General features: G+C 40.5%; 2 protein-coding genes and 1 non-coding gene across 4 annotated transcripts; 1 reads left to right on the top strand and 2 right to left on the bottom strand.

Annotated features, from left to right (window-relative positions):
- Window positions 1–4,570: 4,570 nt before the first annotated feature.
- Window positions 4,571–21,324, bottom strand: LOC145389451 (uncharacterized). 2 transcript variants are annotated; one of them, XM_080264750.1, is made up of 6 exons: window positions 21,192–21,324; window positions 8,738–8,836; window positions 7,992–8,104; window positions 6,686–6,804; window positions 6,393–6,482; window positions 4,571–5,933 (listed from the first exon to the last, which is right to left on the bottom strand). In XM_080264750.1, exons 1-5 carry the CDS (start codon window positions 21,195–21,197, stop codon window positions 6,436–6,438), a joined length of 384 nt encoding a protein of 127 aa, XP_080120876.1. In that variant the 5' UTR covers window positions 21,198–21,324; the 3' UTR covers window positions 4,571–5,933; window positions 6,393–6,435. The 2 variants fall into 2 exon arrangements, with proteins under 2 accessions (XP_080120876.1, XP_080120880.1); XM_080264754.1 differs by lacking the exon at window positions 6,393–6,482.
- Window positions 14,844–14,962, top strand: LOC145390545 (5S ribosomal RNA). The gene has a single exon (XR_013895690.1). It is a non-coding gene; the product is annotated as a 5S ribosomal RNA (ribosomal RNA).
- A 28,584-nt stretch (window positions 21,325–49,908) lies between the features above and the next one.
- On the bottom strand, window positions 49,909–68,143 carry LOC145389462 (uncharacterized). The gene is made up of 6 exons (XM_080264760.1): window positions 68,036–68,143; window positions 54,078–54,176; window positions 53,283–53,395; window positions 51,970–52,088; window positions 51,694–51,773; window positions 49,909–51,228 (listed from the first exon to the last, which is right to left on the bottom strand). The coding sequence occupies exons 1-5, from the start codon at window positions 68,039–68,041 to the stop codon at window positions 51,730–51,732; spliced, it is 381 nt and encodes a 126-aa protein (XP_080120886.1). The 5' UTR covers window positions 68,042–68,143; the 3' UTR covers window positions 49,909–51,228; window positions 51,694–51,729.
- Between the last annotated feature and the right edge of the window lie 3,946 nt (window positions 68,144–72,089).

The following is a 72,089-nucleotide window of genomic DNA, read 5'->3' as shown; positions in this document are numbered from 1 at the left end:
ACAGTATTCAGTTGTTGCAGGTTTTTGCAATTTTTTTTTTTTCTGTAAGATCACTGGTGTCCAAAGCCAACATTGGAATGTTGGGACAGGCTGTAAAGCCATTGAATTAGGGAACACACTTTTCCAAAGTAATCCTATACCTGTCCAAAATCACCCCATGCCACGCCTGTCTCAAGTCATCCCATACCTGTCTGATGTCACCTTTCTTGACTCACCCCATATCTGCCCAGAGTCACCCAGTATCTGTCCAGTCACCTCATACCTATCCAATCACTCCACTCTACACCTGTCCAATGCCAACCATTACCTGTCAAGTCATCTCATCCTTGTCTGATGTCACCCCATACTGGTGCTGTACCTATCTGAAGTAGTCCTGTAGCAGCCTGCAGTCACCCCAGCATCATCATCTAATTATCTGTTCATGAATCTGATACAAATGCTGGATCATACAAAACCTGTTGGACTATTAATAAACAGACCATTCATTTGATAGGCTTTTCATTGTGCTGGACAAGAACAAATTTTATATTCCTTGAGGCTATACTGTAACTGTCTGTCTTCTTACATGGAAGTACAGTAATTGTGGAGCCCATAGACAGTAACAAAATGATGCTATGGTAATACTGTATGATATATGGTGTGAAGATTGGAGGAAATGACAGACTTTGTTTCAGGTGCAGACCATAAGCTGCACTCCAAGAGGAAAGGAGCAGATGCAGAAGGCAAAAAAAAGTCATTCTGTTTACCTATATAACTTTATCATGAGAAGAAAGGCTCCTCTTCACTTCTTCGTCTCATGCTTCAATCACTGTGACTGTGTAGTGCCCCTGACTGTAAAATCTGTATACCTGTAACATCCACATTTCTACAGCAAATATTTACACTTCTACATCTACGTTATAATTCCATATGAGGATTTGTATTATTATTCTTATGGTTCTGGTGTCATGTGTCTATACCATGTATTTGTGATATTGGATTACCTTGACATGAGACAAATAAATTCATAATATTGCCCTCCTCTGTCAAGATTATTTTTTATTCAGGGATGAAATTATGAGTCAGTAAGGTAAAGTATTGTGATGGCTCGAGCTGAAGAAACTCAGTGTGTGAAATTTAAATGTGATCATTGTGAAAAACAGTTCATCAGTAAAAAGACTCTTTGCAGGCATGCACTTCTTCACACAGAAGGCAAGAACTTTGACTGTGATCAGTGGGGGAGACGGTTTGGTTGCAAGAGCAATCTCGTTTAGGACCTTCAGATTCATGTCATGAGTGTGGAAAACTTTTCACCAAAAAGAGCAGCCTTAGCAGACATTCATTCATTCACATTGGAGTGAAAAGTTTCCAGTGTTATAACTCTGGAAGATTGTCTCGCAGAAGCAACATCACTGACCATATGGTGACACACTCAGCAGTCAAAGATAATTTTTCTTATCATCATTGTGAGAAAAAAAATTCTCACAGAAGAGTAGCCTCTCTCGACACACTCTCTCACACAGGAAAGAAAAGCTTTGTATGTGAAGAATATGGTATGGAGTTATTATGTAAGAGGTACCTTCATGAGCACTTACTAATTCATCAGGGGGTCAAGAGATTCGAGTGTGATGACTGGGAAACTGTTTGCTAGGAAAAGAGACCAGTCCAAGCATACTGTAGTCACGCTCACACACAAGAGAAAAGCTTCCATTGCAATCAATGTGGTAAACTGTTTGCAAGAAAGTGTAACCTAGATGAGCACTTATTGACACACTCTGCCCTGAAGTATTTCTATGGATGTGAGGGATGTGAGAAAGTGTTTAAAAAGAAGTGTTGTCTCAATAGACACTTACTCACTCACTCAGGACAGAAAGGATTTAGGTGTAGTGAGTGTGGTGGGAAGCTTCTTCGAAAGAGTTACCTTGATGAGCACCAGTTGACCCATAGTAGATTTAGAAACTTCAAATATACTAAGTGTGGAAAACTATATGCTAGGAAACGAGACCTGAAGAAACACATGCTGACTCACCCTGGTAGGATGAACCTAGACTGTGGTCAGTGTGTAAATTATTTTTGTAGTAAAACCACACACCAAGAATATTCATGTGTCAGACGATGGTGATTTTTTTTTTTTTTTTTACGAAATCAAGAAGATAATGACAGCTGAGAGTAATGCTGGATGACAGGAGAAATGAAATTCAAACATTAATTACGGCTTATAAATGGAAATAATTTAACATCCCAACTTTACAGAGAAGTAAAGTTGGTATTCAGTAAAATAAAAGATTCCATTTTGTTCATCTGGTTGTATTCCTAAAGTTTTTCAGGGTGCGACTTGCGTTTTAAGAGTTATTTTCACCTGTGAATGAAAATTTAGGTTTGTTACAAAATTATCCTGATAATATGCCATTCCATTTACAATTACAGTTGATTGCTCTGTAATGAACCTTTTGGTTAATCAAATTTTTTATCACTTGGAAGTCAGTTTACTTGTGCATTACTGGATATGCCTGAGTCCACAGATATTCCCTTAATGCTACTAGACCATCCATCAATCCATCCATCATCTAATCCTGTGTTGCCCCATGATGAGCTTAGGAGTCCGGGGCTAGGCAAGTTGGTCCTGACATTTAAGATGAGAGTGACCTGACTCACTCATCCCTGAGTGGCATTACATGAGCAATAAACCCCAACCACTCCTTGGATATAAACCGGCACAGGCTCAATCAGTGGTTTTATAAATGATGTATGTCTAGTGAGAGAAGCTGTCCTGTCAGTGTTATCTGAGGTTTGTTTAATTATAATTATCTCATTCTTAAAAGTGGAAGCTCTCACATTCCAAGTCACTAGATGATAAGTAAACAGTATATGTGATATCTGCTTTAAACCAAATATAAAAAGATGTCAGTACTGTAGTGGGCAAACAGAGAGCATCTGGTACCTGGTCGTCATTTCATGTTGGTTATCATTTTATCATTGATGAGTGGCTGAGATCCAGTATAAAGAAAAATACCAGTATACGGGAAAGAAGGTATTACATACAGTACAGTGCTGAATGAAATGATACATACATTCTGACACATACTAGCCATGCCTTTCAATGCCCTAACTCTGTCATGTAAGCTTTGCTACCTACAGCCTGTTAAAGCTGTAGGGTAGAGTTGTTACGTCAGTTGGGTAAAAAAAAAAAAAAAAGAGAAACGGTTCACGTTATAATTCCCCTGAAACTGGATCCATTTATTCCAGTCTTTTACTCACGCCTCTTGCTTGCTCAACTTCCTCTCTCGCAAAAATTCACTTACCGAAGGCCATTATCTTAATGTCCCACCAGGTCTACTTCACTCACATATCTTTAGTCTTGCCTCTGTGGCTATACAATCTAAGAGTCTTTTTCTCTTTGATTAGTGGATGGCGTTGCTGTGCATCTCTCATCTGTAACACTTGCTTTTTCTCTCTCTTGTCTTTGAAGCCCAAATATATTTCCCTATTGTTCTTCCTCCGCTGCTCTCATTATCGCTCTTTCCTTCATCTATATATCATTGTTACAATAACTCCTGGCGGTAGGTAGTGCTGACCATCATCTTCTCACTTAATGTAGTGCTGCATACTTCTTTTTTCATCTTTATCATTCTTTTTCTGTGTCTGCCCCTATCCTTCCCATTTCTCCCATTCTTCTTGTTATTTTTTTTATACTCTTCTGTCTTCGTTTAAGTGGCGTTACAGTGTGTGACAAAGCTAATGGTTTCCTGTATCCCTGGAAGCCATTTACAACACTGGGATGGTAACCATATAACCAAATACAAAGGTGATTTGGAGACTACTATGGTGTCCCTGTTAACTGTGTTGGAACACAAATGTAGACGTCCATCTGGGAACCAAATCTCCAGACTACTCCCAGCACAAGGAAACATTGGTTCACTGCATGGACCAGCCCTTCATGGACGATTGCTTCTCTGTGGTTTATCCGTCTGGTCAACCAGACAGACTGAGGTTTGTTTAATACTCATCATCATCATCATCATCATCATCACCATCCAATCCATTGTTGCCCCATGAGAAGTGTAATATCCCCGGGCTGGGCAAGTTGGTCCTGACATTTAAGATGAGAGTGACCACTCCCACTCATCCATGAGTGGCATTATGAGGGCAATAAACCCCAACCATTCCTTGGTTATAAACCTGCACGGCTCAATCCGATTAGAGCGCCTTAATTGCCCACTAAACTACCAGGCGCCATGCTTTGGTTATATGTTTACCAAGTGTAGTAAATGGTTTCTTGGGATACAGGAAACCATTTGGCTTGTCACTCAGTGTAGAGTCACATGCAGACAGAAGGAAGAGGAAAGAATGAAGAAATGAAAGACAGAAGAGGAAGGATGGAAAGAAAGAAGTGGCCTTCCATGCCAAGTAAATCGCAATCCATTCCTTTCCCTCTGCCATATTTAACTTTGATCATTCATATAAATAACCACACATTACCACACACTTTGTGCTCCTATCGCTTTCTACAAGTACCCTGTGCTCTAAAAAGCAATCCATCAACAACAACAGCAGAGCAGTAAGATGGGCAGAAGCAAGATGCTTCAAGAAGTAGAATGTATTTGGTAATTTTTATTCCATATTAGCATTGCCAAGAAAAATAAAGAAATGATAATCTATTACTTTATATTTGAGAATGTCATTCCTTGAAAGCCATATCAACATATTTCAATTACCAGGATTTCTTGATAGTGATAATGTAAGCATGTGAGAATTGGGAGGAAACAAGTCAGTCACATGATGTAAGCCAAGTAACTGTGGAGTAAATTAACTTTTAAATGGCAAGGTGAGAGTGGATGTGGGTATATTTTTACCTTATTTACTTCACAAGTCGCTGCCAAGTTAAACAAGCATCCATTAGCTCATAAGCAGAGGGAAAATAAACGGAAGAGTACTATTGCTCTGCTATTTGGAAATCCTCAAAGTCAATACAATAATAAGCTGAGAGACACTTGTCCGCTTCTCTGCCCATAGATTTTCTCTTTTATTATGTGCTACGGAAGAAAATAATGGACATTCTGTAAGTGTGAAGTAGATGTTGTAGAAGAGCAGGCAAACTTTATCTTGTGATGGTGCAGCAAGGTCTGCGCTAAGCTGGTTCTACAGATAGTTTAAATGATTATGGCTTTACTTTCACATCATAGCAACTGAAGCTGTAGGACAAAAAAAAAAAAATGTATTTGTACAGGTAATGGAAAGAATTTTTACTACAAGTGTAAATTCTGACTATTGATTCATGTGCGCTTTTTGTCCTGTGCATCTCGCTAATTTCATCCACACAGGATTGTTATTAGCTCTTTTGTTCTCAACCAAGCCACTCTTTGTCACTCCCCTTAGTTTCTATACATGTACTTTTCTTTAAACATTAGAAATGGTTTGGAAAAATGACATACTATCAATGCTGAAAATTATAACTGGTGCTCTTGTTCTAAAACCTATTACACGGAAAATTAATTAGCCAATGTTCTGAATGGTTTTCATGATAGTATTAGATTAAAGCTTGTCATAATAATAAGAGAGACAGACTTGTAGTGAAGGTTTTTTTTAATGTTTGAATTTTTAAATATGTGATATATTGGCAGAGAATAATAGCTATGATAACAGTAAAGAAATTGCCAACAGAAACTTATAGGTACAGGGCTACCTGGATGTATACATGCAAGAACTACCTAATGAAAGCTAAACAGTGGTCCTATTAGATTTTTTTTTTTTTTTCAAATTATTAACATAAATTCCTGAAGTGCCAGTTATGCATTTGTGGAAGAGTAGTACATCTGTGAAGAGGTCAAAAGTCTGTATTTGAGTTCAGTGATTAGGTCCATATCCATCATCCATGTTCAGTGACTGGGTTCGTATTGATGTCCAGTGACGTGGTGTCCAAGCCTTCAGTGACAACAGCTCTCAGGACTACCATTCTGTAATCAGAAGCAGTCCAATGTAATACTAAAGATAATCAAGATTAAAATTTGATTTGCACTATAATAACTTATTCTATCCGAAGACCTTATTTTTTTTTTCCAGAACCTTACATTCAGCATAGAGCACCCTAGTAGTGAATGGGTGTTTGAAGACTGACACTAGTGGTTGTTAAATGTGGCAGATCCAGAATAACTATGTCGCTACACCGTTTGATTATGCAAACGTCCCTCAACTTCTTCCTTACCCCCTCAAAAGGAGGATGGTAGACTGAAGACGAGCAGTTTTAACCTACACTTCACTGAATTTACATTTACGATGTGCCATGGGACAAAATAACAACATTGTGCATAATTGAAAATAATGTAGTTCTCTACTGTAGTTATATTCACAGCCACATTGATGTAACAGGATTCTTTCTGTCAACGTAAAAAAGAAAAGATGACTACTGTGCTTACAAGTCATTGCCACCTTGAGATTAGGACTGGAGGGTCTTATTTCTTACTTCTCAGCAGTTATAAAAGGACACAGTTGATTTGGTGGAAAATCTGTAGGAAGAAAACGAAGGCTATTTTTTTTTTTTTTTTCTAACAAGGATGATACATTTTTTAGGCAGAGACAATTATACAAACACGTGAAGGTACACCTCTCGCAGAAAAAAAAAAAAAAAAAAAGACAGTACAGTGTGAGAGACAGACAGACAGACAGACAGACAGACAGAGACAGAGATACTAAGGTGTTAAGTGCTTACCAAGGCAGCAGACACAGTATTCATAATCACACAAGCCCTCCTGCAGATCCTTGCAGAACTCTTCCGCCTCTGGCGAACGAGAAAAGCACGTCCCTCCTCTCGAGGCACATTCTGTAAGCCTACAGAGTTGAGGTGAAGGTTGGATTACTTATGTGAATAGTTATGAGTTCTTTTATTCATCATAGTAAGGGCTTATCGAAGTGGTATGTTTGGGCATGAAGACAACATTGTCTGTTGGCTACAACATACTCTGATTTGCCAAGCTGACAGGAAGGTTGGGTTACTTATGTGAATAGTTAATGGGTTCTTTCAGTCAGCTTACTAGTGGCTTTTTGAACTGAGGGGGAGGAGGTCAGACACAAAGATAACACTGTCCAATGGCTCCAGCACAATCAAACCTTCAAAGCTGAGTTGAAAGATATACTGCGAACCCCCTCAACCTGGATGATGTGCTCTTCAGTTTAGTCTTGTTGCCAACTGAGGATTTTACTGAGCTTGGGAAAGGCGTCTCATACTGAAGAGATTTATTAATGCTGTATCTAAACTCCCATTTCAAAATGTCCATTATAAGCTGAAGGAAATCTTGAGATGACGAGAATGAAATGCAAAAAGATGCTCTACGGCTCAGAGGATTGCGTAATTACTGAGTCCTTGAGCCTGATGATTTAGTTTTTGATGTGGGAGTGTCTCCTGAAGCGCTACCCTCCCCGCCATGCCCTCTCCTCCTCTGCCCTCCCCTACCCTGTCCTTCTCTACACTTTCCTTCCTTACCCTGCCCTACCGTCCTTTACCCTCCCTATCTGCCCTTTCATTCCTTCCCCGTCAGCCAGTCCCACCCTAAGGATAATCACATGGAAGGTGCTAGTGAAGCTCTGTATGACGCTTATAGCTGCGTAAGAATTCATGCACAAGGGCTCATATTCTCGTCGGGTAAGGAAGCTCCCTAACAGTTTAACCAAGCGACTTACTTTTTTGTTTATTTCACCATACTGTCCTCTTGTGTGTTCCATAAATCCTTTCAGTATTGTCATATTCTGCATAAATAACGTACAAAAGGATATTAACTAACCATATCCAAAATTAAATCGCTACGGAAAAGCGTCCTTAACCGACGAGAATACGGGCCAGGGTGCTTCACTAGCGAAGTCTCATAAGATCTCACATTTGCTCCTTACGTACATGAATCCGAATATCACTCACCCTTTGCCATAGCATCCAAGACAGTCGGAAGATCAAATATGAAAAACAAATCGCTTACGATGTGCTACGTATCGTCCTATGCCATCAGGAGTTTAATGACACTTACTCTTTGTTGTAGCAAATCCGTGGTCGTATGGGGATCGCCCTCTCTTCAAGCCTCAACACTGTGTCGTCATCCACCTCGAATTCTGCTTCTCTTTCTTCCATCGCCATAAGATTCTTGGCCACAAAAGAAGGGGTTATTGAAGTAAATAAATAAATAGATATATATATATATATATATATATATATATATATATATATATATATATATATATATATATATATATATATATATATATATATATGAGTCACCCTGGAATGCAAATCTAAGATCAAAATAGCAGCATTAAATTTGTGTTCAATCTATTCATCATCCTACTCGTAACTAGACACAGTTTATCTCTGAACTAAACAAGGTAATAAATGAATAAAATAAATGAATATGAGTAACTCTAGAATCAGAATCTAAGGTCTGACTAGGGGAGTTAGTCTGAGTTCATTCTGTTCATCAACGTGCGTAATTAGATACAATTTATCTCTGAACTGAACAAGCCCCGCTAGTAATGACAAAAACATCACTATAACTTAATCAAATTGTAAATAAGAAGGTTCACTGCAGATCCTGATCATAGTCTTGGAGGGAGAGTGTTAGCCAGAATGGACCCTTCCTCAAGCTGACGAAGCACGAATGGCTTAAGAGGGGGAATGTTTGTAGCAACTGATGTTTGTGACAGCCCAAGCTATGTAATGGCTGTGTGTGTGTGTGTGTGTGTGTGTGTGTGTGTGTGTGTGTGTGTGTGTAAGACTCACCACAGCCTGAGATACTCCCAACAAGATGGTCAGGCAGAGAAGCACTTTCATCTTGGCGGTTTGGACTGCCTTGTTGCTGTTCTGACTGTTGACCAACTTCTGAAATGATTTAAGGGCGGTATAATAGGTGGTGAGGATGGAGACTCAGACAGGCTAGAGGAATATGTGCATGAGATGGACGGGGAGAGGAGGAGGGGGAGCCCAAGGGTGAGCAGGGACGGAAGCAGGGGTGTTGCCCTAGTTGCCCGGGCAACATCCTTCTTTCCTGATTAGTTGTCTTCACAGTGGGAGTGATTTTTCCATTCCAACTAAATTTTCTGTTTCACTCTCTAACGATGCTCAGGCATTATTCTTGTCTTCTAGTGTGAATGCTTGTCATGTGTGTGTGTGTGTGTGTGTGTGTGTGTGTGTGTGTGTGTGTGTGTGTTTCCAGGATATGTGGACCATAAATTAACCTTGGATAGTGTATTTTAATGCTGATGATGATGCTCTGTGTAAATACTGTTGTTTATTCGGGAAGGTTTCTGTGGGTGGAAAGTTTGTGACACAATACTGGAACATGTACCATAAGAGGAACAGTGACTTAAAGCACACAGTGGCCTCTTTTATCACATGGAAACCCAGCAGAGAGCTCAGGATTTCATCGCTGTGATGGAACAGCGGAAACCTGCCAGTAATGCACAGTTGAATTCTGCCACAGCAGTGAGAACTGCTACAAACAGGAAGTTGTTGGAGTCTATCAATGACACAATTATTCTCTGTGGGAAGCAGAATTTGGCACTTCGTGGACGTGTAGATTCAAAATAAAAATATCTTCAAAGAAGCAGCCCAATATCCTGGAAACTTCATCTCTTTCTTGAGACATCGAGCCTGAGACTGTGACGATCAACTCACCAATCATTTACGGAAATACAGCGGGAATGGCGCCTACACATCGAGAACAGTCCAAAATGAACTGATTTCTATCATTGGTCCGCAAGTACAGTATAGTTTTACCACTGACATCAAAAATACTTTTCTCTATTTGTGCAGATGAGGCAACAGATGTAACCAACCATAAACAGCTCAGCTTGGCTGTGAGGTATGTGGATTCCCTCAACAACATCCAAGAAATGTTCATGGAGTTTGTTGAGTGTGATACTGGGACAACCAGACGTGCCATTGTTGACAAACTAATGTACACTATAACTGACAAACAAGGACTCGATATGGCGAATCTCCGTGGGCAGTCTTATGATGGAGCAGGCAACATGGCAGCAAACTTATTTTTTTTTTTATGACAGGAAGAAGGAACCAAAGGATGAGCCCCCAAAACGTTCCTACCAAGAAGAAAAAACAAAAAAAAAAAAAAGCAATACGGAAGAGAGCAAAATTCAAGATCCATTCATTTCGAGATGCCTGGACACACTGCGTTTGAAAGACTGGAGATCCTAGGAATTAGGAAATACAGACAGTGGGAGACAGTTCCAGAGTTGACCTGGTACATAAATGAAGGACTGGAAGTAACGGTTAACTCTTGCATTAGAGAGCTGGACAGAAAAGGTATGAGAGTTTGTTGCTAGACGCATGTTATGCGCCAGTCGTCAAGGCGGAGGGATGTAAGCAGACAGTTCAGAGGAGCAGTGACCACTGACGTAGCAAGAGAAAAGAGATAAAGAGACAACAGTGCGGCAAAGAGACAGAGGTTGAAGGGAGCCAGTAAGAGGAGGGGAGTTGATGAGACAAGTAGCCTCTGACTCCACCCTATTGAGAAGAGCAGTATGTGGGGAGCCTCCCCACACATGAGAGTTGTAATCTAAACAGGGGTGAAAAAAGTCCATGTATAAAGTCAACAACAGTGCATGGGTAAAGAAGGCACGGAGTCGGCTTAGCACACCTAATCTCTTGGACGCAGATCTTACAAGAGATGCAATATAATCTTTCCAAGATAAGTCCCGTGTAAATGAAACCCCGAGCATGTTCAAGGATGATTCAGATTGAGCTGGATATTATTAAACATTAGTGGGTACTCCTGTGGAAAATTTTAACGGGTTGATAGGTGTAAAAACTGAGTCTTTGATGCATTAAAAACAACAAGATTATTTTTACCCTAATTAGAGATACGAGCCAAGTCAGACATTTGGTGTGCCATAGCCTCAACCCTTGTTTGTTGAAGTAACTGCTGAGCGTGACATTGTGGAAACCGAATGGAAAGGTGAAGGGTGGAATCATCAGCGTACGAGTGGATAGGATTAGATGTACAGCTTAGAAGATCATTGATGAATAAAAGAAATAGAGCTGGTGATAGGACAGAGCCCTGAGGAACACCACTGTTGATAGATCTAGGAGAAAATCGATGGCCGTCTACAGCAGCAGCTATAGAACGACCAGAAAGGAAGCTATAGATGAAGGCACAGAGAGAAGGACGGAATCCATAAGAGGGCAGTTTGGAAATTAAAGATTTATGCCAGACTCGATCAAAATTATTTGAAAATTCAAGTGCAATGGCGATGATTTTACCAAAGTCCCGAAAGGAGGATGACCACGAGTCTGAAAGGTAGGTCAAAAGATCGCCAGTGGAACGTCCCTGACGGAACCCATACTGATGATCAGAAAGAAGGTTGTGATAGGAAAGATGCTTCAAAATTTTTCTATTATGAGTAGACTCGAAAACTTTTGAGATACAGGATGTTATAGCAATGGGACGATAGAGGGTTGGGAATGGTCACCCTTCTTTGGGACTGGCTGAATGAGATCAAACTTCCAGCAAGAAGGAAAGGCACAAGTTGAAAGACAAAGGTAAAAGACTTTACCTAGGCAGAGTGTAAGCACAGAAGCACAGTTCTTGAGGACAACTGAAGGGACTCCATCAGGCCCATATGCCTTAGTATCGATGCCGGTGATGGCAAAAAATACATCGGCTGAAGACATTTTAATGTCAGCCATGAGGAAGTCAGAGGGGAGAAGTGATGGAGGAACAGCACTGGAATCGCAAAGATGGAATTGGATTAGAAAGTCTGAGCGAAGGGAACTGCTCTATCAGTAGAAGAAATAGCTACAGAGCCATCAGAGTAGAAAAGAGGAGGGAAAGATGATGAAGTATTGTTATTAGAAAGGTTTTTGGCAAGGTGCCAGAAGGAGCGGGAAGAATTCGAGTTGGAGAGTTGAGAGCATTTAATATGGACGAAATTATTTCTAGCAGAGCGAAGAACTGACCTAGCACAATTCCGGGTAGAAACATAAAAATGATGTGATTCAGGGGTGGTTTGACTCCAGTACCTTTTATAGTCCCTCTCCTTGTTGCAGACAGCATTAAAACAAGTGTGATTAAACCAAGGCTTTCTTACATTAGTCAAAGGATATGAGAAAGGAGTGTATGCTTCCATGCCCGAGAGAATAACCTCCGTAATACACAAGGCACACTCAGATGGCTCCCGGCCATGGAAACAATAATCATTCCAGGAAAAATAAAAGAATTACTGCCTGAGGGCCTCCCAATCTGCAGCTCCAAAGTGACACATATAACGTTTCTTTGGAGGGTCCTCAGGCCGTACCAGAGCGATAGGACAGGTTAAGGTAATAAGGTTATGATCGGAGGAGTCCAACGGAGAGAAAAGATTAACTGTGTAAGCAGAAGGATTAGTTGTGAGGAAGAGGTCAATTATGTTGGAGCTCACTCCAAGGCGGTCAGGGATATGGGTAGGGTGCTGTATAAGCTGCTCTAGGTCATTAAGGAGAGAAAAGATGTAGGTTTGTTTCATCAGGTGGATCAGTGAAAGGAGAGGAGAGCCAAAGTTGGTGGAGAACATTGAAATCTCCTAGAATGGAGATTTCAGAGAAAGGAGAAATGGATAGAATGTGTTCCATTTTAGAAGTAAGATAGTCGAATAATTTTTCATAGTAGGTAGAATTAGGGGATAAGTAAACAGTGCAGATATATTTAGTCAGAGATAGACAAGAAAGCCGAAGCCAGAGAGTAGAGAATTTAAAAGAATCAAGTTCAGGAACACGAGAGCAAGATAGGTAGTTGCATACATTTACACAACATCCACTTTTGGCTTTGAAATGAGTATTGAGAAAATAGGAGGATACAGAAAAGGGTTTGCTATCAGTTGCCTCAGACAGCTGAGTCTCGGTAAGAAAGAGAAGGTGAGGTGTAGAGGAGGAGAGGTGATGTTCGACAGAGACAAAGTTAGAGGAAAAGCCGTGAATGTTGCAGAAATGAAGAAGTGAGTCAGGCAGTGGATCCAGGCAGCTCAAAGATTCGTCACCGGGAGAGGGACCGATGGTGGGAGCATTTATGTTCTTCCCCCCCGGGGGCTCCGAGGCATGGTGTGGGTGCGCCATTTTCCTTTATATTTTAAATTTTGAAAAGGAACTGTAGCGTGTACTGTGCATGTAGATTGGTGTTGACAGATAGAGGAACTTGAATTGGAGAGCATGTTGGCCTACTCTTTGTGTTACTGAAACACTGATATAGTTCAGCAAATGGGGATGGTCAGAAATTAGTCCTGAGGGCTGATGAAATGAGAGCTCTAGCTCTCCCTGTCATCAGCGTTCTATCCACCTTGGGTGTACTGCCCTGCTCTACTAGTGCTACAGTCTATTCGAGTTCTCGAAGCAGAGCCAGAGGAGATTTATATTCTCTGCAACTCCCATTAGTTCTTCTCATGTAAATGAAGGCTTGCAAAGTCATACCAGAGTCCAGTATGATGATTGTCATCTGTGAAGCCAGCAGATTTGTTAATAACTCTCCAAAACGCCAGAATCATCTAGAGGGCTTCATAATGAGGCCTGATGACTGCCAAACCAACCGTACCAAACAACGCGATGTTTGCAGAACACTTTGGATCAAATGTTATGATGCTAGGGAAGTTTTCCTGGATCTACTACCTACAATCATCGCATGCTTGGAGGATATGATGACCTCACCCAATGAGTGGAATAGGGACTCTATCAGTGCCACTCGAAGCTTGTGCCTGTATATTACACAGTTTGAATTTGTGTTCTCACTGACTGTAACCAGTAAAATGTTGTTGGCTACGAAAGGACTGTGTAAGAAACTACAAGTTAGAGCCACTGACATCATCCGTGCTTATGAACATGTCGATGATTTCAAACACTTGGTTAGTTCAGTGACGGTAGATGTCAATTCTTTCCATGAAAGATGCTTTGAGCAACCGACAGACATTGCTGGAACATTCGAACTGGACGTCAAAGACCCCAGGAGGTGTGGTAGACAGACACTCCGAAACAATGCTCCTACTGAATCTGTAACAGACTACTACAAACTCAGTTTTACCATCACACTACTTGACCATTTAGACCAACAGTTGAATGAGAGGTTTTCTTCAGTCCAGAAGAATGCCATTCAGGGAATGCAGAATGTACCTGCAGTTCTCCTGAAATCTGATATTGGAATCAAGACGTTAACTCAGCAGCTGGCAACATCATACAACCATGACCTCCAAGAGAAGCGTCACTAGAAGTTGAGCTTAGGAATATGAATGAGGAAATGGAAAGCATGGGAGAAAGAGGTACCTAGCAATCCACGAGATGCTTTGCCACTTGCAGATGAGGATTTTTTCCCAACCATCAGGATCATCTTACGCCTTGTATGTACTATTCCCGTGACCAGCTGTGAGAATGAGTGAAGTTTTAGTGCCATGCGTCGGCTGAAGACCCGGCTCAGGAGCACGATGACAAATGAACGCCTAACCAGAATTACTATAATGAATATCCACTATGGTGTACCCATCGATATTCCAAAAGCCATTGGTGTGTTTGCAAGGAAACACAGCCGACCAATGCAATTTGTGGATCTTCTCTCCAACCATGCTAGTGAGTGAGCACAAAATAACTGAATGTGATTAAGAGTCGAATTGTATGTTATTTCGTTCAGCACGTAACTTGGAACTCGACAGTTTTTGATTATTGTAATTGGCTTATTAATCTATTTTGTTACAGCCTGTTGAGAATTATTGTATGTTTTTATCCCGATGATGCACAAATGTAAACATACATTTCTTGTTTTCTATGTAAAGTATGAAGAGTATTGCACTGAACAAACCGCAGGTGTGTGAATTTTCATTCGAGCTTTACTTAATCCAAGAGTAAGTAAATAAAATCAAATGGGCCATACCACGTTGAGTACACCGCTTCCCGTCCGATCAGCGAAGTTAAGCAACGTTGGGTCTGGTTAGTACTTGGATGGGTGACCGCTTGGGAACACCAGATGCTGTTGACATAACGTTCTCCCTACGTGTCAAGTGGGGTTGGTGGAGGATTAGTGCCCCTCCCTGTAAAACAATTAACTCTAAGCCCTTGACCACCCCGTTTGGGATACATGGCGTCTGGCAATGAATGAATGAATGAAGTGGCTCACTACATTATTCAGTAACATTGTGAAACAGCTTCGGAAAAACCAAGGGGGTCCACAAGTCCCCTAAATAATATTTTAGGCTATTGAGAATAAAGGAATCTTGAATAATGCCAACAAAAATTTGGGCAACACCAAAAAAAAAAAAAAAAAAAAAAAATCCTGTGTCAGTCCCTGGTGAGGGAGGGATGGAGTGGAGAGGTATATGGTGGAGAGGGAGAGGGTAGACAAATGGCAGAGGGCAGGGCGACAAGGAGACAATCTGTTTGTCGCCACTCTTTGCAGAATCAAGGCATTTGGCAAAAGGTAATCTCGTAAAGGGTGGCCACAGGCAAATTGCCTCCATGGCGCTTTCCATGTGGCTGTTCTTCCTCCAGATCAAACACTGAAGATACTACATCTAATTAAAAAAAAAAAAAAAAAAAAAAAAAAAAATCTTGACTCCCTTTTCAAGTCCTTGTGCTTACACTCCAGAGAAGATTGAAACCCACACAATTTACCTCTCTGAAATGCCCAACTTCGATCACAGAATAAACCGCAAAAATCTAAGACAACCCAGAGCAGCTAAAAAAAAAACTAGACTGGTTGGCCCTATTTCATCACGTGAAAACTGAACCTATAATGCAAGGATACATTCAACCCTCACCTGTGTGGATGAGCTTCGAGGATATCGTTCTGGCTGGCGATTGAGCTTCCATCCGCCTCAGACTTTCTTATATCAGACCCCCAAAACTCTGAATTATACAGTTTTTCATTTCAAACTCAGAGCTTTCATTTTCATATCAAACTCAAATCAGTATTAATAAATTTTGGTTGAATATTAATTTTTCAAGCACGTATAATCACTGCCAGCAATTACCTTATCCATAAATGCAGGTTCAAGGTTAATTTATCAAACATGTAGATTCACTGACAGCAATTAACTTATCGTGATGAGATACCACCCATCTTCAGCTCATTAGATTATGAAAAACAGTAATAAATCTGGTTGAACGTTAATCTTTCAAGCATCAAGACAGAAAGACAGCAATTAACTTATCGTGAGAAGAATTCCATACATATTTAGCTCTCATTAAAAAAAAAAAAAAGGTCACTATCGGCAACTAGCATCGCCGTACGATGCAAAAAGTGTAGCTAATTAGTGAAGAAAAACTACCCATATCTGGGTCTCATTAAAAAGACATAAATATTGGTTTCAACAACTAGCTCGCCCAGAAAATTCATTGGGTAAAGGCTCGTTAGCGTAGTGGATAATTTGTCTGTCGTTCGTGTTGCCGTGTACAGTAAGTAATTTGATGCCTCATTAGATACATCTCTTAATCGCCCCTGTCTAGTGTAATGAGCTGTTTTGGAAATAATTTTTGTATACCCACAGTTGAAGCAAGAACTTACCTTTGTGTGTGAGATGGCAAGACTGATGCCCTCTCTCATGTTCGTTTCTTCCATCCTTCTCTTCTCGTTTCTCCTTCTTTCTCCAATATATCTCTTCCTTCTTTCCTCCTTTTCTCTCCTTCCTGTTTCTATCCCCCACCCCCCGTTCCTCCCCGCACCCTCTCTCTCTGTCTGTCTGTCTGTCTGTCTCTCTCTCTCTCTCTCTCTCTCTCTCTCTCTCTCTCAATCATCTCTTCCCTGCTTCTACCTGGCCTTAACTCCCCAAAAGGTATTGCTCCAGGTGTGACTCAACTAATGTATGGAGAGCAACAGGTGTAATTAGCTGGTCTCGCCAGGTGCCACAACCGCTCCTTAAGTTAAATACCGCTCTTAATTTGATCAGGGGGCATTAACTAGCTCATTAGACTGATTACACTGCTTGACCTGAGTTACCGGGCTGAACACTTGACCTCTGTAAACACTTGGATTGGCATGAGCGGATGTATACATGTGTGGGAACTATTTTACACATACATACGTTCACATAGTAACCTCTCTGTCTACCTCTCTATCGGTGAATCTGTCTATCTATTTTCTTTCGTTGATGATGATGATTTGCAGATGGGTCCTTTAAGGTGACGAGGTGATAATGATGCCGTGACGGGTATCTGTGGGCGTGACGTTAGCATCCAGTGCGGTGGGCAGTGTGCAAGTGTTTCTTTCCAGTGACGTATATTCTCTTCCTTAACGTCCGCCTCACATTCGCTTTCTCCCCACCTACGATTATCCAGTTCCCTTCTTTCCTCTCTGTACCTCCTTTTTCTGATTACTGTCTTATCATTGAATGAATGAATGAATTAATTAATTAATTAATTGACTGCTATGTAATTTATGTAGCCCAACGCCTTTCTGTCTTCACCAAAATGATATATGTACATTTTCCCCGACGCATATACTATGTACATTTCGGTCTCTAAGTACATATCTACAATTTTTTTTTTTCTGAGGGTCGTAAACACAGTTGTCTGCTACACATATAATTTTTGAAGGCACAGTACCTGGAAAATTTTGTCACATTCTTTTATAACCCTGAATAAATATTTATTTTCTGCTAATTTGATAGAGATTTATAATCGTCCTCTCTCTCTCTCTCTCTCTCTCTCTCTCTCTCTCTCACACACACACACACACACACTAACACACTGCCGCACCACACAGCGCCACATCACAAACATCACACAACACTCTGTCACATCACACATTGCCACACCTCTCAGGGCAGCGTATCTCTCTGGCATAGGAAATTTCTTAACATCTCTAACCTAGTGATTTATTTTGCACATCACACCTTAACTTGTATTTTACTGATGGACACTATGTTAGTATAAAAACCATGTAAAGTAGTAAACGAGATAATGTGTAATATGCAAAATACATCGCTATGGAAAAGGAACTATGAAGCCTCCTATTCCACTTAAAGTACCGTCCTTAACATTGCCATGTAGGAGACTTCCTGGTAGTTTTTCTTCAGCGTCTTATATATATATATATATATATATATATATATATATATATATATATATATATATATATATATATACACACACACACACTGAATATATACATATCGCCTTAAAAGTTACCCTTATATGTGGTCTATATTAATATGTTTTTAGTGTCGAGAGTTTATGGATCAGTTATTATACATGAGGATGAAAAGATGTAATAGTCAGAACAAATCGCTGAGGAACAAGCGTTACCAGCTTACGAAATTTCCAGAGCCATCTAGAATACGACCACGTGATGTAAGAACTTCGTTGCTCTTCTTTAGCGATATATATTCGATTCTTCACCTTGACATTCCCTTGCACGCCATTTTTATTATTTCAGCATCCACACAGCACACATCTGTAATATTCGAGAGGACACTCACGTGCAAAGTGTGAAATAAATCGTTAAAGAAGAGGCGCTGAGAATGTCCAGTTCCATCCAGAATAACCACCCACACTTCCCATTGCCACATCTTCTCTTAACCAGTTCCCACGGGCTTTCTTAATACCTTATACCATTATCGTGAGTGTCGTGGCATCTGTCATGTCCTGAGCCTGATAGTACCAGCGTCACACTTTTTTTTTCTTATGATGTTGCGTTTCGTAATTCATTGGACAGCGTGATTCATTCCAAGAGACAGCCAGTGAATATTCGAATTAACAGGTTTCGTGAAGAACATGAGTCATTTCAAAAGACAGTCAGTGAATATTCGAATTAAAAAGTTTTGTAGACAACGTGAATCAAAAGATAGAGAATATTCGAATTAACAAGTTCCGTGGACCACATGAATCGTCCCAAAAGGCAGTGAATATTCCAATTAAAAAGTTTCCTGAACACCATGAATCATCCCAAGAGACAGCCAGTGAATAAGTTACCCATGGTAGTGTGCGAAAGGGTGGTATGGAGAGTGATGAGGCTAGGGTAATGACAGATTTGAGCTGGTAGGAAGCATTTCGTATGAAGTAGTGTATGACAAGGGTTTGGCGCATCTGTTATGTCCTGGTGAAGTGATAGTCGTCTGGATGACTCTAACCGATATGTGGTATGAAGTGCCCAAGTGTGGATGTGCAGGCCTGTGAGGTGGTCAGGAGTCCGTGGGCTTGAATGATGAGTAAATGAGAGAATGGTTCATTCATTTCAGGTTGCTTTAGTTAGTTTCTTCTTATATAGCTTTCTTTTTTTCTCTCCCTCTCTTTCTTTGAATCCTCTCTCACCACATTTAAGGGTGGAAAAAGAGGTGTGGATGATGATAAGCAGGAGGAGGAGGAGGAGATGTCTGTTCTGTTAAATTTTTGTTGCACTCGGAGGATTTAGTTTAGCTTACGATAGATCTCTGGTACTGAGGGAGTTATTAACTCCATTAGTATGATGACGTATTACTGTATCTTACTGTTGTTATCTTCTGATTATGAAAGACCTCTCGTATGAATGGGGATTGTGAAGTCTAAAAGCTAACTCCTCCAGTTTGAAAGATATTCCCGAGGTGAATCAAATCGTCAGGAAAAAATAAATATAAACTAGAAAGTGTGTCCTCGTAGTGATATGGACTTAGGGTATACTCGTATTTCATTCAACCAGCTCGAAAGTCTCTTGTAAGCTGATTAAAACTGTCTGGGAATAATAAAAATAGTAATGATAATAATGGAAGTAGTAGTAGTGATATTGGTGGTAGTTGTAGTAGTATTAGTACTAATAGTACCACTACTACTACTACTACTACTACTAGTAGTAGTAGTAGTAGTAATAATAATAATAATTATTATTATTATTATTATTATTATTATAATGATAATAAAAGCAGGCCGTCGTAGTTCGGCGACTGAATAAAATTGTACAACAAAGAGCCTGCCATACCAACGAGCATACACGTAAGCACAGGAAGACCACTGTGTTGTGTAGCACTTTGTAAACCAGATGTGGTAAACAGTGAACTGGTTGTCATCACTGTTATGAGCATCGTCGTCGTCATCGTCACCATTCTCCTCCTTTACCTTCCCCTCCTCTTACATCTCCTCCTCCTCATCATCATCATCATCATCATCATCATCATCATCATCATCATCACCATCATGATCATCATTATCCTTATCATAATTCTCCGTCTCTTCCTCCTCATCCACATCCTTATCATCATCAGAATTCGTTTTCCCACCGTATGAAGCATAAGGTGGGACATGCAGAAAAATCTTATTGCTGTTTTTGGAACGTAAATCAAAGAATGTGAAAGCTCCAATTTTACCTTTGAATGTCCCTTAGAGGCAATGAGATTGTTAACACGACACGTTGGGCTCTCCTTATGGCACTACATGAATAAACTGAGGGCAACTGCAGATATCACTCTCTCCCCTTTCATTAACCAGCTCATTGTCAGGGCAACTTTACTATTGTATTTCAGGTACAACAACCAGTTTTATTCAACTGAGAGTGGGTCATACGAACCCGACCGTGTTAACCTCCTCAGTACGATAACTCTTAGATTCTATTCTTGTTATTCCCAGATGATCTTTAGCTTTGGGGAGACTTCTTGCAGTGAGGAGGCTACCGTAATAACAGTGTCCATTAACCCCTTCATTAAAGTGACGCTTAAATAATATTTCATCCTGGTTACCGTCTGACGATATTACTCTGCTTAAGGAAGACATCTCGCAGAGGGGCTACAAACAAATTCCACAGATGACTTCTTGCCAGGGACGTCTTTGTAACTCTATCTTTGTTACCGCCAGATAGTCTTACTCAGCTTGTGGAAGACATCTCGTAGTGAAAGGGTTAATCTACGGCAAGCAGGGAATGCATGGCAAACATTGTTTTTCTCCCATGCAATGACGGTAAATTCTAGAACTGTAAATGATACACGAAAAGGAATGACAACTTGGGAAAAAAAAAAAAAGAAGTTATTGTAGTAAAGGTTTGAGTGCTTGCTTGCATTTCTGTGTGTGTGTGTGTGTGTGTGTGTGTGTGTGTGTGTGTGTGTGTGTGTGTGTGTGTGTGTGTGTGTGTGTGTGTGTGTGTGTGTGTGTATTTTCTATGTAAGTGTGTGTGTATGTCAGTTACATGATAGGAGTGTATGTGTGAGATGAGTGTGTACGGCAGAAGAATAAAATGTGAGTCCATAGAGGTACGTATGTCAGTGTTATTGGTAGAGGGCCTAAGAATTATGTCTGGATAAGATCTTACCTTCATGTATAACAGTACACCACTCGCCGCTCCATTACAGTCGTATCTCCTAAACAGCAGATTTATAATACGCGGCTACTTCATGCAACAGTTTGCAGTATCACCAGCTCGTGGAAATTTCACTAAATTTGCGAATGCAGCCTCAGAAGTGATGCTTTTCCGAAACCTCGTGTAATATGCGCCGCCATTACCTCAAGCCCGCGCATCTAGCCGGGTGTTAACCAATCGTAGTGAAGCATTGAAGCATGACAGTTACTAAACCAATCATATTCATGCATAACACTTATTGTAAACCAATCACAGCTCTTCCCTTCCGCACTATGCATGAAGGATGCGTGCTCTTGAGCGGATCGTCTCCCTGTTGTTGGCCTGCTGTTCCGGTGGGGTGAGAGTTTTTTTTTTTTTTCCCCTCGTGCTTCCTCCACCTGCTCAGTGCTACCATGGCCAATCATAACCCTCCTGAGCCTACAAAATCTTCGAGGGACGGGAAGAAGAAGAAGCCGTTGGTAACTTACACCCAAAAGTTAGATGTAATAAGGACGACTGACGGAGGTGAGTAGAAAGCCAAAGTTGCTCACCAGTTCGGACTCAACAAGGTAATTCTTTACTAAAGGGGCGCATCGATTCCACCTGTATTATAACAAACTCATCACGAGTTAAGTAATTTTGGCACATATGTATGTTTATGTAGATAATGAAAGTATCGGTCTAAGTACTGAGCCCTTGGGAACACCACTAATCACATTACGCCACTTTGATTCCTTTCCGTTTGTCTTAAATCGCTGTCTTCGGTCTGAAAGCCAGTCTTGTAACCATTTCTGCGTATTTGCATTTATTACACAGGCTTCTGTTGTGTTTACGAGACGCTTGTGAAGAACTGTGAAATGCTTGCTGAAAGTCGAGATAAATTACCGGTATATCTTCTGCTCTTGAGTCGTCATATGACTAAGGTAAACATAATGGAAGAAGTCCAATAAGCTAGTTAAGCATGAACGACGATGTCTGAATCCATGTTGCGAATATTTAATTATTTTCTTCTAGATAATTAACTGAGGAGGAGGAGATGGAGGAGGAAAAAAGGCTAGGGAGAAGACGTATGAGTGTGGAAAGTGGGAGAGTAAGAGGGAAGATTGGGTGGAGGGAAGGAAAGAAGAGAGAAGGGAGCAAACAGAACGAAAGAAGGGTAGGTAGGATGAGGGAAGAAATAGAGGATGGATAGGAAGGAGGGAAAGATGTAGGAGAGACAGGGAAGAATGAGGAGGTGGAGAGAAGGGTAGGCATGAGATGAGGGAGAACGGGGTGATGGTAGGGAGGAGGGGGGAGGAGGGATGGGTAGACAGAGGGAGAGAAGGGAATGGTAGAAGAATGAGAGGATGGACAGGGAAGGAGGGATGGATAGAGAGGACAGAAGGTAAGGGAGCATAATTGGAGGGTGAGAAGGGAAGGGGAAAAGGAATGTGCAAGGAGAGTGAATAGGCGAGGCAGGGAGTAATGGAAAATGGAGAGAGAGGAGTAGGGGGTAGGAATAGCAATGGTGAGGGAAGATGAAGGGTAAGAGGCAATGGCAAAGATGAAGGGATGGGAAAGGAAGGCGAGAAAGAAGGGTAAAGATGAAGGGATGGGAAAGGAAGGCGAGAAAGAAGGGTACACTGTGAAAAAGAATACAAGAACGGTTGGCGGAAAGAAAAGAAAGACTGTGGGAGAGATGGGGGGGGGAAGAGAAGAAAAAAAAAACAATGACAAGGAGAATCAAGAAGAGGAGGTAAGTGAGAGAGATGAAGGAAATGTGGAAAAGAGAGTGACGAAGAGTATGCATGGAAAAGCAACAAAAATGGAAAGTACAGTACGATATAGGTTGGGATGAAGGGAAGACGAATCCAGGGAGATTAAAAAAGAGGAGGTATAGAGAGAGAGATGAAATGAAGGGCATGGAAGGGGGGGGGAGCTGAGGGACAGACATAAAAAAAAAAAAAGTATAAAGATAGATGGGAAGAAAGAGGGGGGGACGGTGGGTGAAGTGAGGGGAACAGCAATAAATAGCAATGGATAGGGACAGTGAAGGGATTGAGATGAAGAGAAGGGAGGAGAGAGAGTGTGAAAAAGGGAACGCAGGGAAAAATGATACAAAAATGGAGGGAGACATGAGGGAAAAACTGAGTAAAAAGTAAAGGAAAGAGGAATAAATAGAAATGGGTTGGGAGAGCGATAGAGAGGTAGAAGAGAGAGAGAGACAAAAGGAAGTGAGTAGAAATTAGTGAAGAAGGTAGCGAAGAGAAGAAGAATAAAAAATGGAAAGAGAAAGAAGGAAGGATATTGGATTAGATGAAGGAAATGGGAACGCACTTAATTAATAAGGATGAGTGAAGAAAGGTACGTAAATGAAATAGAATACAAACAATTAAGGAGAGAAGAAGGAAAGACAGATTAGCACTGAGTTGAGAGAATGACGAAGGGGAGGTACAGAAAAAGGAAGAACTAAAACAGGGAAAGGAAAAGGGAAGGGAAATAAATAATAATCGGCAGGAGTTGAGGAGAAGGGGACGCAGGGAGAGGCAAAACGAAAATGAAGAGCGAGATGGGGAGGAGGGAATGACAAGAGACAGGAGGGGTGGGAAAGGGGAAACTGAGGAAGGGAGACCTAACACGGACGGAGAGAAGAATGGAAGGATGGAGAAGGCGAAGGAAAGAGGAACAAATGGTTACAGATAAGGGTGAAAGAAGAGAGGCGTGTGAGGGGGAAAAAAGTATATAAAAATGGAGAGGGCGAAGGAAGGAAGCAAGATTACCAGTGCATAGAGTGAGTGATGGAGGACAGGCACAGAAAAAGGAATAGCTAACGGAAAGAAAGAAGAATGAGAGGGGAAAAAACAGAGTACAAAGGGGTACAAAGCAAGGGAAACACCAACAGACCTTATGGTTCTTTCGAGGCTGTTTGTTACAGAGTAGACTATGACTATGAGATCTAATTCTACATGCTGAAGGATTAGGATAGTAATGCAGGAAGGCTCCCCCCGCCCCCAAACCATCCAGTTAAAACTGGCAGGAAGTGAGAAAAACCACCATGCAGCATGGAAAAACTGAATTCAAAGGAAAGACTGCAAAGAAAAAGTTACATTCTATAATACTTTATCTATAAGCTACAAGCTTCAATAACCTGAAAAAGAAAGTAGTAAAGTAAATTGAATAACCAAATAAACAAATAAATAACGCATGACATTATGTACGAGTACGTTGAGTTAACGGGGCTTCTGTTGACACAGCATGGAAATTACACAGTGCACAGTGTGGATGTTCAGGGATGGTGCGGCAGCCTTGCCTGGCGCATTTAAGGTAGCAGCAGTCAATCAGGTCCCAGCTCTGTTCACTTCACTGAGACAAGGAACTTTCCTATGCGGGACAAGCACAGAAGTTACCTGGTACGTTAAAAAAATCTTGATTGTGGTCACTTCACTAACAGGGACCCTCAGTGATTCACAGCCCATCACAGGTCGAAAGTAAGAGTAGTGACCAGTAACTTAGGGCTATCTGACACGTAGAAGTGTCTGATATGTAGGAGTACTACTGGGCCTTCGGAGAAGGCTGTGAAGCCTATGCCCGGAGTCGAGCATATATATATATATATATATATATATATATATATATATATATATATATATATATATATATATATATATATCAACAACTGAGGTGCCCGTGGGGAATCTTATACTATATATCCAGCCAAGGAGAAGCAAGATGATTTTCCACTTCATATTTATTTCAGGTGACTAGTTTCGGGATGCTTATCCCATCTTCAGACCTAAAAGCATTTAAAACACATATTGCAAATTACATAAAGTTTTAAAAAACATTTTAAAATATCCATAAGAAATCCAAAAAATTACCAAAAAAGCATGTGACAATGACTGATTACTATAAAAAATGTATTTTTTTAAATAACAGACTCGAGTAATAAAAGTGAGAGTGTTACCTCTGTGAGTTGGCAGCTAACACTGAAAATCCTGAACACAGTGTTTCATAAAGAAAAGTGTCATAAAGCTTCTGAATCGTCAACAAACCAGTGTGAAGCAAAAGAACCAAGTAAAGAATCAATGAACCAAGTATCAAAAGGCTGATTCATCGATACAAAACACTATAATCCTAAGGTATACAACTTTGTTGATGATTCATAGTTATTTAATGAAGGCTTAAGTTTGTGAATGTACAAAGACTCCAAAATTCGCAGTTCCATTCTGTCATTACTACTATGTAAAATACTGAAATTATCCATATTACAAGTATGGCCCATATCGAAACAGTGGTTCCTAATCTCTGACAAAGTTGGGTTAGACAGTGGCAAAGATGTTCTATGAGACAAGCCTCTGTGCTCACACACACGAATTTTGAGGTTCCGAATTGAACTCCCAATATATCTAGCTGTACAGCTAGAACAGGCATATAAATATACTATGTTTGAGCACAGTGGCTTTGGGATATTATCTTTACATCGAAAAAATGAACCTACAGTAAAAGGATTTACAAATACAAATCTAAATGAGATTTGAGGATAGACACGCTTGAGTATTTTCAAAAGCTGGTTCCTAATATTATAACTGACATGACCATAAAGGAAACCTGATATAATGTATGTCCTTAGCTGCAGTTGCTGCCTTCCTAGAACCACATAATATCTGGTTTAAAAAATCTTTTACCATCCTAGGAAACAACGTAGTAGGGTAATTATTACTGGTGAAGAATTTACTCAGGAAATCAATTTCATCATGAAAAGATGTCCAGTTCAAACTAAGTGCATAGCATCTATGAAGTAAAGTCCTTACTGAATTCAGCTTATATATGTTAGGTACAAATGATAAGAAATTCAGACCCAAACCAGTGAATGACTCCTTCCTGTAAACGGAAGTACCCAAGTAATTACCATAATTGGTTAGCTGAATATCTAAGAAAGAGAGCAAGTTATTATTCTCAATTTCAACAGTGAACTTAATATTAGAATGCTTAGAATTCAGGTAGTCTAGAAACTTTACAACATGATCAGATTCTTTGAACAATAAAAAACAATCATCAACATACCTACGGTAAAAAACTGGTTTAAAACTTAGAGGACAATCTGATAACCATTGTCTTTCATAAAAACATAGAAATACATTAGCTAATGTGGGGCCCAGTGGGGATCCCATTGCCACTCCACATTAGCTAATGTATTTCTATGTTTTTATGAAAGACAATGGTTATCAGATTGTCCTCTAAGTTTTAAACCAGTTTTTTACCGTAGGTATGTTGATGATTGTTTTTTATTGTTCAAAGAATCTGATCATGTTGTAAAGTTTCTAGACTACCTGAATTCTAAGCATTCTAATATTAAGTTCACTGTTGAAATTGAGAATAATAACTTGCTCTCTTTCTTAGATATTCAGCTAACCAATTATGGTAATTACTTGGGTACTTCCGTTTACAGGAAGGAGTCATTCACTGGTTTGGGTCTGAATTTCTTATCATTTGTACCTAACATATATAAGCTGAATTCAGTAAGGACTTTACTTCATAGATGCTATGCACTTAGTTTGAACTGGACATCTTTTCATGATGAAATTGATTTCCTGAGTAAATTCTTCACCAGTAATAATTACCCTACTACGTTGTTTCCTAGGATGGTAAAAGATTTTTTAAACCAGATATTATGTGGTTCTAGGAAGGCAGCAACTGCAGCTAAGGACATACATTATATCAGGTTTCCCTTTATGGTCATGTCAGTTATAATATTAGGAACCAGCTTTTGAAAATACTCAAGCGTGTCTATCCTCAAATCTCATTTAGATTTGTATTTGTAAATCCTTTTACTGTAGGTTCATTTTTTCGATGTAAAGATAATATCCCAAAGCCACTGTGCTCAAACATAGTATATTTATATGCCTGTTCTAGCTGTACAGCTAGATATATTGGGAGTTCAATTGAACCTCAAAATTCGTGTGTGTGAGCACAGAGGCTTGTCTCATAGAACATCTTTGCCACTGTCTAACCCAACTTTGTCAGAGATTAGGAACCACTGTTTCGATATGGGCCATACTTGTAATATGGATAATTTCAGTATTTTACATAGTAGTAATGACAGAATGGAACTGCGAATTTTGGAGTCTTTGTACATTCACAAACTTAAGCCTTCATTAAATAACTATGAATCATCAACAAAGTTGTATACCTTAGGATTATAGTGTTTTGTATCGATGAATCAGCCTTTTGATACTTGGTTCATTGATTCTTTACTTGGTTCTTTTGCTTCACACTGGTTTGTTGACGATTCAGAAGCTTTATGACACTTTTCTTTATGAAACACTGTGTTCAGGATTTTCAGTGTTAGCTGCCAACTCACAGAGGTAACACTCTCACTTTTATTACTCGAGTCTGTTATTTTAAAAAAAATACATTTTTTTATAGTAATCGGTCATTGTCACATGCTTTTTTGGTAACTTTTTTGTATTTCTTATGGATATTTTAAAATGTTTTTTAAAACTTTATGTAATTTGCAATATGTGTTTTAAATGCTTTTAGGTCTGAAGATGGGATAAGCATCCCGAAACTAGTCACCTGAAATAAATATGAAGTGGAAAATCATCTTGCTTCTCCTTGGCTGGATATATAGTATATATATATATATATATATATATATATATATATATATATATATATATCCATCCTAGTCTGTGCTTATATTATATTTGCATTCAATAAATTGATCCAGGCTCTGGGGAAGGAAGCGTTTTATTCAGGAGTGAATATATTAAGCTGGGGGTTAGACGACAGATACTTATGCAAGTGACATTTAAAGGCTAGTACCTTATTACAATTTGCCACATTGGAGGGCAATTTGTTCCATACATTCACAACTCTATTAAAGAAGAAATGCTTAGCGTCATGCGACTGGAAACGTTTGCCCGTATTTTATGCCCATTGCCTCTAGTGTAATTTGAGTGACCAACTGTGAAGCATTAATCGACAGCCATGTTATCATGTTCTTTGAATATTTTGAATACTTGAATTAAATCTCCTCTTTAACCTCCGCTTAGTTAGAATAAAGAGATTCAGGGATTCTAAACGTTCCTCGTATGGTTTATTTCTCAATCTAGGTATCATCTTTGTCATCTTTCGCTGTACTTTTTCTAGTTTCTCCATATCCTTTTTATAATACGGTGACCAAAATTGACGCAATACTTCAAGTGCGGGAGTACCAAGGAATTATACAAAGTGATGACGATATTCTCGGATTTATGTTCAAATGCTCTACATATGAATACAATCAATTTATTGTCTTTTCTCACAGCTTCTGTACATTGTTTGCTTGGTTTCACATCGTTTGTTATTATAACTCCTAAGTCTTTTTCATGGTTTACCTTATCAAGCTGGACATTATTCATGTTTTAATTAGCTCTTACATTTTTATTGCTGATGTTTAGCACTTTACATTTATTGATATTGAAATCAATTTGCCATGCTTGGGCCCAGTTAAATAGTTGATCAAGATCTCTCTGAATTGCCTTCCTCTGCAGTGCTACCTGCTCTGTTACCTATTTTGGTTTCGTCAGCAACTTTTGAAATCTTACAGCATAGTCCTTCATCAGTATCATTTATATTTATATATATTAAAAAAAAAAAATTGGATCTAACACTGAATCCCGCTGCATTCCACTTGTAACGTTTATCCAGTCTGACTCTTTTCCATTTATCACAACTCTTTGTTTTCGTCCGGTGAGCCAATCTTCTGCCCATCCGTGAACACTGTCACTGAATCCATGTACCTCTAGCTTCTGAAGGAGTCTTTTGTGTGGAACTTCGTCAAAAGTCTTGAAAATTGAAGTAGACAATATCTACAGATTTAGTCTCGTCATACATGTTCAGTATATCACTGGAAAAGTCAAACAGATTCGTGAGGCAAGAGCGATTATTTCGAAAACCGTGTTGCGAATCGTTAATGAGATTGTTTCTGTTTCACAAACTTGTCTCTGATAATAGTTTCAAGCAATTTGCAAACCACCGATGTTAAACTTATTGGGCTGTAGTTTTCTGGTTGTGCTCTGTTGCCTTGTTTGAATATTGGGGTTACGTTAGCAAGCTTCCATTCATGTGGTACCTTACTGCTCTTAAGTGATAAGTTAAAAGGCTCAGATAAAGACTTTGATATTTCCTTCTGCAATTCCTTTAATGCACATGGAGATATTTTGTCCGGTTCCGGTGTTCTCATTATTCTCATTTAATTTGCTAATTGGAAGTAGTATGTCACACTCACTAACAGTAATGTCAGTGATTATGTTGCCCTCTTCTTAAGGAGCTTTGGAAATAGCAGGAATCATATCTATATTGTCTGTTGCAAATACTGACACAAAGAAAGTGTTAAGAATTTTCGTCATCATAGTTTCATCATCAGTGTGCTCTCTGTTATCTGTGATTAAGGGACCGATTGTTGGAGTTGTGTAAGAAGGTAAAGAAGGTGAGACGTGAGAATACAAAAAGTCATCAGCATATAAGTATTACCTGAAATCAAAAACATCTGAATCACTCTCTTAATTTAAAATTGCTAGAAACCATGCAAAAGCTGTAATAAATCTTGCTAAATCAAACTTTCTTCAAAACCAAGCATCAAAACTACTTAACAACCCTAATAACAATAGAATATTCTGGTCAACTCTCAATTCTTTCAATAATAATTTTAACAAGTCATCATCCATTCCCCCAATAAAATCTCCAGATGGCAACCTTACAAATGACCCGCGTGGTAAAGCAGATATCTTTGCCAGTACATTTGCCAGAAATTCTACCTTAGAGGAAGCCAACCTGAATGTCCCAGCACTAGAACTTGACTCTCCCGACATTGTTCCACTTAAAATACAGACGCAGTACGTAAAATCCATCTTAGACAATTTACCTACCAACAAAGCTCCAGGCCCAGATGGAATTCCGCCAATTGTTTTGAAAAAGTGTTCCCCAGAACTGGCCTCTGTTTTTGCAAAATTATTCAGACTATGCATACGTACTTCTTCATTCCCTAATTCATGGAAAGAAGCCAATATCCACCCAATTCCAAAGAAAGGAAGTTCTTCTGACCATTCTGATTACAGACCAATAGCTGTCACATCTTCTCTTGGTAAGGTTTTTGAAACTGTAATTAATAAGCACATAGTTAAACATCTTGAATCCAACAACTTAATTAGTGATAGACAATATGGTTTTCGCCAAGAAAGATCCACCATTGACATACTCAATCTCGTGACTCATTCCATCCATCAATCAGTTGACCTACATGATGAAACTCATGCAGTATCCCTGGATATTTCTAAAGCTTTCAACAGTGTGGCACCATTCCCTGTTGTCCAGACTCCCTTGTTATTGACTAAACTCTTTTGTTCCTTTGATTTCCTCATATCTCAGCAATAGAAAAATAAGAGTAAAAGCAGATGATGTATATTCCACTTTCCACTCAGTTAATGCCGGCGTGCCGCAGGGATCAGTACTGGCTCCAACCCTGTTCCTCATTCATATTAATGATCTCTTTTCTGTCACCCACAATCCCATCCATTCATATACAGATGACTCAACACTTCATAGTTCATTCACACTCAGACATCCATTTACAAAGTCCGATATCTCTAACTCTCACCTCAGTAAAGCCATCTCTTTAAATCAAGACTTATCCACGATCAGTGAATGGGGACAAAATAACGTTGTCTAATTTAATGCTAGTAAAACTAAATATATATACAATTTACTAATAGACAGGTACTGCCAAAATCGTATATTACCTTCAATGCTACAAATATTCCCATTTCCAAAAGTATTGAAATTCTCGGCATCTCGCTTAACAGTGCCCTCAGCTGGACCCCTCATGTTAGATCACTTGCTATAACTGCCTCAAAGAAACTTGGATTATTGAAGAGTCCGTAACTTCTTCACTGACGAGTAGTTAGTTATAATTTATAAGTCATGTGCGCTCTCAGCTTGAATACTGCTGACCCTTGTGGAGCGGATGTGGAGAGGTTGCATTGAAACAAGTAGACAAAATTCAGAACAAACCTGTTAGAATTATTAATAACCCTGCTCTTACTAATAAACTACCTCCCCTACAAGTAAGAAGGAATGTTGCCTCCCTTACGTTATTTTACAGATATTTCTACAGCAGGTGCTCAGACGAAGTTGCGTCCATGGTGCCACCTCTCCATGCCTTCCCTCGTGCTACATGGGCAGCTGGCAGCGCTCATGACTGGAATGCCACTCAGCCATACTGCAGAACTGTCAGAATTCTTTCATTCCCCGAACTGCATCTCTCTGGAACTCGCATCGCCAGAGTTGTTTCCCTCCAAACTTAAACCTACTGCTGTTCAATTCTAACTGTTACAGATATTTTATGAACAGAGGACACCAGCAATCTGGTGCATGGATTTTTTTTTCTTATTCATTTGTTTTTCCTTCCTCTGTTCTGTTATTTAAAAAAAAGAGGAAAGTGGAGAAGGGAAACAGTGACATATGGAGCGAAAGTGATGATGGAAATGTAAAAACAACCCAAGCGTTAAAAGATAGAAAGATGAAGGGATGGAAAACAAACAGGAATAAACAAGGGCAGTGAAAAGGGGAGAAACAGCGATCGAAGCAATTCCAATGAAAAGGGAGATGGGAGAAGGGAATAAATGTGGAAAAAGCGAGTGAAGATTCGGAGAAAAAGAGACAATGAGGAAACAGACATGGGGAAGAAAATATTGAAATAATATTGGAAAAGATGAACGCTATGAGAGTAAATAGTAAAAAGGAAAAAGAATGGAGGAAAAGAAAGAGAGAAGATAAATTAGCAACGAATATGAAGAGTGACGAAGGGGAAGTAAATAAATAAAGGGTACGCTAAAGGAGAGACGGTAATAAGAAAAGGGGTATAAACAGCGATCGACAGGGGTAGTGAAGAAGGGGAGGCAAGGGAAGACATAACAGAGAGAAAGAGAGAGAGAGATGTGGTGCTGGGCAATAACTATAGGCAAATAGGATGAGTGCAGAGAAACCAAGGAGACAATTACAGAAGACAAGGTCAGGAAAAGCAAATAGGAGAGGGAGCGAAGAAAGGGAGGTATAGAGGAAAAGGAGGCAAGATTGGATAAAGACAGGGAGGGAAGAGGAGTAGCAGTGGGTAGGGTGTGAGAAAAATATAAATAACAGAAAGGAGAACCCGATGGAAGGAGAACGAAAGGGAGGAGAACAGTACGAGGTGAGAATGAGGAAGTAGGGATGGAAAGGGTACAAGGCAATATAAATGGCGAGAGAGTGAGAGGGGGGGGGAAGGGAATAACAGTAAAGTAAGTAAGAATGATGATAAACGAAAAAAATAACTGGAGGAAGAGAATTAAGGAAATGGAAAATAATGTAGAGGGAGAGTGAAAGAAGAGAGGAATGACAAAGAACGCTGATGGGGGGAGAGATGGGAGGAGAGAATAGCAGTGGACAAGGAGAATAAAAAAAAAGAAAAAAGGGGAAGGTAGCAGAAAACATGCACTGGTGACGGAGGAGAAGGAAAAAAGAGAAAGAGCAGTGAAAAGAGAGACAGAAGGTAGACAGTGGGAGGGAGACACGTGGAGATAGATATGGAGGGAGGAGATGAGTAATGGACATGGAAGATGAAGGAGGGGAGTCCAAGGGAAAATACAAAAATAGATAAATATGAGGAAAGAGGAATATCAAATGAGTTTATAAGACACATGTAAAAGGAAACACACGCAGGGGAGAGGAAAGGGGATGGAAAAGCACATGGAAAGGAGAAGGAAGAAGGGGTAGCGAGGGGAAAGGAAACACATATGGAGACAGATATAGAGGAAAGATAGGTAGCATTGGACAACGAAGGAGAGGAAGGTGGATAAGGGAAGGGAGGGAAGAACAGAGGAATATATGGAGGGAAACGAAGGGCAATCAGCAGTGAGGGTGAGGGAGAGGAGGTAAGGGGAAAAAAGACAAAAATGGAGAGAGAGAGAGAGAGAGATGGGGAAGGGGGAGGTACAATGGGGAGCTAAAAATCATGAGGAGCGAGGGGAGGGGATGTCGGAAGGAGAGGTAGAGGGGAGAACAGAGGGGGAGTTTGCCACGAAGAGGGGAGAAGAGTAGGAACAGAGGGGTGAAAAACGGACAGCAGGAGAAATGGGGGGTGGGAGGGAGAGATACAGACTTAGGAAGGGCCTCGGAGTCCCCCGGGGGGGGGGGAGAGGGACCATTATTTAGCTCTTCAACTCGAATTCTTCCCGCACCTTCTGGCACCTAGCCAAAAACCTTTCTAACAACTTTATCTCATCATCCTTCCCTCCTCTTTTCTACTCTGATGGCTCTGTAGCTATTTCTTCTACTGATAAAGCAGATCTCTTCCTTCAGACTTTCTCCTCCAGTTCCACCTTAGACAATTCCGGTGCTGTTCCTCCATCACTTACCCCCTCTGACTTCCTCTTGGCTGACATTAAAATTTCTTCAGCTGATGTATTTTCTGCCATCACAGGTCTCAATAGTAATAAGGCATATGAGCCTGACGGAGTCACTCCTGTTATTCTCAAGAACTGTGCTTCTGTGCTTACACCCTGCTTAGGCAAACACTTTCGCCTTTGTCTGTCAACTTGTACCTTTCCTTCCTGCTGGAAGTTTGATGTCATTCAGCCAGTCCCAAAGAACGGTGACCATTCCCAACCCTCTAGCTATCGTCCAATTGCTTTAACATCCCGTATCTCAAAAGTTTTCGAGTCTATTCTTAATAGAAAAATTTTAAAGCATCTTTCCTATCGCAACCTTCTTTCTGATTGTCAGTATGGGTTCCGTCAGGGACGCTCGACTGGCGATCTTCTCACCTACCTTTCAGACTCCTGGTCATCCTCATTTCGGAACTTTGGCGAAAGCTTTGCCATTGCACCTGACAAATCAAAGGCTTTCTATCGAGTCTGGCATAAATCTTTAATTTCCAAGCTGCCCTCTTACGATTTCTATCCTTCAGTCTGTGCCTTCATCTCTAGCTTCCTTTCTGGTCGTTCTATAGCCGCTGTTTTAGACGGCCATCGTTCTTCTAGATCTATCAACAGTTGTGTTCCTCAGGGCTCTGTCCTATCACCAACTCTCTTCCTTTTATTCATCAATGACCTGAGCAGTACATCTAACCCTATCCACTCATACGCTGATGACTCCAGCCATCACCTTTCCATTCGGTTTCCGCAATCCCCATCTCAGCAGTTACTTCAACAAACAAAGGATGTGGCTATGTCACACCTAATGTCTGACTTGGCTCGTATCTCTGACTGGGGTAAAAATAATCTGGTTGTTTTTAATGCATCAAAGACTCAGTTTTTACTCATATCAACCCGACAAAATCTTCCACAGGTATACCCACTGATGTTTAATATTATTCAACCTAATCCTGTATCATCATTGAACATGCTTTGGGTTTCATTTACTCAGGACATATCTTGGAAAGATCATATTACATCTCTTGTAAAATCTGCTTCCAAGAGATTAGGTATGCTAAGCCGACTCCGCTCCTTCTTTACCCCTGCACAATTGTTGACTCTATATAGGGGTTTATCCGCTCCTGTGTGGTCTACAACTCTCATGTGTGGGGAGCCTTCCCACATACAGCTCTTCTCAATAGGGTGGAGTCAAAGGCTTTTCGTCTCATTAACTCTCCTCCTCTTACTGAATCCCTTCAACCTCTGTCTCTTCGTCACACTGTTGCTTCTTTATCTCTTTTCTATCGCTATTTCAATGGTCACTGCTCCTCTGAACTGTCTCCATGCATTCCTCCACCTCTACGATGGGCGCGTAGCACCCGTCTATAGTAGCAGCAAACTCTCATTCCATCTCTGTCCAACTCTCTAATGCAAGAGTTAATCGTTACTCCCAGTCCTTCATTTATGCAACAGATCAACTCTGGAACTGTCTCCCTATGTCTATATTTCCTGCTTCCTATGACCTCCAGTATTTCAAAGGCACTGTGTCCAGGCATCTGAAAATTATCGGATCTTGAATTTGGCTATGTCTTGTATATTGTTTTTCTTTTGGAAGGAACAATAATTGCGGGCTCGCGGCCTTTGGTTCCTTCTTCCTCATAAAAAAAAAAAAAAAAAAAGGAAGGGAGGAGGGGAAATTGATGATGAGAGAGGAAAGAAGAGGGAGAAAGAGTGGCACGAAGGGGTGGCAGAGACAGGGAACAGGTATAAGAGAGGGAAGAGCAGAGGGAAGTTTGCTTAGAAGAGGGGAGAGTGAGAAGCAGGGAGGGGTAGGAGAAGAAGAGCAGTTGTAACACAGGGAGGGGGAGAAAGAAAGAGGAGGAAGGGATAACACGAGGAAGAGATGAAGGAAAAGAGAAGGAAAATGATGGAAAGGGAAGAAGGAGAGGAAGAATGAGGGTAGGGAAGGATGAGAGATGGAGAGCAGGTGTAACAGATGGAAAGAGGAAAAGAAAGAGGAGAAAGGGAGAAACATGAAGGAAAGATGAAGGAACGGAGGGAAAAATGATGGCAAGGAAGGGAGAAGGAAAATGAGGGGCAACGAGGGTGGGAGATGGAGAAAATTGTAACAGAGGGAGAGCAAAGTAGAAAAAGGGAGGAAGGGGGAGGCAAATTAGAGGATTGAAGGGTGGAAGCAAAGGGTCAGTGATAACGCAGGGATGAAGGGAGAGTGAGAGCATGGGAGGGGTGAAAGGCAGAGGTCAGGGGTAAGAGAGGGAGGGAAGAAGGGAGGAGGAAGGAGACTGAGGAGGAAGAAGGATGGGAGTAAGAGAGCAGGCATTAAAAAAGGGAGATAAGGAGAGGGGGAAGGAGCAAGAGGGAGTCTAAGGAACAGGGGAAGGTGAGAGGTAGAGGGCAGGTGTGACAGAAAGGGTGAGGAGAAACGAGAAGGAAAGAGGAAGGGAGAGGAAGAATTAGGGGAAGGGAGGAGTAAGAAAGGTATGGAATTTGTGTGTGTGTGTGTGTGTGTGTGTGTGTGTGTGTGTGTGTGTGTGTGTGTGTGTGTGTGTGTGTGTGTCTGTCTGTCTGTCTGTCTGTCTGTCTGTCTGTCTGTCTGTGAGAGAGAGAGAGAGAGAGAGAGAGAGAGAGAGAGAGAGAGAGAGAGAGAGAGAGAGCATAGATTTTACATTACTTTGTTGGTGGTCCGGCATTAATATCAATTAAAAAATAAAAACAATAATAATCATACAACATTGATGAAATACAGGGCTTAAGAAGAGAACAAGGCTGAATGTGTCAGTCGTCCAGACTCAAGGAAGCTGTACAAGAAAATATCAGTAGGAACATCTTTGACAACTAAACTACTTCAAGAAAACCCCGTCTAAGAGATATTACTGGTCCAAAAATGAAGCTAAATAACAAGACAAAGGACACCTTTGATAGCAGCGCCAGTCCGGGCAGAAATCTAACCAGATGGAAATAACTCTTATTTGATTTTTTTCTCTGCTCACAGGCTGCCCCAATACAGCTAACACCCCAGTGCTCTGCCGTGCCCGTGTGTGTCATGTTTGCGGCCTTTCTGGTGTGATGAAGTCACTGCACGGGGTCCATAAGTAGTACTGCAATGTTACTGGCTCAGACAATTTTAATGCCATTGAAGACAAAATGGTAAATGTATAATTTCACCAGACTGGATTTTGAAGTTGAAGTCCCATTCATTTTTAGGGAGCTGCGGCATTTCCCTTGGCAATCAGTTGTACAGTAGTAAATACAGTATGTTAAACTGTTGTTGGAAGCATTATCATATTAACTTACCAGACAGAGCAGTTTCGTAGCCGACTTGTTTGTATTTTCAGTTATTACAGATTTTCCCAGTTCTGTGAGTTCACTGGTGTCCAGAGTTACACCCAGAATGTCCGATTATATTCTACAGCGTAAAGCCATTGGAATAACTGCTGTTGGATGTCACCCCATACGCAGCTGTAGTCGCATCTACGATGGGATACCTTTGGACACATAAATTCTCTGGCCACTGACCAAGAATGATGCTTAGGCCTACTAGATTTTTAGTAATGCACTGATAACCAGTTACTTCGGATAGCAACAGTGTATGCAACTTTCATCAGCTTTTAACCTTATTCCCAAAACTTTAGCTTAAAAAAGAAAAATAGCCTTTCCAACTTATGGCAGTTTTCTCTTTTTGTTTTTTTCTTTATTTTTTTTTTATATGCTTTCACACATTTTGCTAAGACAGTTTCTTATGATAAAAGAAATTTGCATTTTAAGTTCATCATTTAACCTTTCTGTTTACTTATTTCCATAGGCTTACTGATCTCAGCATAGAAATATATAGTTTGCTCTTTCATCCAGATTCCTTTCTTGGAACCATCCCATACTATACACCTTTTCCTTGTCTCCTCCACTTCTCTTTCTGTCATCACATACCTGCTTACTGTTCTTGTCTTATTAACTGAGGTCTTTGCAGTACCACGAATCCTTTTGCAGTGTGTACCAAACACTCTCTATGCTGTCCACAGATTTTCAATATACAGTATGTCCATCCCGTCTCATTTTATGAACCCAGACTCTTCCAGTATGTTTTGCTTTAATCCATCTGTCACTACTTTGATTTTCAGCCTTGTTATATTTTAATCTCTCTCTTTGAGGCAGTGTAGAGGCCCAGACAACTATTTATGAAGGGTCCTAAACAGAATGATATAATTTATTTTCATAGTGCAGTGTTTTTAAAGCTTTATATACTATATATTCATATAGCTATAGTATTTTCCCATTTGTCAATATGTTTATAGTGGGTTGTTGCAGGTTTTTGAATTTGTTTTTGTAAGTTCACTGGTGTCCAAAGCCAACACTAGAATATTGGGACAGGCTGTTTATAATGAAGCCAATGAATTAGGAAACACACTTTTTCAAAGTAATCCTATACCTGTCCAAAGTAACCCCATGCCATGCCTGTCTCAAGTCATCCCATATCTGTCTGATGTCACCTTTGTTGACTCACCCCATATCTGTCAAGAGTCACCCAGTACCTGTCCAGTCACCTCATCCTTGTCTGATGTCCCCCCATACTTGTACTGCACCTATCTGAAGTAGTCCTGTAGCAGCCTGCAGTCACCCCATCACCATCATCTAATTATCTGTTCATGAATCTGATACAAATGCTGGATCATGCAAAACCTGTTGGATAATCAATAAACAGACCTTTCATTTGATAGGCTTTTCATTGTGCTAGACAAGAACAAATTTTATATTCCTTGAGGCTGTATTGTAACTGTCAGTCATCTTATATGGAGGTAATTGTGGAGTCCCTGGACAGTAACAAGAGGATGTTATGGTAATACTGTATGATATATGGTGTGAAGATTGAAGTTAATGACAGGCTTTGTTTCAGGTGCAGATCATAAGCTGCGCTCCAAGAGGAAAGGAGCAGATGCAGAAGGCAAAAAAAGTCATTCTGTTTACCTATTTAACATTATCACGAAAAGAAAGGTTCCTCTTCACTTCTATGTCTCATGCTTCAATCACTGTGACTGTGTAGTGCCCCTGACTGTAAAATCTGTATACCGGTAGCATCCACATTTGTACAGCAAATATTTACACTGTACATCTACGTTGTAGTTCCATATGTGGATTTGTATTATTATGGTTCTGGTGTCATGTGTCCATACCATGTATTTGTGATATTGTACTATCTTGACATGAGATAGATAGATTCATAATATTGCCCTCCTCTATCAAGATAATTTTTTATTCAGGGATGAAATTATGAGCCAGTAAGGTAAAGTGCTGTGATGGCTGGAGCTGAAGAAACTCGGTGTGTGAAATTTAAATGTCATCATTGTGGAAAACAGTTCATTAGTAAAACGACTCTTAGCAGGCACGCACTTCTTCACACAGAAGGCAAGAACTTTGAATGTGATCAGTGGGGAAGATGGTTTGCTTGCAAGAACAATCTCGTTGAGCACCTTCAGATTCATTTAATAAGTGTGGAAAACTTTTCATTAAAAAGAGCAGCCTTACCAGACATTCATTTATTCACACTGGAGTGAAAGGTTTCCACTTTAATGACTGTGGAAGATTGTCTCTCAGAAGAAACCTTACTGACCACATGATGGCACACTCAGCAGTCAAAGATAATTTTTCTTATGATCATTGTGGAAAAAAATTCTCACAGAAGAGTAGCCTCTCTCGACCCATACTCTCTCACACAGAAAAGAAAAGCTTTGTTTGTGAAGAATGTGGTAAGGCGTACTTATGCAAGAGTTACCTTCATGTGTTAGAGCTTCGTAACCAACATTTATATATATGTATCTCTTTAATCTTGTAATAGGTGATTCTTGAGTTTTGGTTAAAGTTATTTTGGTAATTGAAGAGCAGGAGGAGTTAAGGATGAATACAGGGAGTTGATCTTGATTTATTATCTTCAGAAAAAGTCCAAGTTGAGCAGCGTATGTATTATACAGGGACTTAATATACTAAGTCTAGTTGGACCCCTCTTCTTATTCACTCTCTCCACTACCGGTACCTGCCGGTTCTATGGCCAGTCCCCTTCTGAGCTCAGATTCCTACATTCTCGTTTAGCAGGGGCCATGTCACGTGTGCTATACTGTTGGTGAAATGTTCTAGAAGCCTGTGTGTATGTGTGTGTATGGTCACGAGGTGCTGTTCGTGGGCTATTTTGCTGGTGAGAGGCATTCTGGAGAGGTGCTAACGTCATTTCCTTTTGGCCCCTAGGTTTGACATTGACCTAACCTCTAGACTATATATGTATGTTGCTAGCTATTATGTATTAAGACATTTTAGAGTCCTGACATCGCTCAGTCACGCAGCTGGCGGTCCTCCGGAAGCAATCATCATTGACATATGCTAATCTACTAATATATAATATTCTTCTTCTTCACTCTTCATACATAATATTGATTATAATACTGTACTGATATAATATTCCTGGTATTATTGCAATGATCCAGGAATATTACATTTTAAACAAGTTGTATACATAATTGAATAAATGCAATATGGTTAAATTTGTTATTGTATGACATTTTGTAAGATGTGTATGTATAATAGAAAAATGCATATATTCCAAAAAAATAGTTCAAAGTTAAGATTATGGTAAGAGCTATTAATATTTCATATTGAGATAATGATTCTGGTATATTTCTATATCATGTGTCATTCTTCTTCTTTTTTTTATGAAATTAATATTATGTACAAAATATGTACACTTCATTCAGGGGGGTTAACTTGGATGCTTTCTCTACCCCTACTAAATACTGACTCCAAATTTGCAATTCTTGCATGCATTCAGTGCATTGCAAACAGCACTACTGCAAATACAATACAGAAGATTATAAAGACAGTAGGTGCTGGGCTATACACATAATATGGGTTAAACATACTCAAAACTCAAATCTTCCCAGGGCTTCATTGTTTCATTGATCAGTTGCATAGTTTCAGACTTAGGTGACGTCAGCTTAATACTTGTGCTCATATTTAAATCCATATTAGGCAGTGGGTGGAAATGTTTGTGTGTATGATTGAGGATGGCATAGTGATTGATGGTGGATAAAGTGGACATGGATGGTGTAAATACCGCACAGTAGTCTGATGCTATGTAAAATCCTGATGCTGAAGTATGAGATGGTTGTATATCTGGACAGACTATGTAAACTGATGTGTTATGAATGAAAAAAAAAAAAAAACTGTGAGTGTCCGATGCGTTGATGGTGTACAAGCTTATCTGGAGCAAAAGTGAAGTTGCAGTGATTATGAATATTGTGATTTCTTATGATAACCATTTCACAAGGGACTGTTTCAGTAGGCTGAAACGTGAAAATGTACGCAGGGCAAAGGTGAACAGCATATAAGGATGTGCGGCACTTTCGTTCAATTGTTGAATCACTTGCGAAAGTGACAGTGTTCCGTCTCTTGGAGACCATGATGAGTTCGGTGTCTGTGTTGATGTTGATGATGACCAAAGCGTTATTAGTCTTAGAAGGGAAGGGATGTATTTCGTATACTATGAACAGGTCGTCAGTTATAAATGGTACATGAACTACTACTGATGTTGGTGTTAGTGTTGGTGGTCTGAGTGAGCATTTCCTATTGCTATGTAGAGGAGAATCCATAGCATAAGTCCCTTCATCGTTACCTATCGACAAAATAATTTTCTTATATGGTTATGCTATTGTCGATGATAGTGATGATGTGCAGTACGGTTGAGTAACTTAGAACAATAACTTGATTATTATTTCATTTATAGATGGAGTTTAAATCGATATTTAAATCTCGTAAATGATGTACTGTAGATTTTATTGGAACAGCTGCACCTATGTTTGATTGTTTGTTAAATGACCTTAATTTATTTTTGTAATTATTATTGTTTTCTTGACTGGTTTCATGTGTTACGTTCGGTTGTTCGGTGGTATCCGAGGCTGAATAATTATTGGATAGTTCCCTCGAAACTTGTTTTAAATGGTCAGTATGAACTTGTTTCTCTTCGCCACTTGACAGTGACCTAATTAAAACTTTGTTTGCTTTTATGTTACCCTGTATGGGCCCTCAAATTTTGGGGATAATTTATTGTCTCTCGTATGAATGATACCATAAACAATGTCTTCTAAGTTGGTAGGCGAGTCTCTTGCCTTTTTATTAAATGCCTCCGTCATTTCTTCCTTGGACCTTGTTAATTGTTTTTTGACTCTTTTATGTATGTCCTGGAATTCACGTAAACGGAGTTTAGAGTAATCATCGTAATTGTATATGGGCAGGCTGTCACCTTCTAAGAGTTCATATGTAGTTTTTAATCTGTCCCATATGCAGGTATAATGAAATGTGGTGCGTCACCTATGGATTTATTTATAGATCCATTAATTGAGGCTTCTACTCTGGGATTCCAATCATCCCAGCTTGCATATTTTTCATTGAGAATGTGTCGTAGCAGATCTAATACTTTTTTGTTTTTCTCTCTACTTACCCATTGGATGCTGGGTGATAGGCTAAAACGTTAACCTTTTTGATATTGTATTGTTTACATATTTCTTGTAAGATATCAGAATTAAACTCTCCTCCATTATCACTTATTAGTACCTTTGGGGTAGTAAAGTGACATATTACATTATCTATTATTGCCTTTGCTACTGTCTCTGCTGTTTCATCTTTAATTGGGGCTAAAATTACATAACGGGAAAAATGATCCGTTGCTACGAATAGGTATTGGTTATTATTGTATGATAATGGCATCTTGAGCAAATCAACCGCGACAACGTTCCATGGTTGATGTGGTACAGGGTAATTACTCATCGGTGCAGGTGAAATTGAGTATCCTTTGTGTTTTGCACATGATTCGCATCTGTCTATATGACTGTTTATATCTTTTCGTAATGATGGCCAGTAATATAACAACTGGGCTTGTTTGAATGTCCTATCCTTTCCAGGATGTCCTGCATGTGGGCTATCGTGTATCGTTCGTAATACTTGGGGTATCATGTCATTAGGTACTATCAATTGGTTATTATTTCTTTGGCGTTTTGGTTGTCCTGGGTTGATCTTGTATCAAGTATTATTGACTATTGTGAATTGTTCGAGTGGTACATGTAGTTTGGGTAATTGTATGTCATCTCCGCTTTCTAACTTGTATATAACTTTAGACCATATTGGATCAAGTCTTTGTGCTTTTGCGATATCATCATGGTTTGGGATGTCTCCTTTGAGATCTAATGCCGCGACCTGAATTGTGTTCGGCTTCCTAGATAATGCGTCGGCTACTAGATTCATTTTGCCTTGTATATAATGAATATGTACGTACATTATAGATTTCGATCGTACATTTCCATCTTGCTCTTCTCCCAGATAGGAGTTTTTTTTTTAAACATACCCACTAGCGGTTTATGGTCGGTGAATAAGTGTATTTCGTAACCATATACCAAATCTTGAAACTTTTTTAATGCAAAAACCACTGCAAGTACCTCTAAGTCTGTAGTGCAATCATTTTTCTCTGCATCTTTTATTTGTCTGCTGGCAAATGCAATTGGTTGATTCTGTCCTCTTTTATCTTCTTGCAAGAGTACAGCCCCTAATCCTTTAAGAGATGCATCTGTACAAATAATAAATGGTTTTGTGAAATCAGGATATGCCAAACATGGTGCATTTGTTCGTTTTATGTTTATTTTGTAAAATGTTTTTTTTTCTTCTTCCCATTGGAATATAGCATATTTTTTGAGTAGTTGGAATAGAAGAAAGGCTATATGAGAGAATTGTTGTACGAATGATCTATAGTACCCGGCTAGACCTAAAAACTGTCTAACTTCGTCATTCGTAGTGTGTTCAGGAAAATCTCTCACTGCTTGTATTTTGTCATCAGTGGAGTGAATACCATTAGCACCTAGTCTGTGGCCTAAGAATTTTATTTCCTTAAAGCAAGATTTGCATTTAGAGAGCTTAATTTTTACACTGCCTGTAGCTTGGTGTTTGTGATCGTACCCTTGACATGTAAGAGTAGGATTAATTTCTGGAGATGTTCTGTGATATCTTTTGCTGCGATTATAATATCGTCAAAATAAACAAATATTCCTTGTCCTAAAATTCCGGACAATACGTAATTCATAAGACGCTGGAATGTGCCCGGGGCTGTCCTCAGTCCCATGGGCATCCTCCTATACTGATAGTGTCCTCTGTTTGTGGAAAAGGCAGTGTATTTTCGTGACTCCTGTTCAACAGGAATTTGATAATAACCACTTACCAGATCGATCGTGGAAAATACATTATTTTCTGGTCCAATATTCTGAAGGATGTCGCTTAGCAATGGCGTGGGAAATCGGTCTGGGACAGTGTGATTGTTTAGTTTTCGGTAATCTACTATCGCACGCATTTCTCCATTTCGTTTGGGCACGAAGGATAATGGGGCATTCCACGGGGAGACTGATGACTCAATAATTCCAAGTTTTAACATTTCATCGACATTCTGGTTTGCGAGTATACACTGAGATTGTGGGATCCGGTAGGCCGGTACGAAAATAGGTGGTGTATCTGGGTGCACATTAATCTTGTGATTAATCAGGCTAGTACACCCTAATTGTTCTCCGGGTAATGCTACGGTGTCCCTGTGTGTTTCCAGCAGGGTTAACAAATCATTTTCTTCATCAAATTCACCTGAGTGAATTAAATTCTCTTTTATGCTTTCTCTATCCGTAGATTTTATCTCACTTGTCACTCCAGCTACAGCTTCCTTCACAGGGGGTAGGACATTTTTCACTATTAGCTATACAAGTCCCCTTTTTCAACTGTACTTCCCCATTCATGTGATTAATAATGAATATCTGAGTTTGTTCTTTTTCGTTCATCTGACATAATGCGTTTTCTACTGACAATCCCTTTACTTTACATAATTCTTCTAAGACAAGAACAGTACTATTCCGTAACTTGCTCTTTATGGTAACTTTCATATAGGAATTAGGTGGTATAACTAAATCATTGGTGAGATGGGCGGGAAAAACTGATAAATAAGTACCGTTACTTGGGTCTCTAGTCCTGGAGGCTGGGGAGGGGGGGTGTAATTGGATCTATACACTCATCTGTTTGTGTATGTTTGTTTAAGCTTTTAATATTACCAATTCTTTTTTGGTTCTCTTTTACTAATCAGTGAGGACTCTGATGGTATTACCTCTATGAATTCATTGTCAAAGTCTATTCCATTCATTTGTGAAAGTAAAGTTATTTTCTTTGTTCTCATAACATATGAGCTTTAACTGCTAAGTTTTCAACGCTATAAAAAATGCAGAGATTGGTCTTGTAGTCTCTGTGAAACTGATGTTTAACTGTATCATACCTTTTACTGTTATTTGTTTGCCATCTACTGTATATAAGTCTAAATCAGATTCTTCCAGAAAAGTTACTTTCTTCTTTTTTCTAAAAAATCTCTTTATTTCTTTTTGTGTTATTAAGTTCACTGGAGAGCCTGTGTCTAAAAAATAAGGAAACGTTTTGATCCTCACATACAGCTGGTATCTAGATACACTCATTTCTCAACATGCCTCCTATGTGAATTTTAGACTTGCTTTTCTTTACATTTGTTCATATTTTCTCGTGACTTGATCTTCCCCCGATCTGAACATAGACACTAATTTTTCTACTGTTTTGCAGTTACTGGTCCAGTGCCCTTGGCACGATGATGTCTACAGTAGCGACCAAATCCTTGTGTCTTTTGTCTATCCTCTTTTGTTTTGATAAAGCATTCATTCTTTGTGTATCCCGGTTTTGCACAATAATGACATAGAATGGACCTATCTCCTGATTGTGATCTGTGAGATGACTTCCCATATTTAGTGGTGTCTGTGGCGCAAGATCTGCTCTGGCTGCGTGGAAACTTATGAAACTGCCTGTAGCTTGGTGTTTGTGATCGTACCCTTGACATGTTTGGTTGTTTGCTCTGCCTGCTTTCGGTTCGCGATCGATTTTGTTCTCTGTTTGAGGTAGTTGTAGCTGTTTTCACAGCTGATACTGTCTCAAACACTCTCATTCTACCAGAATGTGATTGTGTTTCGATCATCCCTGCTTTGCTACACTGGATCTCTACCTCGTTCATTAAGTCTAGTAAGCACACGCCTGGGGTGTACGCGATCTTCTTGGCGATCTTAAAGGCCCTATCAGGTAATTTACGCAAGGCAGCTACATAACCAATGATGTCCACGTTGAGGTCTGGGGACATCTTTCCATCTCATGTTATCCAGTTTGAATTTTATAAGGTAGCTAATAATGTTCTTTTGATCGTGGAGACATCAGCAGTTATTTCACTGAGCACATGATTTATAGTGTGCTCCCTCACAAGATCTACAATCTTATGTACTTCTGGGATTATACCTGTCAAAAAGTTCATACCTCCAGAAAATTTCTTCAAAAATTCAGTTTTAAATTCATCATATGTCTTAGCCCTGAGGAGCTTATCTGACCTTAGCAAGTCTCCTGCTGGACATCTTTCCTGACTAATCCAAGAGGAAAAAACATCAATCTTCTCTTGGTCATCTTTAATGTGCCTTTTTATGAAGGTCTGTTTGCAATGATTGATCAATGAAATGACGTCAATGCGATCTTTTTCTGTGCCAGAGAAGTTCGGGGCACTTTTATCCTCATGATAAACGAATATCTGAGCTTGATCTGTGGTATTCATTTTCACTGGTTACTCTGTTAATTTAACTTGGACTTGTTTATCGTTGTGTGAGGGAATAGTGGAACAGATTTTCCCTGAACGATGAGCTATATCAAGCATATTTTCATAGGTATGCAAGGCAGAGACTATAAGTCCTCATTCGCTACGTCACAGGGGGTTTGCCACTCATCATCTGGAACTAACGTATTTGTTTCTTTATCTTTAGTTTGTGATGAATTTTGTAGGATGGGTGTGTTGCCCTGGTGCTCTCCTAATTGTGTATCTGCAGTGGGCGCTAACTGTGTATCATCTGGTATTAACATGGGTGGAGGCAAAAATATTCCTGTCATATCATTTAGCTAAAAAGAATTCATGTTGCTAAGGTATGGTGTTATGAAATACGTCTTTTGTTTATGTCCTAAATGAATAGATGAGTAAATGAGTTGTAATAAATGGTAGATAGTGAGTGTATAAGTGTATATATAAAAAATAAATAAAGGAGTTGATTTTACCTAATTTAAGCACTGAGAAGAAATGAGTAAGTATAATTACACCCACTTGATATAGATTGGAGAGGCGTGTCGAAGCAACTGTCGATCTCGGAAGATAAATGCAGAGTTGAATGAAGATCTCCTCTCAGTAATTCTAGGGCTGTGTTGATGGACGATATTACTCAGGAAATTCCATGGCCTGATGAATGTAGTGGTTAACAGCTGTAGTCACAGGCGAACCTCACCATACAAGTAGAACGTCAAATTACCACTCAATACTGAGGAAATAAATGAGTATGAGTAGAAGCTATAAAAATAATGAGTAATGCGTAGTGGGTGAGAAGTGCCTGGTGTCAGTCACACGTTGATTGGCGTGGCATTGTCTCAGCAAACACGCATGGTGATGTCGTCTCAGCAGATATACATGGTGACATCGGCTTCCCGCACTGATAGCTGTGGTGAGTAACCGAGTAGCACTGAGTAACCTGAGTGAGGAAAGGTAAGATGCGTTATAAATGTGGCTCTGGTGTTTTGCCGTGTGTCTTGACCTCTGTGTCAGCGATGGAAGTAGGGAGGAGAGAGTGTTGGGGTTTTAGTGCTTGTTGCTCTGTTCCTTCTTTTCCTTTACTTGTTTTGTTTTTTATTCTTCTTGCTGCTGCTTGAAGTTTCGTGAAGAAGATTACAGAGTTGTCTTGTAGACTTGTTATTTGTAGTTAATCATAGAGCTTGTTGATCCTCACTCGTAACTTGTCGTTGCTACTGTATGCTCGTAGACTCGTAGACTCGAAGACTCGTTCTTCTTATTGTATACTCGCTTGTGGTTACTTGATCATAGAACTGTAGTAATGAAGAAGCAGCTGTAGAACTGGAGCTGACAGTTTTGCCTGCTTCTGTAGAAATGGTGTTTCATAGACGTAGAGTCGATCGTTACTGCCACCATTTAATGTTAGAGCTTCGTAGCCAACATTTATATATATGTAACTCTTTAATCTTGAAATAGGTGAGTCTTGAGTTTTGGTTAAAGTTATTTTGGTAATTGAAGAGCAGGAGGAGTTAAAGATGGATACAGGGAGTTGATCTTGAATTATTATCTTCAGAAAAAGTCTAAGTTGAGCAACGTATGTATTATACCGGGACTTAATATACTAACTAAGTCTAGTTGGACCCCTCTTCTTATTCACTCTCTCCACTACCTGCCGGTTCTATGGCCAGTCCCCTTCTGAGCTCAGATTCCTACATTCTCCTTTAGCAGGGGCCATGTCACGTGTGCTATACTGTTGTTGAAATATTCTAGAAGCCTGTGTGTGTGTGTGTGTGTGTGTGTGTGTGTGTGTATGTGTGTGTATGGTCACGAGGCACTGTTCGTGGGTTATTTTGCTGGTGAGAGGCATTCTGGAAAGGCGCTAACGTCATTTCCTTTTGGCCTCTAGGTTTGACATTGACCTAACCTCTAGAGTATATATGTATGTTGCTAGCTATTATGTATTAAGACATTTTACAGTCCTGACACATGAGCACTTACTAATTTGTCAGGGGGTCAAGAGATTCGAGTGTGATGACTGTGGGAAACTGTTTGTTAAGAAAAGAGACCAGTTCAAGCATAGTCACACTCACACACAAGAGAAAACCTTCCATTGCAATCAATGTGGTAAACTGTTTACAAGAAAGTGTAACCTAGATGAGCGCTTATTGACACACTCTGCCCCGAAGTATAGCTATGGATGTGAGGAATGTGGGAAAGTGTTTACAAAGAAGTGTAGTCTGAATAGACTCTTACGCACTCAGGACAGAAAGGATTTAGGTGTAGTGAGTGTGGTCGGAAGTTTCTTCATAAGAGTTACCTTGATGAGCACCAGTTGACCCATAGTAGATTTAGAAACTTCAAATATACTAAGTGTGGAAAACTGTATACTAGGAAACGAGACCTCAAGAAACACATGCTGACTCACCCTGGTAGGATGAACCTAGACTGTGGTCAGTGTGTAAGTTATTTTTGTAGTAAAAGTGATATCACTCAGCACACATTGAATCACACCAAGAATACTCATCTGTCAGACGATGGTGATTTTTTTTTTTTTTTTCAAGGAAATCGAGAAGATAATGACAGCTGAGAATAATGCTGGATGACAGGAGAAATGAAATTCAAACATTAATTACGTCTTATAAACGGAAATAATTTAACATCCCAACTTAACAGAGAAGAGAAGTTGGTATTCAGTAAAATAAAAGATTCCATTTTGTTCAGCTGGCTGTCTTCCTAAAGCCTTTCAGGGTGCGACTTGAGTTTTAAGAGTTATTTTCACCTGTGAATGAAAATTAAGGTTTGTTACAAAATTATCCTGATAATATGCCATTCCATTTACAATTACAGTTGATTGCTGTGTAATGAAACTTTTGGTTAATCAAAATTTTTATCACATGGAGGTCAGTTTACTTGTGCATTACTGGATATGCCTGAGTCCACAGTTATTCCCTTAATGCTACTAGACCATCCATCAATCCATCCATCATCTAATCCTGTGTTGCCCCATGATGAGCGTAGGAGCCCGGGGCTAGGCAAGTTGGTCCTGACATTTAAGATGAGAGTGACCAGCCTCACTCATCCCTGAGTGGCATTACGTGGGCAATAAACCCCAACCATTCCTTGGTTATAAACCTGCACGGCTCAATCCGATTGGAGCGCCTTAATTGCCCACTAAACCACCAGGCGCCATGCTTTGGTTATATGTTTACCAAGCGTAGTAAATGGTGTCCTGGGATACAGAAAACCATTTGGCTTATCACTCCGTGTAGAGTCACATGCAGACAGAAGGAGGAGGAAAGAATGAAGAAATGAAAGACAGAAGAGGAAGCATGGAAAGAAAGAAGTGGCCTTCCATGCCAAGTAAATCGCAATCCCTTCGTTTCCCTCTACCATATTTAACTTTGATCATCCATATAAATAACCACACATTTCCACACACTTTGTGACCCTGTCACTTTCTACATGTACCCTGTGCTCTAAAAAACAATCCAACATCAACAGCAGAGCAGTAAGATGGGCAGAAGCAAGATACTTGAAGAAGTAGAATGTATTTTGTAATTTTTATTTCATATTAGCATTGCCAAGAAAAATAAAGAACTGATAATCTATTACTTTTTATTTCAGAATGTCATTCCTTGACAGCCATATCAACATATTTCAATTACCAGGATTTCTTGCTAGTGATAATGTAAGCATGTGAGAATTGGGAAGAAACAAGTCTGACAGTCAGATGATGTAAGCCAAGTAACTGTGGAGCAAATTAACTTTTAAGTGGCAAGGTTAGAGTGGATGTGGGTATATTTTTACTTTATTTACTTCACAAGTCGCTACCAAGTTAAACAAGCATCCATTAGCTCATAAGCGGAGGGAAAATAAACGGAAGAGTACTATTACTCTGCTATTTGGAAATCCTCAGAGTCAGTACAGTAATAAGCTGAGAGACACTTGTCTGCAATTCTGGCAATGGATTTTCTTTTTCTAGGATGTGCTACGGAAGAACATAATGGACATTCTGTAAGTGTGAAGTAGCTGAAGTAGAAGAGCAGACTAACTTTATCTTGTGATGGTGCAGCAAGGTCTGCACTGAGCTGGTTCTACAGATGGTTTAAATGAATATGGCTTTACTTTCACATCATAGGCAACTAAAGCTGTAGGGGAAAAAAAAAAAAAAAAAAGGTATTTGTACAGGTAATGGAAGGAATTTCTACTTCAAGTGTAAATGCTGACTGGTGATTCATGTATGCTATTTGTCCTGTGCATCTCGCTAATTTCATCCACACAGGATTGTTATTAGCTCTTTTGTTCTCAGCCAAGCCACTCTTTGTCACCCTCCCTTAGTTTCTATACATGTACCTTCTTTTTTTTTTTTTAACATTAGAAATGGTTTGGAAAAATGACATACTATCAGTGCTAAAACTTATAACTGGTGCTTTTGCTCTAAAATATATTAAACGTATAATCTGTTAACCAATGTTCTGAATAGTTTTCTTGATAGTATTAGATTAAAGCTTGTCATAATAATAAGAGAGACAGACTTGTAGTGAAAGTTTTTTTAATGTTTGATTTTTTAAATATGTGGTATATTGGCAAAGAATAATAGCTATGATAACAGTAAAGAAATTGCCAACAGAAACTTATAGGTACAGGAGTACCTGGATGTATACATGCAAGAACTACCTAATGAAAGCTAAACAATGGTCCTGTTAGATTTTTTTTTTTTTCAAATTATTAACATAAATTCCTGAAGTGCCAGTTATGCATTTGTGGAAGAGTAGTACATCTGTGAAGAGGTCAAAAGTCTGTATTTGAGTTCAGTGATTAGGTCCATATCCATCATCCATGTTCAGTGATTGGGTCCGTATTGATGTCCAGTGACGTGGTGTCCAAGCCTTCAGTGACAACAGCTTTCAGGACTGCCATTCTGTAATCAGAAGCAGTCCAATGTAATACTAAAGATAATCAAGATTAAAATTTGATTTGCATTATAATATTAACTTATTCTGTCCGAAGACTTTTTTTTTTTTTTTTCCAGAACCTTACATTCAGCATAGAGCACCCTAGTAGTGAATGGGTGTTTGAAGGCTGACACTAGTGGTTGTTTAATGTGGCAAATCCAGAATAACTATGTGGCTACACCGCTTGATTATGCAAACGTCCCTCAACTTCTTCCTTACCCCCTCAAAAGGAGGATGGTAGACTGAAGACGAGCAGTTTTAACCTACAGTCCACTGAATTTACATTTAAGATGTGCCATGGGACAAAATAACAACATTATGCATGATTAAAAATAATGCAGTCTTCTACTGTAGTTATATTCATAGGCACGTTGGTGTAGGAGGATTTTTTCTGTCAGCGTAATGAAGAAAAGATGAATTACTGTGCTTACAAGTCACTGCCAACTGGAGAGTAGGGCTGGAGGGTCTTATTTCTTAGTTATAATAGGACACAGTTGACTTGGCAGACAATCTGTAGGAAGAAAACGAAGGCTATTTTTTTTTTTTTTTCTGACAAGGATGATACATTTTTTAGGCAGAGACAAATATACAAACACGTGAACGTACACCTCTCGCTGAAAAAAAAAAAAAAAAAAAAAAACATACAGTACAGTGAGACAGACAGACAGACAGACAGAGACAGAGATACTAAGGTGTTAAGTGCTCACCAAGGCAGCAGACACAGTCTTCATAATCACACAAGCCCTCCCTCACTTCCTTGCAGTACTTATCCACCTGTGGCGAACGAGAAAAGCACGTCCCCCCTCTCCTGGCACACTCTGTAAGCCTGCAGAGTTGAGGTGAAGGTTGGATTACTTATGTGAATAGTTATGAGTTCTTTTATTCATCTTAGTAAGGGCTTATCGAAGTGGTGTGTTTGGGCATGAAGACAACATTGTCTGTTGGCTAAAACATATTCTGATTTGCCAAGCTGAGAGGAAGGCTGGGTTACTTATGTGAATAGTTAATGGGTTCTTTCAGTCAGCTCAGTAATGGCTTTTTGAACTGAGGGGGAGGAGGTCAGACACAAAGATAGCACTGCCCAATGGCTCCAGCACAATCAAACCTTCCAAGCTGAGTTGAAAGATATACTGCGAACCCCCTCAACCTGGATGATGTGCTCTTCAGTTTAGTCTTGCTCCTAACTGAAGATTTTACTGACCTTGAGAAAAGCGTCTCATACTGAAGAGATTTATTAATGCTATATCTAAACTCCCATTTCAAAACGTCCATTATAAGCTGAAGGAAATCATGAGATGACGAGAATAAAATGCAAAAAGATGCTCTACGGCTCAGAGGATTGCGTAATTACTGAGTCCTTGAGCCTGATGATTTAGTTTTTGATGTGGGAGTGTCTCCTGTAGCGCTACCCTCCCCCGCCATGCCCTCTACTACTCTGCCCTCCCCTACCCTGTCCTTCTCTACCCTTTCCTTCCTTACCCTGACCTCCCGTCCTTTACCCTCCCTAACTGCCCTTTCATTCCCTTCCCCAGTCAGTCAGTCCCACCCTAAGGATAATCACATGGAAGGTGCTAGTGAAGCTCTGAATGATGCTTCATACTAGCTGCATAAGAATTCATGCACAAGGGCTGATATTCCCGTCGGGTAAGGAAGCTCTCTAACACTTTTCCTAAGCGACTTACTTTTTTGTTTATTTCACCATACTGTCCTCTTGTGTGTTCCATAAATCCTTTCAGTATTGTCATATTCTGCATAAATAACGTACAAAAGGATACTAACTAACCATATCCAAAATTAAATCGCTACGGAAAAGCGTCCTTAACCGACGAGAATACGGGCCAGGGTGCTTCACTAGCGAAGTCTCATAAGATCTCACATTTGCTCCTTACGTACAAGAATCCGAATATCACTCACCCTTTGCCATAGCATCCAAGACAGTCGGAAGATGAAATATGAAAAACAAATCGCTTACGATGTGCTACGTATCGTCCTATGCCATCAGGAGTTTAATGTCACTTACTTTCTGCTATAGCAAATCAATGGTTCTACAGGGAGCGCCCTCTCTTCAAGCCCCAACACTGTGTCGTCATCCACCTCGAATTCTGCTTCTGTTTCTTCCATCGCCATGAGATTCTTCGCCACAAAAGAAGGGGTTATTGAAGTAAATAAATAAATAGAATATATATATATATATATATATATATATATATATATATATATATATATATATATATATACATATATATATATATATATATATATATATATATATATATATATATATATACTGTATATGAGTCACCCTGGAATGCAAATCTAAGATCAAAATAGCAGCATTAAATTTGTGTTCAATCTGTTCATCATCCTACTCGTAACTAGACACAGTTTATCTCTGAACTAAACAAAGTAATAAAGGAATAAAATAAATGAATGTGAGTAACTCTAGAATCCAAATGTAAGATCTGACTAGGGGAGTTAGTCTGAGTTCATTCTGTTCATCAACGTGCCAATAAGATACAATTTATCTCTGAACTGAACAAGCCCCGCCAGTAATGACAAAAACATCACTATAACTTAATCAAATTATAAATAAGAAGGTTCACTGCAGATCCTGACCATAGCCTTGGAGGGAGAGTGTTAGCCAGAATGAACCCTTCTTCATCCTGACGAAGCACGAATGGCATAAGAGGGGGAGTGTTTGTAGTGAGTGATGTTTGTGACAGCCCAAGCGATGTAATGGCTGTGTGTGTGTGTGTGTGTGTGTGTGTGTGTGTGTGTGTGTGTGTGTGTGTGTGTGTGTGTGTGTAAGACTCACCACAGCCTGAGATACTCCCAACAAGAGGGTCAGGCAGAGAAGCACTTTCATCTTGGCGGTTTGGACTCCCTTGTTGCTGTTCTGACTGTTGACCAACTTCTGAAATGATTTAAGGGCGGTATAATAGGTGGTGAGGATGGAGACTCAGACAGGCTAGAGGAATATGTGCATGAGATGGACGGGGAGAGGAAGAGGGGGAGCCCAAGGGTGAGCAGGGACGGAAGCAGGGGTGTTGCCCTAGTTGCCCGAGCAACATCCTTCTTTCCTGATTAGTTGTCTTCACAGTGGGAGTGATTTTTCCATTCCAATTAAATTTTCTGTTTCACTCTCTAACGGGGCCCAGGCATTATTCTTGTCTTCTAGTGTGAATGCTTGTCATGTGTGTGTGTGTGTGTGTGTGTGTGTGTGTGTGTGTGTGTGTGTGTGTGTGTGTGTGTGTGTGTGTGTGTGTGTTTCCAGGATATGTGGACCATAAATTAACCTTGGATAGTGTATTTTAATGCTGATGATGATGCTCTGTGTAAATACTGTTGTTTATTCGGGAAGGTTTTTGTGGGTGGAAAGTTTGTGACACAATACTGGAACATGTACCATATGGGGAACAGTGACTTGAAAGCACACAGTGGCCTCTTATATCACATGGAGACCCAGAAGAGAGCTCAGGATTTCATGGGTGTGATGGAACACCAGAAACCTGCCAGTAATGCACAGTTGAATTCTGCCACAGCAGAGAGAACTGCTACAAACAGGAAGGTGATGGAGTCTATCAATTACACAATTATTCTCTGTGGGAAGCAGAATGCGGCACTTTGTGGACGTGTAGAGTCAAATAAAAATATCTTCAAAGAATTAGACCGAAATCCCGGAAACTTCATCTCTTTCTTGAGACATCGAGCCTGAGGCTGTGAAGATCAACTCTCCAGTCATTTACGGAAATACAGTGGGATTGGCGCCTACACATCGAGAACAGTCCAGAATGAACTGATTTCTATCATAGGTCCCCAAGTACAGTATAGTTTTATCACTAACGTCAAAAATGCTTTTCTCTATTTGTGCAGACGAGGCAGCACGTGTATCCAACCATGAACAGCTCAGCTTGGCTGTGAGGTATGTGGATTCCCTCGACAACATCCAAGAAATGTTCATGGAGTTTGTTGAGTGTGATACTGGGACAACCGGACGTGCCATTGCTGACAAACTAATGTACACTATAACTGACATACAAGGACTCGATTTGGCGAATCTCCGTGGGCAGTCTTATGATGCAGCAGGCAACATGGCAGCAAACTTACACGTTTTTTTTTTTTTTAATTCGAGGAAGAAGGAACCAAAGGCTGGGCCAGTAAAACGTTCCTTCCAAGAGAAAAATAAAAAAATAAACAATACATATGAGAGCAAAATTCAAGATCCATTCATTTCGAGATGCCTGGACACACTGCGTTTGAAAGTCTGGAGATCATAAGAAGTGGGAAATACAGACAGAGGGAGACAGTGCCAGAGTTGACCTGGTGCATAAATGAAGGACTGGGAGTAACGGTTAACTCTTCCATTAGAGGGTTGGACAGAAAAGGTATGAGAGTTTGTTGCTAGATGCGTGTTATGCGCCAGTCGTAAAGGTGGAGGGATGCAAGCAGACAGTTCAGAGGAGCAGTGACCATTGATGTAGCAACAGAAGAGATAAAGAGGCAACAGTGCGGCAAAGAGACAGAGGATGAGGGATCCAGTAAGAGGAGGAGAGTTGATGAGACAAGTAGCCTCTGACTCCACCCTACTGAGAAGAGCTGTATGAGGGGAGCCTCCACACACATGAGAGTTGTAATCTAAACAGGGATGAATAAAGTCCATGTATAAAGTCAACAACCGTGCAGGGGTAAAGAAGGCATGGAGTCGGCTTAGCACACCTAATCTCTTGGAAGCAGATCTTACAAGAGATGCAATATGATCTTTCCAAGATAAGTCACGTGTGAATGAAACCCCAAGCATGTTCAAGGATGATTCAGGATTGAGCTGGATATTATTAAACATTAGTGGGTACTCCTGTGGAAGATTTTGACGGGTTGATAGGTGTAAAAACTGAGTCTTTGATGCATTAAAAACAACAAGATTATTTTTACCCTAATTAGAGATACGAGCCAAGTCAGACATTTGGTGTGCCATAGCCTCAACCCTTGTTTGTTGAAGTGACTGCTGAGCTGGACATTGTGGAAACCGAATGGAAAGGTGAAGGGTGGAATCATCAGCGTACGAGTGGATAGGATTAGATGGACAGCTTAGAAGATCATTGAGGAATAAAAGAAATAGAGTTGGTGATAGGACAGAGCCCTGAAGAACACCACTGTTGATAGATCTAGGAGAAAAACGATGGCCGTCTACAGCAGCAGCTATGGAACGACCAGACAGGAAGCTATAGATGAAGGCACAGAGAGAAGGACAGAATCCATAAGAGGGCAGTTTGGAAATTAAAGATTTATGCCAGACTCGATCAAAATTCTTTGAAATGTCAAGTGCAATGGCGATTATTTTGCCAAAGTCCCGAAAGGAGGATGACCACGAGTCTGAAAGGTAGGTGAGAAGATCGCCAGTGGAACGTTTTGACGGAACCCATACTGACGATCAGAAAGAAGGTTGTGATAGGAAAGATGCTTTAAAATTTTTCTGTTAAGAATAGACTCCAAAACTTTTGAGACACAGGATGTTAAAGCAATGGGAGGATAGTTAGAGGGTTGGGAATGGTCACCCTTCTTCAGGACTGGCTGAATGAGAGCAAACTTCAGTAAGAAGGAAAGGCACAAGTTGAAAGACAAAGGTAAAAGACTTTACCTAGGCAGAGTGTAAGCACAGAAGCACAGTTCTTGAGGACAACTGGAGGAACTCCATCAGGTCCGTATGCCTTAGTATCGAGACTAGTGATGGCAAAAAATACATCGGCTGAAGACATTTTAATGTCAGCCATGAGGAAGTCAGAGGGGAGAAGTAATGGAGGAACAGCACCGGAATCGTTTAAGATGGAATTGGAGGAGAAAGTCTGAGCGAAGGCATCTGCTCAATCAGTAGAAGAAATAGCTACAGAGCCATCAGAGTAGAAAAGAGGAGGGAAAGATGATAAAGTATTGTTGTATTGTTGTTAGAAAGGTTTTTGGCAAGGTGCCAGAAGGAGCTGGAAAAATTCGAGTTGGAGAGTTGAGAGCATTTAGTATGGACGAAATTATTTTTAGCAGCGCGAAGAACTGACTTAGCACAATGCCGGGCAGAAACATAAGAATGATGTGATTCAGGGGTGGTTTGACTCCAATACCTTTTATAGGCCCTCTCCTTGTTGCAGACAGCATTAAAACAAGCGTCATTAAACCAAGGCTTTCTTACATTAGTCAAAGGATATGAGAAAGGAGTGTATGCTTCCATGCCCGAGAGAATAACCTCCGTAATGAGCAAGGCACACTCAGATGGCTCCCAGCCATGGAAGCAATAATCATTCCAAGAAAAATAAAAGAATTACTGCCTGAGGGCCTTCCAATCTGCAGCTCCAAAGTGCCACAGAGAACGTTTCTTTGGAGGGTCCACAGGCCGTACCAGAGTGATAGGACAGGTTAAGGTAATAAGGTTATGATCGGAGGAGTCCAACGGAGAGAAAAGATTAACTGTGTAAGGAGAAGGATTAGTTGTGAGGAAGAGGTCAATTATGTTGGAGCTCACTCCAAGGCGGTCAGGGATATGGGTAGGGTGCTGTATAAGCTGCTCTAGGTCATTAAGGAGAGAAAAGATATAGGCTTGTTTCATCAGGTGGATCAGTGAAAGGAGAGGAGAGCCAAAGTTGGTGGAGAACATTGAAATCTCCTAGAATGGAGATTTCAGAGAAAGGAGAAATGGATAGAATGTGTTCCATCGTAGAAGTATGATACTCGAATAATTTTTCATAGTAAGTAGAATTTGGGGATAAGTAAATAGTGCAGATATATTTAGTCAGAGATAGACAAGAAAGCCGAAGCCAGAGAGTAGAGAATTTAGAAGAATCAAGTTCAGGAACACGAGAACAAGATAGGTAGTTGCATACATTTACACAACATCCACCTTTGGCTTTGAAATGAGTATAGAGAAAGTAGGAGGATACAGAAAAGGGTTTACTATCAGTTGCCTCAGACAGCTGAGTCTCGGTAAGAAAGAGAAGGTGAGGTGTAGAGAAGGAGAGGTGATGTTCGACAGAGACAAAGTTAGAGGAAAGGCCGTGAATGTTGCAGAAATGAAGAAGTGAGTTAGGCAGTGGATCCAGGAAGCTCAAAGATTCGTCACCGGGAGAGGGGCCGATGGTGGGAGCATTTATGTTCCCCCTCCCCCGGGGGCTCCGAGGCAAGGTGTGGGTGCGCCATTTTCCTTTTTATTTTTAAATTTTGAAAAGGAACTGTAGCGTGTACTGTGCATGTAGATTGGTGTTGACAGATACAGAAACTTGTATTGGAGAGCATGCTGGCCTACTCTCTGTGTTACTGAAACGTCAGGAACTAGTCCTGAGGGCTGATGAAATGAGAGCTCCTGCACTTCCTGTCATCAGCATTCCATCCACCTTGGGAGTACTGCTCTGCTCGACTGGTGCTACAGTCTATTCGAGTTCTCGAAGTAGAGCCAGAGGAGATTTATATTCACTGCAACTCCCGTTAGTTCTACTTATGTATAATGAAGGCTTCAAAGCCATACCAATGTCCAGTATGTTGACTGTCATCAGTGAAGCGAGCATATTTGTTAATAACTCTCCAAAACGCCAGAATCATCTAGAGGGCTTCATAATGAGACCTGATGACTGCCAAACCAACCGAAACAAACAACGCGATGTTTGCAGAACACTTTGGATCGAATGTTATGATGCTAGGGAAGTTTTCCTGGATCTACTACCTACAATCATCGCATGCTTGGAGGATATGATGACCTCACCCAATGAGTGGAATAGGGACTCTATCAGTGCCGCTCGAAGCTTGTGCCTGTCTATTACACAGTTTGAATTTGTGTTCTCACTGACTGTAACCAGTAAAGTGTTGATGGCTACGAAAGGACTGTGTAAGAAACTACAAGTTAGAGCCACTGACATCATCCGTGCTTATGAACATGTCGATGATTTCAAACACTTGGTTAGTTAAGTGAAGGTAGATGTCAATTCTTTCCATGAAAGATGCTTTGAGCAAGCAACAGACATTGCTGGAACATTCGAACTGGACGTCAAAGACCCCAGGAGGTGTGGTAGACAGACACTCCGAAACAATGCTCCTGCTGAATCTGTAACAGACTACTACAAACTCAGTTTTACCATCGCACTACCTGATCATTAAGACCAACAGTTGAATGAGAGGTTTTCTTCAGTCCAGAAGAATGCCATTCAGGGAATGCAGATTGTACCTGCAGTTCTCCTGAAATCTGACATTGGAATCAAGACGTTAACTCAGCAGCTGGCAACATCATACAACCATGACCTCCAAGAGAAGCGTCACTAGAAGTCGAGCTTAGGAATATGAATGAGGAAATGGAAAGCATGGGAGAAAGAAGTACCTAGCAATCCACGAGATGCTTTGCCATTTGCAGATGAGGAGTTTTTCACAACCATCAGGATCATCTTACGCCTTGTATGTACTATTCCCGTGACCAGCTGTAAGAATGAGTGAAGTTTTATTGCCATGCGTCGGCTGAAGACCCGGCTCAGGAGCACGATGACAAATGAACGCCTGACCAGACTTACTGTAATGAATATCCACTATGGTGTACCCATCGATATTCCAAAAGCCATTGGTGTGTTTGCAAGGAAACACAGCCGACCAATGCAATTTGTGGATCTTCTCTCCAACCATGTTAATGAGTGGCCACAAAATAACTGAATGTGATTAAGAGTCGAATTGTATGTTATTTCGTTCAGCATATAACATGGAGCTCAAGACAGTTTTTGATTATTGTAATTGGTTTATTAATCTATTTTGTTACAGCCTATTGAGAATTATTGTATGTTTTTATCCCGATGATAAACAAATATAACTATACGTTTCTTGTTTTCTATGTAAAGTATGAAGAGTATTGCACTGAACAAACCGCAGGTGTGTGAATTTTCACTCGAGCTTTACAGTTTTTGCAATATCCAAGGGTAAATAAATAATATCAAGTGGCTCACTACATTATTCAGTAACATTGTGAAAGAGCTGCGGAAAAACCAACGGGGTCCACAAATCCCCTAAATAATATTTTTGGCTATTGAGACTAAAGGAATCTTGAATAATGTCAACAAAAATTTGGGCAAAAAAAAAAAATAATAATAATAATAAAAATCCTGGGTCAGTCCCTGGTGAGGGAGGGATGGAGTGGAGAGGTATATGGTGGAGAGGGAGAGGGTAGACAAATGGCAGAGGACAGGGAGACAAGGAGACAATCTGTTTGTCGCCAGTCTTTGCAGAATCAAGGCATTGGCAATAAGTAATCTCGTAAAGGGTGGCCACAGGCAAATTGCCTCCACGTCGCATTCCATGTGGCTGTCCTTCCTCCAAGTCACACACTGAAGATACATCATTTAATAAAAAAAAATAAAAAAAATAAAAAAAAAGAATCTTGACTCCCTTTTCAAGGTTACACTCCATAAAGGATTGAAACCCATACAATTTACCTCTCTGAAATGCCCAACTTCGATCACAGAACAAACAGCAAAAATCTAAGGCAACCCAGAGCAGCTTAAAAAAAAAAAAAAAAAAAAAAAAAACTAGACTGGTTGGCCCTGTTCCATCAGGTGAAAACGGGCCTATAAGGCAAGGATACATTCAACCCTCACCTGTGTGGATGAGCTTCGAGGATATCGTTCTGGCTGGCGAGTGAGCTTCCATCCGCCTCAGACTTTCTTATATCAGACCCCCAAAACTCTGAATTATACAGTTTTTCATTTCAAACTCAGAGCTTTCATTTTCATATCAAACTCAAATCAGTATTAATAAATTTTGGCTGAATATTAATTTTTCAAGCACGTATAATCACTGCCAGCAATTACCTTATCCATAAATGCAGGTTCAAGGTTAATTTATCAAACATGTAGATTCACTGACAGCAATTAACTTATCGTGATGAGATACCACCCATCTTCAGCTCATTAGATTATGAAAAACAGTAATAAATCTGGTTGAACGTTAATCTTTCAAGCATCAAGACAGAAAGACAGCAATTAACTTATCGTGAGAAAAATTCCATACATATTTAGCTCTCATTAAAAAAAAGGTCACTATCGGCAACTAGCATCGCCGTAAGATCCAGTGGAGCTAATTAGTGAACATAAACTACCCATATCTGGCTCTCATTAAAGATATATAGATATGGTTCAAGCAACTAACATGACCAGGAAATTCATTGGGTAAAGGCTCGTTAGCGTAGTGGATAATTTGTCTGCCGTTCGTGTTGCCGTGTACAGTAAATAATTTGATGCCTCATTAGATACATCTCTTAATCGCCCCTGTCTAGCGTAATTAGCTGTTTTGGAAATAATTTTTGTATATCCACAGCTGAAGCAAGAACTTACCTTTACGTGTGAGATGGCAAGACTGATGCCCTCTCTTTCTCACGTTTATATCCATCCTTCTCTTCTCCTCTCTCCTTCTTTATCCGGTATTTCCCATCCTTCTTCCCTCCTTTTCTCTCCTTCCTGTTTCTATCCCCCCCTCCATCCCACCTCTCTCTCTCTCTCTCTCTCTCTCTCTCTCTCTCTCTCTCTCTCTCTCTCTCTCTCTCTCTCTCTCTCTCTCTCTCTCTCTCTCTCAAACTTCCCTTCCCTACTTCTAACTGGCCATAACACCCCAAAAGGTATTGCTCCAGGTGTGACTCAACTAATTTATGGAGAGCAACAGGTGTAATTAGCTGGTCTCGTCAGATGCCACAACCGCTCCTTAAGTTAAATACCGCTCTTAATTTGATCAGGGGGCATCAACTAGCTCATTAGACTGATTACACTGCTTGACCTAAGTTTCCTTGCTGAACACCTGACCTCTGTAACCACTTGGATTGGCATGAGCGGATGTACACATGTGTGGGAACTATTTTAAACATACATACGTTCACATATTAACCTCTCTGTCTACCTCTCTATCGATCAATCTGTCTATTTTCTGTTGTTGATGATGATGATTTTCATAGGCGTCCTTTAAGGTGACGAGGTGAAACTGACGACGTGACGGGTATCTGAGGGCGTGACGTCAGCATCCAATGCCGTGGGCAGCGTGCAAGTGTTTCTTTCCAGTGACGCAGGTTCTCTTCCTTAACGTCCGCTTCCCACTTGCTTTCTCCTCACCTACGTTAATCCAGTTCCTGTTTTTCCTCCTTGTACCTACTTTTTCTGATTACTGTTTTATAAATGAATGAATGAATGAATTAATTAATTAACTAATTGGTATGTAATTTATCTAACCGTTCCCTTGTCTGTCTTCACCAAAATGATATATGTACATTTTCCCCGGCTTATATGATATGTACATTTAGGTCTCTAAGTACGTATCTACATTTTTTTTTTCTGAGGCTCGTAAATACAGTTGTCTGCTACACATATTTTCTAAACTCACAATACGTGGAAAATTTTTGTCACATTCTTTTCTTACCTTGAATTAATCTTTATTTTCTCTTTATTTGATAGAGCCTTATAATCGTCCTCTCTCTCTCTCTCTCACACACACACACACACACACACACACACACGCACTTCTACTGATAAAGCAGATCTCTTCGCACAGACTTTCTCCTCCAATTCCACCATAGACGATTCCGGTGCGGTTCCTCCATCACTTTCGCCCTCTGACTTCCTCATGGCTGACATTAAAATTTCTTCAGCTGATGTATTTTCTGCTATCACTGGCCTCAATACTAACAAGGCATATGAGCCTGATGGAGTCCCTCCTGTTGTTCTCAAGAACTGTGCTTCTGTGCTTACACCCTGTCTAGGCAAACTCTTTCGCCTTTGTCTGTCAACTTGTACCTTTCCTTCCTGCTGGAAGTTTGATGTCATTCAGCCAGTTCCAAAGAAGGGTGACCACACCCAACCCTGCAACTATCGTCCAATTGCTTTAACGTCCTGTATTTCAAAAGTTTTCGAGTCAATTTTCAATAGAAAAATTTAAAGATATTTTTCTTATCACAACTTTCTTTCTGATTGTCAGTACGGGTTCCGTCAGGGACGCTCCACTGGCGATCTTCTCACCTACCTATCAGACTCCTGGTCATCCTCCTTTCGGGACTTTGGCGAAAGCTTTGCCATTGCACTTGACATCTCTTAGGCTTTCGATCGAGTCTGGCATAAATCTTTAATTTCCAAACTGCCATCTTAAGGTTTCTATCCTTCTATCTGTGCCTTCATCGTTAGCTTGCTTTCTGGTCTTTCTATAGCCGCTGTTGTAGACGGCCATCGTTCTTCTCCTAGATCTATCAACAGTGGTGTTCCTCAGGGCTCCGTCCTATCACCAGCTCTCTTCCTTTTATTCATCAATGACCTTTTAAGCTGTACATCTAACCCTATCCACTCATATGCTGATGACTCCACCCTTCACCTTTCCATTCGGTTCCCGCAACGCCCATCTCAGCAGTTGCTGCAACAAACAAGGGATGAGGCTATGGCACACCTATTGTCTGACTTGGCTCATATCTCTGACTGGGATAAAAATAATCTTGTTGTTTTTAATGCATCGAAGACTCAGTTCTTACACCTATCAACCCAACAAAATCTTCCACATGTATACCCATTAATGTTCAATAATATTCAAGTTAATCCTGCATCATCCTTGAACATGCTTGGGGTTTCATTTACTCGGGACTTATCTTGGAAAGAGCATATTACATCTCTTGTAAAATCTGCTTCCAAGAGATTAGGTGTGCTAAGCCGACTCCGTTCTTTCTTTACCCCTGCACAATTGTTGACTCTATACAGGGGTTTTACCCGCCCATGTGTGGAGTACAACTCTCATGTGTGGGGAGGCTCCCCACATACAGCTCTTCTCAATAGGGTGGAGTCAAAGGCTTTTCGTCTCATTAACTCTCCTCCTCTTACTGACTCCCTTCAACCTCTGTCTCTTCGTCGCACTGTTGCATCTTTATCTCTTTTCTATCGCTACTTTGATGGTCACTGCTCCTCTGAACTGTCTGCATGCATTCCTCCACCTCTACGACGGGCACGTAGAACCGTCTAGCAGCAAACTCTCATCCCTTTTCTGTCCAACTCTCTAATGCAAGAGTTAACCGTTACTCCCAGTCCTTCATTTATGCAACAGGTCAACTCTGGAACTGTCTCCCTCTGTCTGTATTTCCTGCAGTCTATGATCTCCAGTCTTTCAAACGCAGTTTGTCCAGGCATCTCGAAATGATAGGATCTTGAATTTGGCTCTCTATTGTATTTTGTTTTTTCTCTTGGAGGGAACTGTTATTGCGGGCTCATGGCCTTTGTTCCTTCTTCCTCGCATAAAAAAAAAAAACACACACACACACACACTACACGCCACTTAACCTCACACTGCCGCACCACACACACCACATCACAAACATCACACTACACGCCACTTAACCTCACACTGCCGCACCACACACACCACATCACAAGCATCACACTACACTCCGTCACATCACACATTGCCACACCTCTTAGGGCACCACATCTAGCTGGCCTAGGAAATTTCTTAACACCTTTAACCTCGTGATTCATTTTGCACATCACACCTTAAGAGTGGTCTTGTATTTTACTGATGGAATCTATGTCAGTATTAAAACGATCTAAAGTAGTAAACGAGATGAAGTGTAATATGCACAATAAATTGCTAAGGAAAAGGAACAATGAAGCCTCCTATGCCACCTAAAATATCTCCCCCAACATTGCCATGTAGGAGACTTCCTGGTATTTTTTCGTAAGCTCCTTATATATATATATATATATATATATATATATATATATATATATATATATATATATATATATATATATATATCGCCTTAAAAGTTTCCCTTATATGTTGCCAATATTGTTTTTAGTGTCGAGAGTTTGTGGATCAGTTATTATACATGAGGATTAAAAGATGTAATAGTCAGAATAAATCGCTAAGGAACAAGCGTTACGAGCCTCCGAAGTTTTCACGGCCATCTAAAATACGACCAGCTGATGTAAGAACTTCGTTGCTCCACTTCTTTAGTGATTTATTTTCGATTCTGCACCTTGACATTCCCTTGCATGCCATTATTATTGTTTCAACATCCACATAGCACACATCTGCAACACACAAGAGGATACTGATGTGCTTGGTGTGAAATAAATCGCTAGAGAAGAGGCGCTGAGAATGTCCACTGCCATCCAGAATCTCCACCCACACTTCCCATTCCCACACCTTCCCTTTCCCAGTTCCCACAGGCTTTCCTAATACCTTATACCATTATCAGTGAGTGTCGTGGTATCTGTGTCATGTCCTTAGCCTGATATTTCCATCGTCACACTTTTTTTTTTTTTCTACGGTGTTGCGTTTCGTAAATCATTGGACAGCGTGATTCATTCCAAGAGACAGCCAGTAAATATTCGAATTAACAAGTTTCGTGGAGAACATAGATTATTCCAAAAGACAGTCAGTGAATATTTGAATTAAAAAGCTTTGTAGATAACATGAATCGAAAGGCAGTCAGAGAATTTTCGAATTAACAAGGTCCATGGACAACATGAATCTTCCCAAGCGAGAGTCAGTTAATATTCGATTTAAAATTTTCGTGAACAACATGAATCATCCCAAGAGACAGCTGGTGTGCGAAAGTGTGGTATGGAGAATGATGAGGCCAGGGTAATGACAGATTTGAGCTGGAAGGAAGCATTTCGCATGAGGCAGTGTATAGCAAGGGTTTGGCGCTTCTGTTATGTCCTGGTGAAGTGAGAGTCGTCTGAATTACTCTAACCGATGGGTGGTATGAAGTGCGCAAGTGTGGATGTGCAGGCCTGTGAGGTGGTCAGGAGTCTGTGGGCTTGAATGATGAGTGAATGGGAGAATGGCTCATTCATTCCAGGTTGCTTTGGTTAGTTTCTTCTAATATATGTTTTTCTATTCTTTTTTTTCTGCTTCTTTGAATCCTCCCTCACCACATTTAAGGGTGGAAAAAGAGGTGTGGATGATGATAAGGAGGAGGAGGAGAAGATGTCTGTCATGTTAAATTCTTGTTGCACTCAGAGGATTTTATTCAGCTTACGAGAGGCCTCTGCTATTGATGGAGTTATTAACGCCATTAGTATGATGACGTATTACTGTATCTTATTGTTGTTATCTTCTACTTATGAAAGACCTCTCGTACGAATGGGGTTTGTGAAGGCTAACCCCTCCAGTTTGAAAGATATTTCCGAGGTGACTCAAACCGTCTGTAAAAAGCAAATGTAAACTACAAAGTGTGTCATGGTAGTGAAATGGGCTTAGAGTATACGCGTATTTCATCCAACCAGCTCGATAGTCTCTAATAAGCTGATTAAAACTGTCTGGGAATAATAATAATAATAATAATAGTAATGATAACGGAAGTAGCAGTAGGAATAGTAGTAGTAGTAGTAGTAGTAGTAGTAATAGTGGTACCGGTAGTAGTAGTAATAACAGCAGTAGTAGTAGTACCAGTAGTAGTAGTAGTAGTAGTAGTAGCAATAATAATAATCATAATAATAATAAAAGCAGGCCGTCGTAGTTCGGCGACTGAATAAAATCGTCCAACAAAGAGCCTGCCATACCAACGAGCATACACGTAAGCACAGGAAGACCACTGTGTTGTGTGGCACTTTGTAAAGCAGATGTGGGAAACAGTGAACTGGTTGTCATCACTGTTATGAGCATCGTCGTCGTCATCGTCACCATTCTCCTCCTCCTGTACCTCCTCCTTCTCTTACATCTCCTCCTACTCCTACTCCTCCTCCTCCTCCTCCTCCTCTTCCTCATCATCATCATCATCATCATCATCATCATCATCATTATCCTTATCATAATTCTCCGTCTCTTCCTCCTCCTCCACATCCTTATCATCATCAGAATTTGTTTTCCCACTGTATGAAGCATAAGGTGGGACATGCAGAAAAATCTTATTGCTGTTTTTGGAACGTAAATCAAAGAATGTGAAAGCTCCAATTTTACCTTTGAATGTCCCTTAGAGACACTGAGGTTAACACGACACGCTGGACTCTCCTTATGACACTACATGAATAAACTGAGGGCAACTGCAAATATCGCTGTCTCCCCTTTCATTAACTAGCTCATAGTCAGGGCAACTTTACTATTGTATTCCAGGTACAACAACCAGTTTTATTCAGCTGGGAGTGGGTCATACGAACCCGACAGTGTTACCGTGCTCAGTACGATAACCCTTAGATTCTATTCTTGCTACTTCCAGATGATCTTTAGTTAGGGGAGACTTGTCGTAATGAAGAGGCTAATAACAGTGTCCATTAACCTCTTCATTAATGTAACGCCTAACCGTCTCACGATTTTACTCTGCTTAAGGGAGACATCTCGCAGAGGGGCTACAAACAAATTCCACAGATGACTTCTTGCCAGGGACGTCTTTCTAACTCTATCTTTGTTACCGCCAGATAGTCTTACTCAGTTTGTGGAAGACGTCTCGTAGTGAAAGAGTTAATCATTTACAGCATGCAGGGAAGCCATGGCAAGCATTTTTTTTCTTTCACGGAATGACAATAAAGTCTAGAATTAAAGGTAAATGATACACGAAAAGAAATAACAACTTGCGAAAAGAAAAAAGTTACTGTAGTAAAGGTTTGTGTGTGTGTGTGTGTGTGTGTGTGTGTGTGTGTGTGTGTGTGTGTGTGTGTGTGTGTGTGTGTGTGTGTCAATAAGAAAATAGGAGTGTATATGTGAGATGAGTGTGTACGGCAGAAGAATAAAATGTGAGTCCATAGAGGTACGTATGTCAGTGTTATTGGTAGAGGGCCTAAGAATTATGTCTGGATAAGATCTTACCTTCATGTATAGCAGTACACCACTCGCCGCTCCATTACAGTGGAATCTCCTAAACGGCAGATTTATAATGCGCGGCTACATCATGCAACAGTTTGCAGTATCACCAGCTCATGGAAATTTCACTAAATTCGCGAATGCAGCCTCAAAATTGATGCTTTTCCGAAACCTCGTGTAATATGCGCCGCCATTACCTCAAGCCCGCGCATCTGACTGGGTGTTAACCAATCGTAGTCAAACATGGCAATTGTTAACCAATCATATTCATGCATGGCACTCACCATAAGCCAATCACAGCTCTCCCCTCTCGCACTCTGCATGAAGGATGCGCACTTGACACCCCAGCACCTGGCAGAGTGCATCGGCTCCCTGTTGTTGGCTTGTTGTTCCGGTGGGGTGAGAGGATTTTTTTTTTTTTCCCTTCGTCCTTCCTTCAACTGCTCAGTGCTACCAAGGCCGATCGTCACCCTCGTATGCCTACAACTTCTTCGAGGAAGGAGAAGAAAAAGCCGTCGTTACCTTACACCCAAAAGTTAGATGTAATAAGGAGGACTGACGGCATTGAAAAGAAAGCCAGTTGCTCACCAGTTGGGACTAACAAGGTAATTCTTTACTAAAAGGGCGCGGCGATTCCACCTATAACAAACTCACGATCACAAGTAATTTTGGTACATACACAACACAGATAGTTAACTGTTGCACTGTGACTGCAAGAAGTGCATAGAAAAAACAAATATACCTACTCTGGGGTATTTCAGGAAGTAGGTCACGTAGGGCAGTGTTTATCGACTATCACTCCAACTAGCCGTGTTGTTTACCAACCATCGTTCTGGCTTATCACGCAGTCTAAATCCTCATTTATAGTTTTCTAATGAAAGTTTATAAAAATGCATAGCAGCTATGGTAATCGGGAAATAAGAACAAGTAACATGTGAAAGACTCATTTCAATAGCAAATATGGGAAGGCCACTTTTGTTTGGCAAAGAATTAATCTCAGTGAATTGTCGACTCGTCCAACAACACGGAAGACGATGACACTGTTTCTGAGGGAAGTTAATGTGGAGAAAGTGGCACAGGCGGCAGCATGAGGCAGAAGCGCACTCGCCACGTGCTGAGAGGCCATACTCTGCCTCAAGCCTCGGAACCTGGTCTTCTCACCCCGTCCATTCAAGGAATGTAGTCAGTCAGTCAGGAAAGAATCTTACAATATTGTTCATTCCCATTAAATATGCTTTACTAATTTCTTTTCCAGGTTGTTAATGTTCGTTGGTGACCAATTTAATGTAGGTTTGGGGGTAAGGGGGGTAACATTTCAGGGATAACAGACCCTTAAGTAATTTTCCTCATAAGATTAGTTATTCCTAACTAATAGAACTTTCACATCGCGACGTGGGCTTAGTCTCATAAAGCTGCGATTTAGGAGATTCCATTGTTTATCTCCCACTACTGAAAATGGTATAACATGATATGTTGAATTCAGTTTAAAAATCTGATTGGTTGATGTTGAGCTACGATTCTCTTACGCATATTACATCACAACCTAGAGCAAGATTATCATCTTCTAAATCAGAAAATCTATTCCATAAGCTACACTAATTCACGAGAGGAGCCTTAATGTCCTTGTCTTTGTTAGTCTGTTCACAGTTTCTAACGTCTAAGTTGACTCATCATAAGGCCTCCCTTGGTAAATGTTCTTTTCTTTTTGCCAGAGAAAACCTGCTGCATCATTCAAGAGATGACCGAGATTAGCAGGGCCATCGGGTTCAAGTGGAGACCATAATGTGCAAATAGAGCCTGCTGCTTTTAGAAGTGATTCTAATTGTCAACGGACTCAGTACACTCCTATAAACAGATTGAACTTTAGTACGAGTATTCAAGATAAAAGCCTTGCTCTAAAAGACATTGCTTGCAGCAGTCATGTTACATCTCTTGTAAAATCTGCTTCCAAGAAATTAGGTGTGCTAACCCGACCTTCTTTACCCCTTGTACAGTTGTTGACTTTATACATGGGTTTTATTCGCTCTTGTCTAGAGTACAATCCTCATGCATGGGGAGGCTCCCCACATACAGCTCTTCTCAATAAGGTGGAGTCAAAGACTTTTCATCTCATTAACTTTCCTCCTCTTATTGGCCCCCTTCAATCTCTGTCTCTTCACCGCACTGTTGCATCTTTTATACCGCTATATCAATGGTCACTGCTCCTCTGAATTGTCTCCTTGCATCCTTCCACCTCCACAGTGGGTGCGTAACACCCGCCTAGCAACAAACTCTCATCCCTATTCTTTTCTGTCCAGCTCTCTAGTAAAAGAGTTAACCGTTACTCCCTGTCCTCCACTTATGCAACAGCTCATCTCTGGAACTGTCTCCCTCTGTCTGTATTCCTGCTTCCTAAGATCTGCAGTCTTTCAAACGCAGTGTGTCCAGGCATCTTGAAATGAGTGGATCTTGAATTTCGCTCTGTTGTATTTTTTTTTTATCTTTTTGAAGGAACAGTTTGTGGGCTCCTGGCCTTTAGTTATTTCTTCCTTGCATTAAAAAAAAAAATCCTCAGTAGAACACATGAAATGGGAATGTTATTAGTCCTTCCTTGCAACAATGGATCATTAACTTAAACTTGTCCAGGAGCTCTACCGACCGAGTCTGCATCACAACACTGGTTCCTGTGTAAATGGCTATGAGACTTTCATTAGTTTTACCATCTGTAACAGTGTCTACAGTCTGAGATTATCATCGTCTGACACCTGGATTACAGTAACGCTTTCTTTACTTGGTGCTCTGCCACAAAACTGCACAAGCAGTCCACAGATGATCGAGCCCCTCACCACTCATGCCTCATGAATTTCTTCAGCATTGGCTTAAATCTGAAAATGTATTGTAAGTGGTGATTGGCATGATGCATCCCGTCCTGGATGCTGGAAATTGTCCTGTTCAGGTGGGGGATGATTAGTTTCAGCAGTAGGAGAGAGGCATGCTTGCCTCTGTCTGCTCTTGGGGGAGGGCCGTCTGTGGGTGGGGCTAGGGAGGTCACGCCCTGCAGTCCTAGGGGTGCCCCTGGATGTCTGGAGGTTGCAGTCTCTGCAGGGTTGGACTGCCGTCAGGAGCTGCCAGCGGCGTCCCTTCCTCGTGGAGTCCATCAGCGGGGGGCATCGTCAAGGGTTACGCTGCAGGGTGTGGATCCCCGGGCTAGTGATGGGCCCTTGCTACAACTCCACTAGCTGCAACACCTCTGGGGGACTGTACCTGTGAGGAGAGAGAGCGAGAGAAGCATCCCACTCAGGCTCTGGATGGGTGGTGGGCCCAGTCAGTGACTTCCTCCAAAGGGGTAGTCTCAAGGGCCATGAAAAAAGGGTGTACAGTGGCCGTCCCTTCCTTCCCAGTGTGTACAGTGGCCATCACTGTGGGTCCATGGGTCCTAGAGACAATAGCTTAAGTGCATACAGTGGCTGTCACTTCCTGCCCGGTACGTAAAGTGGCCATCACCGCGGGACTGCGCCCTAAGGATGTGGCAGATGATGGGCGTACAATGGCTGTCACTGCGGGTCTGCCTTTTCCTGGTTTACCAGCCGAACTGCATACAATGGCCGTCACTTCCTGCCCAGTGCGTACAGTGACCGTCACCGTGGGGCTGCTCCCTAAGGAGGTGGCAGACAAAGGGTATACAGTGGCTGTCACCGCAGGTCTGCCTTCTCCTGATTTACCAGCCAAAGTGCGTACAGTGGCCGTCATTTCCTGCCCGGTGTGCACAGTGGCTGTCACCATGGGGCTGTAGGGGCTAACAACAGAAGGGCGTACAGTGGCCGTCCCTTCCTTCCCAGTGCATGACATCGAAATTGTGGAAAAACGATGCATGGAACTTGAATTTATCCATGCCCATGGTATCCTGCCTGCTTCATCTCTATTTGAAGGTGATCTTCCTTCCAAGCCTAACAAAAGCGTGCTCATCACAGACTTGAAGAAGAGCTAAACAGGCGATGAGTTCTGCATTTCTGCCAAAGTTGCATCTGTTATATTGCACTTCATGTCGAAAATACGTTCTTCTCCAAACCTGGCTTCATTT

Source organism: Coenobita brevimanus, chromosome 14 (genome assembly GCF_032717465.1).
Source record: "Coenobita brevimanus isolate Jiangsu-jjx chromosome 14, ASM3271746v2, whole genome shotgun sequence".
NCBI lineage: Eukaryota > Metazoa > Arthropoda > Malacostraca > Decapoda > Coenobitidae > Coenobita > Coenobita brevimanus.
The sequence above is the reverse complement of the archived record's forward strand: the minus strand, read 5'-3'. Positions and strand labels throughout refer to the sequence as shown.

What these genes read in the sequence shown, in the direction of transcription:
- LOC145389451 (XM_080264750.1), bottom strand. An exon ending in CGGATTTGCTACAACAAAGA is followed by an intron (nt 6,805 to 7,991) that starts GTAAGTGTCATT and finishes TCAACTCTGTAG; the next exon opens with GCTTACAGAATGTGCCTCGA. An exon ending in ATACTGTGTCTGCTGCCTTG is followed by an intron (nt 6,483 to 6,685) that starts GTAAGCACTTAA and finishes TTCTTCCTACAG; the next exon opens with ATTTTCCACCAAATCAACTG.
- LOC145389462 (XM_080264760.1), bottom strand. An exon ending in TTGATTTGCTATAGCAGAAA is followed by an intron (nt 52,089 to 53,282) that starts GTAAGTGACATT and finishes TCAACTCTGCAG; the next exon opens with GCTTACAGAGTGTGCCAGGA. An exon ending in AGACTGTGTCTGCTGCCTTG is followed by an intron (nt 51,774 to 51,969) that starts GTGAGCACTTAA and finishes TTCTTCCTACAG; the next exon opens with ATTGTCTGCCAAGTCAACTG.